Genomic DNA, 72,089 nt, shown 5'->3' with positions numbered 1-72,089 from the left:
AACACCCGCCCAGGCACCAGACGCGACAGCCCCTCTTCCCTCCCCCAACCCCTCAGGTGTTCTCTTTCAGGGCGTCCCTTGAAATTCATTTTAACTTGATTTCACTTGTTTAAAAATGCTCTAGCAATACAGTGTCATCTGCCTCTGCTGACGTATCTCCAGATAGAGTCCCCTGTCAATTGATATGGTAGGAAAATTCTTCCTCCACTAGTGTTATTTCTTCTCTCAGTAATGACTTCCCAGTTTGCTCTATTCTAATCCTACGCACCCATCAAAGTTTACTTTGTGAAGCCCTCCTCCCACGTTTTGACCCTGAATTGGAATCCTAAATCTTTGGAGTGTGAAGGGAACTTCCAGGCCACTTAGTGCTCTAGTTCATGGCTCATTCCACGAACTAACCCTCTGCAGATCTGGCTGGTAGTCTTCCAGCCTCCGTAACTGCTTTTAGTGACATGCACACACTAGCCCACAAGGCAGCCTACGCTCTTTCAGACGTAAAGTCCTTGGGAGGAAATTTCTTTTTACTGATCCAGAACCTGTTTCCTTCTATCACTGGTTCTGCCCTCTGGTTCTAATAGAGGAAAGTATGCCCTCTGCCCCCCATCCCCTGCATCCAGCATAGCTTACAGTTGGCCTTGTGGCTTTCCCCATTCTGGCTCCACCTCTAAAAATGCGGCTGATGCCCCAGCCATCTCACAAGCCATTTGTGGACTGCCTTCAACCTGTAATGGTTAGCTAACAGAGTGGCAGGCAGCTCTGGTCTGTGTGTATAGCCAGTGAAGTGTCTGTGTCCCATGCCACTGACTACACCCCCTTTCCTGATTCTCTCCTTTGACCTATCCTAGGACTTCTACCCTTAGCCCTGCATTCATCATTCAGTCAATGAGCATTTACTGAGCACTGTCAAGAACCAGGCTAGGGTCTTCCCTGGTGGCACAGTGGTTAAGAATCCGCCTGCCAATGCAGGGGACACGGGTGCAAGCCCTGATCCAGGAAGATCCCACATGCTGCAGAGCAACTAAGCCCGTGCACCACAACTACTGAGCCTGTGCTCTAGAGCCCACACACTACAACTACTGAAGCCCGTGCGCCTTAGAGCCTGTGAGCCATAACTACTGAGCCTGTGCTCCAGAGCCCGTGTGCTGCAACTACTGAGCCCGCGTGCTGCAACTACTGAAGCCCAGACACCTCGAGCCTGTGTTCCGCAACAAGAGAAGCCACCGCAATGAGAAGCCTGTGCACTGCACGAAGAGTAGCCCCCGCTTGCCACACTAGAGAAAGCCTGTATGCAGCAAGGAAGACCCAACACAGCCAAATATACATTAAAAAAAGAAAAAAAATTAAGAAAGAAAAAAAAATGAAAGAACCAGGCTAGGCACTGAAAAACTAAAAGTAAATAAAATGTACTCAGCTCATAGAAGAATAAGAGCAAGCTAGGTAAAATAATAAATAGCCGGGGAAGTTGGAAAAGGCCTCAGAGGAGGAGGTGATGCCTGAGCCAGGGAGGAACTGTATCAACACCCAAGTCTCACACAGCCTTGTGTCCCCTGCACCAAATGGTACAATGCTTTCCCTTATTTGAAGTTCAGCAAATATGTAAATTTGATAAAGTAGAGAAAGCCTGCTCAGCCCCCTGAGCCTCTCCTGGAGGCGAGGGAGGGTGGTCACTGAATCCACAGTCTGAAAGGGCAGTTGTAGAGGTTGACACTGTACCTGGCTACGTACAGTATTGCTCAGGTGGTTGTCCTCGGACATCTGTGCATTCTGGAAGTAGGACAAGGGTGCAGGTAACTCTGTCATTGGAGCAACTGTACAGAAATACTTTTTCACAGAAAACAGAGCCTCTTGGGGTTCTGAAAAGGGAAAAAGAAAACAGTCTTTTGTGCATTACAGTTATACTTTTATTTTGAAACACTTTCATAAGTTACTTTCACCAAAAACAAACCTTTCTTTCATGTGTTATCCTCCAGGCCAAGCTTTCTAAGGACCTCACAGGCTGCTGTCACTTGCAGGCTCCTGGATTAGGTCTGAAATAGGATTTTACTGGGTTACCCAGAGTTGGTCAAATCCTAGTAAACCCATTCACACCAATTAAATACTTATAAGACTAATTTGTAAACCAGTAATGTATTAATTTGCCAGGACCTTCAACTGACAAACTTTTGTCAGCTCAAGATACCTCTTGGTAATGAGTAGATCTACTTGAGAAACCAAATATTTTCAATCAGAATGATATCTAATGATTTCAGATCTAGAGCAAAGGGAGCTAAATGATCTTAAAGAATGTTCTCATCAACATCCCTCTTCCAATCCAACCTAATTTACATCACCATAAAATTATTTGTCTAGTGCTTTTAATTTTGCAAAATTTCTTTTTATCATCTCATTTTTTTTCTTTACCACAATGACCCAAGACAGGGTAAACAGGTAACATATCTATTTTACAAAAGCAAGTTGAGTGACTTGCTTAAAAGCACACAACTGGGCAGACCAGGACCAAAATCGCAGACTCCTAACTCCCAGCCTCTACTCTGCATCCTGGCACAGCCTTGCTTACACACATCATCATTCTGTCTCCCACACTTCAGCCTCCTGGGGGCCACATTCTCATTTGCCTGTCTACCTGAATTTCCATCAGCCGATTCCTTATGACTTCAACTATCCTTTTCATTGAAAGTCTTCAGAAATATAGAAGGAAAAAAATCTGTTCGCATACCTAAGCAGTATTCTAATTCACTTATAGTATCCAAAACATTACCATGTACATATTTACATGAAAGCATTTTGTTAATGTCTTGTTTCATTTTTACTTTTAACTTCAGGAACTTCTACACTCTAAATATTCTTTCTTATTCTAATGATTTTTTCATCAAAAACACATAAAGCAACTTTTTCCTCTAGTAAAGGTATTGACTTCCAATTAACCTTTAATGACCTATATTTGGATCATTCGAATCATGACAAATTCTTAATCAAGGTATGCTTTCCCTTTTATCCTACATACTTTTTTTTATTTTTGGCCACGCCATGCGGCATGCAGGATCTTAATTGCTCCACCAGGGATCAAACTCCCACTCCCTGTGGTGGAAGCGCAGAGTCTTAACCACCGGACTGCCAGAGAAGTCCCTATCCTACATGCTTTTAAATACCGTGCCTGGGACTTCCCTGGTAACACAGTGGTTAAGACTCCGCGCTCCACAGGGGGCCCATGTTTGATCCCTGGTCAGGGAACTAGATCCCACATGCATGCTGCAGCTAAGAGTTTGCATGTCACAACTAAAGAGCCGGGTGAGCCGCAACTAAGGAGCCCATCAGCCACAACTAAGGAGCCCGCCTGCTGCAACTAAGACCCAGCACAACCAAATAAATAAATATTTAAATAATAATAATAATAAAATAAATAAATACTGTGCCTACCTTTCTCCTCCCCTCCAACTTCAGCCCATAGTTAGCTGGTATGAGATCACAGGATTGCTAATTAATATTAACTAAACATGATGTACTTATGCAATTCTGTTTTAAATATATAATATTAATTTGTTTTAAAAATAAAATGAATTAAAATTAAGAATAGATTCAATAGTTACTTTTATGGGGGTTAATCACTGGAAGGGGGTACACAAGAAGCTTCTGGGGGCATTGGTAATGCTTTGTTTCTTGATCTGGGTGCTAGTTACACAGAGGTTTCAGTCTGTGAAAATTCACTGAGTTGTACACCTACGATCTGTGCACATTCCTATATACTTCAATTAAAAAAGTCAAATAGATTTTTGTGGGTGTAAACCTATATTTAGGGTTTGGCAATATGTATGTTAGCTTACCCAAAAGGGAGGTGGATTCCAATAGAACAGTTATATTTTCAAAGTATTGAAAGTAAATGTCCTGACCTATGCTTCTATATTTTTAAAAGTTGACTATCTAATTGAAAATTTAACATTAATGTAGCATTAATGATCAACAACACAGCACATATTATTCCCTTCTTTTTCACAAAAACATTTAGTACAGCACCTACTACCTCAGCTAATGCAGAAATGCCACAGGACGGCAAACAGAAAAAGGTGCAACTGGTTACCTCCACTGGCTGCTCTGAAGACTACACCACGTCATTTAAAGTACAGCTCTATTACAAAAAAACCCTTAGAAATCTGTCACTGATATTCTCATACAATCCCTCAGAAACAAAACCAAGTAAGCAAGACAGTGTTAGCCAAATGAAACAAGCAAAAGGCAAGAAAAGGCTCTGCAGGCAAAAATAAATAAAAAGTAAATAAAATGTAGTACATTTACAGGTACAATATGAGCAGAAGAAAAGTGATTGTTCATTCACTAAACAGGAGTTTACTGGCTGTCTACTTATATCAAAACTCAAAGACAGACATTGAGAGGATTTAATTAATTATGTTCACTTTACCCATTTTACAGATAAAAACAACGTGGCACACAGAAGTTCATGAACGTGCCCAAAGTCACATTCAGTAAGCAAAGGAGCAAAGCAAAGGTTCACGTATTACACTACTTTGCCTCTATATAAAATTTCATCCCTGCCATCTAGGAGTTTATAACAGTGAGCATTAAGACACACTGAGCTGATTTTTATTACTAGTAAAACTATTGCTTTGACATAAATGAGATCTTAAAAAAAAAAAAGTAGTAAATGAGATCTTAAACTTCAATAACTGGTCTAACTAGAAATTAAAAACTAGTGCCAGGGCTTTCCTGGTGGCGCAGTGGTTGGGAATCCACCTGCCAATTCAGGGGACACGGGTTCGAGCCCTGGTCTAGGATGATCCCACATGCCGCCGAGCAACTAAGCCCATGCGCCACAGCTACTGAGCCTGTGCTCTAGAGCCCGCGAGCCACAACTACTGAGCCTGGGCACCACAACTACTGAAGCCCGTGCTCTACAACAAGAGAAGCCATCGCAATGAGAAGCCTGCACATGGCAACGAAGAGTAGTCCCCGCTCGCCACAACCAGAGAAAAGCCCGTGTGCAGCAATGAAGACACAACACAGCCAAAAATAAAATAAATAAAATAAAATAAATTTATTAAAGAAAAAAAACTAGTTTCAAAAGCATTCCCAATATAACAGTCCTGGTACTTCTTTTTTTTTTTTTTTTAAAGATAAGCTATAATGAGAATCTGGTCATTTTAATTTAAGTGGTTCCCATTATTAATCTTATGCTTATAGGATCTGTCCAACTATTAAAAGAAATCACACAAACTGATTATCATACTGGAGCTTTCTCAGACGAATCTTGTAAGAATCATCTATAATACAGTAGTCACTTTAACATATTCCAATACTACAGTCGACCCAGACTGAACCAACTGCATATCAAAAATATTTGAAAAAAATTCCAAAATTAAGTAAAACCTAATTTGCTTGTGCCAGCAAATAATTACAATAGTATTTACATTGTATTTACAACTATATACATACCATTTCATTGTATTAGGTATTATAAGTAATCTAGAGATGATTTAAAGTATACAGGAGGATGTGTGTAGACTACATGCAAATACTATGCCATTTTATATAAGGGACTTGAGCATCTGAGGATTTTGGTGCTCATGGGGGTGGGGGGGGTGGGAGTCCTGAAACCACTTCTCCTCCACCCCTACCCCCTCAACCACAAGGGACGACTGTATTTAAAAGACACATCTGTATTTACATGTAAAACACTAAGGCTCAGGCAAGGTAAAAGAATCTGTCAGTGTACAACTATGAGGCAAGTAACACCAGTTCCAGAACCCAGGTCTTCTGATGCCCAGCCCAGGTGTTTGCCAGTTCAACAGGAGAAAGCTCATGCCTCCACTGATGTGTTGAAGATCACAATGCTGCAGGGTGACTCTCCCTGGAAGAGCTGCTCTTTACATGGAGCTCAGTAGGAAGCAAAGGTAGGCAACAGGGTTAGCTAGGTCTTCAGTCAGGTCTGGTGAACAGACAATCATTGTTGGTACAAAGAAAGGGGCAGGCAAAGCTGGATTTGACTCTGGTCCAGTAACAGCTGAAAACAATTGATGACTGCACGGAGAAAGCCAACGACCCACTGTTCCCGGACCCACTGTTCCCGCAGCGCGGCAAAAGACACCAGTGGGCTTTGTAACATTCTTAACAGTGCCCTGAGAGCAAGAAAAGACAGTTGTTGGGAAGTGAGGATCTTTCGTGTGACCTGGATTGCATAGGGAGTGGGAGTAGGAATGTAAGTAGATTTTGGTGTTTTCTCTCTCTGGCCAACTGCTAAAGATTTTCTGAGACTGATACAGCACAACACTCGAATTCACTGCCATCCATTCCTTTTTTCTCAAGACACTTGCTCAATCAGACAAAAGGAAAAAAAAATCCTTCTCTGATGGGCAACTACAATTTCTTTTTATTGTATACAAAGACTAAAAAAAAGCTCCAAGAGAATACAAATAATCTCGAAGTTCAGATGTGCTGAACAGAAAAGTCTGTCTAGCCAGAAAACCTATCCATCAGCACTTCGAAAAGTATCACAGGAGCAGTGTTTAAAATCCCAAAAAGGAGCTTATTAAAAATTCCATTTAAGGAAACACCAACAGAAAAGTACATTTCTGTCTCTCACTACATCCCAAGGTAGCAATTTTTTTTTCTTTTGGTCATGCCACGCGGCATGTGGGATCTTAGTTCGCTGATCAGGGATTGAACCCGTGCCCCCTGCACTGGAAGTGCGGAGTCTTAACCGTTGGACTGCCAGGGAAGCCCATCCAAGGTAACAAATTAAAATAAATAAAAATAACTTGAAATTAATTTAAAACTTCAGGAATACAGCCTAGAAAGACCCTCAGAATTTTAAGAGGCCAGGAGCAAATAATTTCCCCAGCCCTACAAGAGGCTTTGTGAAAGTGGTAGGCTCTGAAAAGAGCAAGGATAGTGATACATCCTATTTGGTGATTTTTTTTCCCTCCTTCCTTCCCACTCTACTTCTGTGAACCATCTGTGGTAGGTTAGATTATTATTCAGCAAATATTCACTCCCTCCCCCAGCATCCCCAAGGGAGGAATACTTCTCTCCAGTGATGTTGAGCTTGGCTCTGTGACTTGCTTTGGCCTCAAGGTAGGTGCAGTCTACTACCCACTCCAGGCCTTTGGGCACAATCTTATGACTTGCTTTGGTTGATGGGATTTTGGCAGATGTGGCACAGACAGTTAAACTGTGCTTGTGCAGGTAGCCTTGCCTTCTGTACTTCTGCTGTTCCCTCATGAAGAACTTACTTTGGGTGGCCACTGCCCCTTCAGTCTGGGCCCCAGAACAAGACAAGAAAAGCAGAATTGTCTTAGCTGTCCCCTTTAAGCAGAGCGAGAGCTAATGCTCTAAGGCAGCGGTCCACAACCTTTTTGGCACCAGGGACCGGTTTCGTGGAAGACAACTTTTCCAAGGACCGGGGGTGGGGGGATGGTTTCAAGATGGTTCAAGCGCATTACATTTATTGTGCACTTTATTTCTATATAATGAAATAATTATACAACTGACCATAATGCAGAATCAGTGAGAGCCCTGAGCCTGTTTTCCTGCAACTAGATGGTCCCATCTGAGGGTGATGGGAGACAGTGAAACCCAAAGAGTGTTGCTTATCCTTTCACTTTTTTCAGGAGCTTTTGGATTTGAGAATTGTGGATATGGGACCATGGCTCTGTATTATTATAGATTCTTTTCCCCCCCAAATTTAATTTCTACATGGAAGATATAATTACCCTGAGTCATTGTATCAAATTTGTTGTGGAAATGGGTAGAACACAACTAATCTTTAATGAAGAAAATGACTATTCACACCTAATTAATTCGTAAATCATTGACTATACTCAGCAATACTTGCATTCTCTCATTTGCTTTAGATCAACTTAAGGAACTGTACAAGGCATTGTGAAAACCAAATATTAATACCCTTTAATCAACAAACACTTACTGGGTTTCTTCTACATAACCATACACTGTGATAGGTACCAGGGGTGCCAGTGAATCAGACGATGCTTCTGTTCACCTAAGGAGCTTACTATCTAGAGGGGAAGACAGACAAGTATGCTTTTACATTAATTACATGTTGAAATAAAAATATTTTAAATGTATTGGGTTATATAAAATATATCATTCAAGTTAATTTTACCTATTTCTATCTGAAAAATTTTTGCTCATTAGAAAATGTAAAATTAACCTTTGTAGCTCACATTATGTTTCTAATGGACAGTACTGCTCTAAAGCTTCAGGTTTTCTCTCCTACAAACAGGCTTAATACTGAAAATCCCTGACAACCTTTTCCTTCCTGAAGCTTCCCTCCCTTCCTCAGTTTTTATGACACTGCACTATGGAGGTTCTCCTCCCACCACTCATTCCCCTCAGCTGGTTCCTCATCCTCTTTCACCCCCCCATTATAAGTGTTCCTAAGGCTCTGCCTGGGCTTCCTTGTCCCCCCTCTTTCCTTAGGCATCTCCTCCACTGCTCCAACATCAACTGCTAAGTCTATTTAAGTGACCCATGTTTACAGCTCCAGGCCTGTCCATGGGATATTTAACTGCTGGCACTTCAAAAGTGAGACTTCCAAACTGTTTCCTCATCATCTTCCTCTCTAGACTAGTTCTTTGCCTCTAACTTCCTTATTTCTGTAATCGTCTCCCCCATTCTCTAAACTTAAAGCGTCCTAGTCAACTTTACACTTTACTCCTTGCGCCTCAATTGGCTGTTATGTCCTCTTCATGATGATACTCTTCCTTTCTAAGCTTCTGCCACCATCAAAGGTCAACTTTTCATTATATCTCACCCGGATTATGCAAAAGTCACCTAAAATCTCTTATCCATTCTAGCCCCCACGTGCCTAAAGCAAAGTTCTTATCACAAAACTTATGAAAAGCAAAGCTCAAAACACCTTCCAAATCTGCCTGGCATCTATCACATGAAGGAGAGGCAGTATTAGCGGGCTCTGAAAGGTTTTTCAGAGTACATCCAAAAGAAGTCTCTCCCTGCAATCTGATGTAACAGTAGTGGGATAGCAGGAGCAGAGGCAACCTGGATCTGAGAGGGAAGAGGACCACATTAGCCTTGCTGACAAATGTTATATCTTTCCTGCTAGAATGATTCTCAGAGACCAACTCCAATCCTCCAGTTCTCCCCAAATGGAAATTCACGAGGCAGTCTAGGACTAGGGGCAGCCATTAACTTAAAATTCAGCACTAGATCATATCCATTCAGAGGAAAGTATGCCCAGAATTGTGGTAACTATCTACCCAAGGACTAGGAGTAGACGAATGGAAAAGCTGATGATCGATGCCGCTTCTATCATCTACTTTACTTTGGGGAAGGCGGGTAGAGGTGAGGGAATCCATCCACTCAATAAATAGGCTCCTTTTCATTATTAAGGGCTTGTTATTAAATGGAGGTGGGAGGGGGTTTAAGTTGGCTGAACCCTGCAATGAGTTAAGGAGAACTGAAATTGGCTTTTGCAGGTGACTGAAAGCCAAATGCAACAGGCTCCAATCTACTTTCCTGTTTTTATCCTCCTTCATAACAGTTATTAAATGTGCACACTGGGTCACTGGACCCTTAGCATCCAGAGGGCCCCTCTTCCTAGTACACCCTCTGATACAATGCTCTCAATTCAACTCCGAGGGTGTAAACCTTTCCATTGTAAAAGATAACGTAAATAACAAGATGCCCTTAACCAGATGTAATCTCTACCTGCCTCAAACTTCAGAGAATACTATGACTTTTACAATGTACTCTGCCATAATTTGCATACTATTCGTATCTCACATAGTAAACCTTGAACACTTTATTCATCTTGTCCAAAGCAGGCAAGCAATGCTTTTAAAATTATTAAGTTACTCTCCTACAAGAGAAGCAGATATTTATTTGAAAGGAATTTGGGCGGGATGAAAACGTCAAGTATCTAAAATACATGCAAAGCACTGGACATATATGCCTCGTGACAGTCCCGATCAGGCAGACCCTGTTGTATTCCGTCCCGAGCTGAGACAGAAGGAACTTAGCCCTGAGTGCCACTCGCTTCCCCTGGACAAGGACACATTCAGGGCATAAGGCGCAGAGTTTCAACAGTTGCTCAACCAGACCCAGCGCCAGGCGCTTCCTCTTTCTCCTGCTCCACTCCAGGCAAGACGGTCAATCCCCGCCCAAGGCACCTGCGCCCTGAGATGTCTTCGGGAAACCAGCACTTCCGGACCAAGGCTGCGAAGGGGAACCTCTCTTCAACCTGATCGCGCGCCGCGCCCGGAGCCCGAGAAACGGGCCGCCCCTACTCGTTCTCCACACGGGGTTCCCTGGTGCCCGCCCGACCGCACCCCGCTCCCCATTCTCGAGGACACCGGCTCCGCGGCCCGGACAACGACAAAGGGCCCGGCCCTGCCCGCAGCCACCCGTGTCGGCACCGGATGAGAGGTGTGTTTCTCTCTCCCCAGCTCCCCATCGGGCACCTACCCTTTCCTCGCCGCCACCACCGGCCTCTAGCAGCTGAGGTTCCTTCCCGAGCAGCCACTGTTTTGTTTCCGATGTGAAATCGCGGCCTTTGGAGCGGCCCGGCCCAGGCCCCGCCCAAAAGGCCTCACCGGTGTCGTCACTTCCGGCCCCGGAGCCGTTGGTGACCAGCCTCCGAGGGGCGGGGCCAAAGGCGGAGGGGCGTGGACCAGAGGAAGGGGGTGGATCTTCCGGTGGTGAGTGGGGACTGAGGAGGAGACCCTGCGTTCCCGTTGGCCTTCCGACCCGGAGGGACACCCTGCTCCCCTCTCGGCACCCTCCGACCCCTGATGGTGCCAGCACCGGTATGAGGTTGTCAGAGATCTACTGCTCTTGAGCTGAGGATCAAAATTTCTACGTAAACTGGACCCAGTGTGTGCTTCTCCTACAAGTGCTGGCATCTTAAATCTAACGTTTCTTTCATTTCTCTATAGTCCTATTTGTACAGTGTTTCTCAGTGCGAATCAGCCGCACCACAATCAAAAGGAAGCTAACTTAAATTGTAACTACCTGTGCCCTCCATCCCCTACCCAATGAATCAAAACTTTTGGTGGGTGAGAACCTGAGAAACTGCATTTTAAACAAACATCGTCTGGGATTCTTCCGCTCCAAGTGTAAGAACCAGTTTTCCTAGATGGTAAGCTTTCAGAGAGCATAAATTGTGTTATTTTTATTTTATTTTTTTTTGCGGTACGCGGGCCTCTCACCGCCGCGGCCTCTCCCTGACCGGGGCACGAACCCTTGTCCCCTGCATCGGCAGGCGGACTCTCAACCACTGCGACACCAGGGAAGCCCAATCGTGTTATTTTTGTAATCCCAAAACCTAACATAGTATCTGGTACACAGTGAGTTGCTCTATGGTTGTTTGATATTTGCATCTTCCAGCTTTCCATTCAAATGGCTGTAAAAACAGTACCAATAACTCCTTAAGTAGCATACCACACACATACATTCATCTGAAAGCTAACAATGAGTACTATCATGTAAAACCAAAGGTGAACAATGGAGAAATGTTCAAATTCACAGGTAATCAGAAAACTGAAATCAATAACATGGCATCTGGCCAAATGAGATTTTTTTATTTCTCTTAAATTCTCCCTCCAAGATAACCCTTCATATTCCTAGAGCCATCTCTCCTCCCTGCCCCCCTCGAATACATGACCGGTTTTAAATAGGTTTTACACACTTTATATTTAAGAACAGAAGTAGCAGTAGCAAGTTTTTCTATTAACAGAGAATGTTGGGGAAACAAAAAGGTTGACACCCCCCAAAAACAATTTTTTTTTTTTTTGCGGTACGCAGGCCTCTCACTGTTGTGGCCTCTCCCGTTGAGGAGCACAGGCTCCGGACGCGCAGGCTCAGCGGCCATGGCTCACGGGCCCAGCTGCTCCGCGGCATGTAGGGATCTTCCCGGACCCGGGCACGAACCCGTGTCCCCTGCATCGGCAGGCGGACTCTCAACCACTGCGCCACTAGAGAAGCCCAACAATTTTTTTTAAAGTTCTCTCTTCCGTCCTCAAACTTCACAAGGGTAGGAATTTTTGCCCGTTTGTTTACATATATTGCAAATGCTGAGAACAATGCCTAGCACATAAAACAGTTCAATACATTTGTCAAACAAGCATAGGCTAAAAACCATCCATTTGTGAACTAGTTCAGTCTCTTTCAATGCAATCTGGGATGTAAGTAGAAAGTGTTAAAATTCTGGTAATCTATTCTTAGAAACAATCTCAATACAAAAATTTGTGCAAAGATGTTCATGGAGTATTATTAATAGCAAAAATTGGAATGCTATATGTCCTACAATAAAGGACGGTTCACCCACTTCACCTAATATCATTAAAATTGTTTATGAAGGGCTCCCCTGGAGGCGCAGTGGTTGAGAGTCCGCCTGTCGATGCAGGGGACACGGGTTCATGCCCTGGTCCGGGAAGATCCCACATGCCGCGGAGCGGCTGGGCCCGTGAGCCATGGCCGCTGAGCCTGCGCGTCCGGAGCCTGTGCTCCTCAACGGGAGAGGGCACAACAGTGAGAGGCCCGCGTACCGCAAAAATAAATAAATGTTTATGAAGATTACGTGTAACAGAAACATTCTAATCCTGTTAATTAAAAAATAAGACATAACATTAATGCATACATCAAAACACATTCCTGCAAAAAGGAAATAAAATTGATTAAAAAAGCAACCAGTGGCTGAATTACTGGACTAAAGATAAATTTTCCTCTAGTTTTCTGTATTTCTTCACCTTTTTAGGAATATGGAAACCCAGAAAGCGCTGAGGAAGAACCAGTAAAAAGACACAGACTAGACCCCTTCCCGGAAATGCGTATGCTAGCTTTCTGTGTGCTTAGGTGCCGGAGCTACTGAGGGTCGAGGTCTGGACAGCCGAAAAGAATGTGATTAGCAAGATGAACAAAGACGCGCAGATGAGAGCAGCAATTAACCCAAAGTTGATAGAAAGAGAATGCGTCAAAGAGTTACTGAGAGCTAAATTAATTGAATGTGGCTGGAAGGATCAGTTGAAGTCACACTGCAAAGAAGTAATTAAAGAAAAAGGACTAGAACACGTTACTGTTGATGACTTGGTGGCTGAAATCACACCAAAATGCAGAGCCCTGGTACCTGATAGTGTAAAGGAGCTCCTACAAAGAATAAGAACATTCCTTGCTCAGCCTGCAGCCTTTAAGATTGAATTTAGATTGTTGTTTTGTGGTTTTATTTCTGAAAGTAAAACTTGCCATAAATTAGGAATTGATTTCCCAAAATAAAATCCTTTTTTGTATGATGGTATACAGTTTTCAGTAATGTATACAATTGTATAGATTTTTCCCCCTAAATGTGTTATTTTAATAAATATCTAATGAATGAGTTTGAAGTTTCCTTGGATTTTGGAATAAATGGGACTTTATTAATAATTCATCAGATTTGTTAAAAGTCAAGCAGCTAATATAGTTTAAGTGTTAAGTATGTAAACGTTAAGTAAGCAAATCTCTGTAATAACAATTGAGGAGAGGGAAGCAGCCTCTTCTGATTGTTTGGATGTAGTGTATGCCTCTTTTGAATTCCTATATTTTATAACATATGTCCCATCTTGTTAAAAAAAAAAAAAAAGATACAGACTAGAGGAACAAGGCTAAAGTGACATCCTAGACACCAAGAAAGAAGAGTCCCAAATAGAGAGCAAACATCCATAGTGCTAAGAGGTAAACTAGGGTGTAGCCTCTTAAAAAGCCAGTCTCATTTAGGCTATCACCAGTCACCAGTGGAATGAAGAGATACAGACTACTGACTGAGACTTAAGAAATTTGGAAGCAAGATCCTTTTTGACTCAGCTCCTAGAGAAATGGAAATAAAAACAAAAATAAACAAATGGGACCTAATGAAACTTAAAAGCTTTTGCACAGCAAAGGAAACCATAAACAAGACGAAAAGACAACCCTCAGAATGGGAGAAAATATTTGCAAATGAAGCGACTGACAAAGGATTAATCTCCAAAACATACAAGCAACTCATACAGCTCAATATCAAAAAAACAAACGACCCAATCCAAAAATGGGCAGAGGACCTAAATAGACATTTCTCCAAAGAAGATATACAGATTGCCAACACATGAAAGAATGCTCAACATCATTAATCATTAGAGAAATGCAAATCAAAACTACAATGAGATATCATCTCACACCAGTCAGAATGGCCATCATCAAAAAATCTACAAACAATAAGTGCTGGAGAAGGTGTGGAGAAAAGGGAACTCTCTTGCACTGTTGGTGGGAATGTAAATTGATACAGCCACTATGGAGAACAGTATGGAGGTTCCTTAAAAAACTAAAAATAGAACTACCATATGACCCAGCAATCCCACTACTGGGCATATACCCTGAGAAAACCATAATTCAAAGGGAGTCATGTAGGACTTTCCTGGTGGCGCAGTGGTTGAGAGTCCACCTACCGATGCAGGGGACACGGGTTCATGCCCTGGTCTGGGAAGATCCCACGTGCCGCGGAGCGGCTAGGCCCGTGAGCCAAGGCCGCTGAGCCTGCGCTCTGCAACGGGAGAGGCCACAACAGTGAGAGGCCCGCGTACCGCAACAAAACAAAACAAAAACAGTCATGTACCAAAATGTTCATTGCAGCTCTATTCACAATAGCCAAAACATGGAAGCAACCTAAGTGTCCATCAACAGATGAATGGATAAAGAAGATGTGGCACATATATACAATGGAATATTACTCAGCCATAAGAACGAACGAAACTGAGTTATCTGTAGTGATAGGTGGATGGACCTAGAGACTGTCATAGTGAAGTCAGAAAAACAAATACCGTATGCTAACGCATATAATATGGCATCTAAAAAAGAAAAAAAAATGGTCAGAAGAACCTAGGGGCAAGATGGTAAAGATGCAGACCTACTAAGAGAATGGACTTGAGGATACGGGGAGGGGGAAGGGTAAGCTGGGATAAAGTGAGAGTGGCATGGACATATATACACTACCAAATGTAAAACAGATAACTAGTGGGAAGCAGCCGCATAGCACATGGAGATCAGCTCCGTGCTTTGTGACCACCTAGAGGGGTGGGATAGGGAGGGTGAGAGGGAGGGAGATGCAAGAGGGAAGAGATGTGGGGACATATGCATAACTGATTCACTCCATTATAAAGCAGAAGCAATTATACTCCAACGAAGATGTTAAAAAAAAAATTTTGGAGAGTACATATAACTATAAGCTACTCTTTGTGGAATCTCTACTGTAGTGAAAAGGAGAGGACCTAAGGTTGTTTGTTTTGTTTAAAAACTTACTCCAGCCTGAAGGAAGAAAGAAGATAACGGAAACTCCAGAGCAAGGCTCAAGAAACTGCAAACTGTAGTTAGAAACCAGAAACATGAGTGGGGGAGGTCTTCTGGATAGGAGTACCCATCCTTAATTATAGAAAGCAAAGGTTCAAGATTTATGTCATAAACTGAAGAGAATATGCCTAAATGACTCTTTTAAAGTTAAGCTTTTGTTAACCTTGAGAGTTTTTGCTAAGTAAGAGGGAAAATCAAGTGACTTTTACTCATTCATACCTACCTAAGATAGCACTGGAAGTTTTTTTTTTGCCATGCCGCACAGCATGCAGGATCTTAGTCCCTTGACCACGGATTGAAACCATCTGTTTCCCTTGAAGTGGAAGCGCAGAGTCTTAACCATTGGACCACCATGGAAGTCCCAGCACTGGAAGTTTAAGAACTATAAAAGCTGCAGTGTTTGTGGTTAAGAAGTGAAGTTCAGTAAAAGAATGAGAAAAATAGTAGAGGGTCCAGACTATCTGCAGTGGTGTATTTATATTTTCCCCAGAAGTGTCTGGAACTTGGGAGCAGGAATGGAGAAATAAATGACCAAAAAAAAAAAAAAAGAAAAGAAAAAAATGGTGGCAAAAGTCAATAGTAAGCAGTGAAAGATGAAGCAGACAGGAAATCCAGTGCCGGATCTGTTAGAGCTACTTGGGGAGAGGGCTGTTCGAGCCTCTAGAGAGGCTAGAGCAGTCACTAGTCACAAGTAAATAAAGTCAAGATTCAAGGCCAGTTCTTTACACCATAGATTCAGCAAGGCAATCCAATTTATTAACACTTCCCACATAAAAGCAGTTTACTTTTATTTATACATCATTGCTCTGTTTGCTATGGGAGTAAAGTAGAATTGAAAAATGAAAAATAATACTGTCATCAAGAGTAGGTGCTTGACCATATTCTATCTTACTAGCTCTCACATCGTTTTCATTCTTTGCAAGGATCTGGCTCAGATTTGGAACAGCTCAAGATGAAGGGCTGGCTTTAGCTTACTCATCTTGCATTTTTAGTCTTAAGTTCTGTATGACTGTCAATATTTTATTAAATCTAATTTCCTTCTTAAAGAACCTGGGCCCCGTTTAAAAAAATATTTGTCTCAAGAATATACTCAAAATGAAACTTTAATATCTAGCTTTTCCACCTGCTGTAACAATTAGCCAAATCTCTTCACCTGGGTATATTTGCCATTATCTTTTAATTGACAGGGGAAGAAAATGAACCTTCATAGTTTCTAGATTCTACAATGTGAAGTGTTCTCTAGTTTTTCCTTTTGTTATGAGGAAAAAAACCAGGAAAAATTGTTTAGAACAATTTTTAAATTCACAATACTTTTTGCCTCAACAAAGATTTGCTAAAAATGCTTCCTATGAGGGAATTTTATTAACAAGCACTTTCCTCTGCTCTTAGGTGGCTATTAGCATCTAGACCATATCTATCCAATGTAACTTTCTTTAGTCAAAATAATGTTCTTCAATCTGCAATGTCTACCCAATATTGGAAACCATTAGCTAAATACGGCTATTGAGCACTTGAAATATGAATATTGCAAACAAAAAACTGGATTTTTAAATCCAATTTAGTCACACATCACTTCTGAACACTTGAAATATGGCTAGTGTAACTGAAGAACTGAGTTTTAAATTTAATTTTAATGAATTAAAAAACTTGACAGTGCAGATGTAGACCACGAATTAGATAGAATCCAATATGCAGGCCTCTAGATATCCTACCTAAGAACACTGTAGCAGTGTTGCAGTGAGTAGTTAAGACTATGTGATCTTGGGAATTCCCTCGCGGTCCAGTGGTTAGGACTCCGCGCTTTCACTGCTGAGGGTGCAAGCTAAGATCCAGCATGCCCTGCAGTGCAGCCAAAAAAGAAAGAGACTATATGATCTCTAAGGTCCCCTCTACATATTATTACCTCTGCTGAGAAGCTTCCTACTATCTATCCCTTTCCTCTCAACCTTGAAGTTAGCTCATCAAGTTTGACAGTTCATATAGTACATTGTATATCTATTAGTGATCCTCTCATTATTTTTTTCTCCACCACTAGACTCTCAGCTACTAAAGAGATCTTATTTATGTCTATCACTCCATCTAGCTTAAAACATGAATGGCACATATTAATTGTGCTTCAATGGCAAATGTAAGTCATACACAAAAAGACGAATGGGTTACCTGGCTTAATATTTCAGCTACCACTCTGTGCAAGAGAATCCAAAAGTCATCTATCCAACTAATACATGATGAGGCAGAGTAGGCAGACTTAGAGCGTCATTTAATTCAAACAACATGGCTTGAAAAAAATTTTTATTCATTTTTGTTTATAGAAATTATCTTTTCTTCCTGGGCATTTCAGATTGCCAATCCTAATTTAGCCTTCGTATGAGTCAAGTAATAAAATGAAAGGCAAAGAATCTTTTAAATAAAGATGAAAATTAAGCATTCAAATGCAAATAAACAATATTTCAATAATTTAACATAATCACATTTCGAAAAATCTACCAGTTTATCAAATATTATAAGCTCACCTTGGTCTATAGTATGAATATAATAGTAATAATTCCTGGGTTTAAAATGTACACGTGTGAATTTCCCTAGTTTTCTTCCCGACACTTAGACTGCCTATTTCTTTGCCTGTTTGGGATTCCTTCTAATACCTTTCTTTAGCTACTGGTATTCACAAATCAATTTCACCATCTTTGCTAAACAAAACAATTTCTCAATTTCATATTAATAGAAGGCTGAAATATGACTTGGAAAAATGTGTTAACCACTTTGACATAAAACCTTTCAGCAGTTTTTGGGTAGAAAGTGGAAACATTCATAGAACTTATTTGAAAGAGCTGGGTAAATAAGCCTCATATACACATTGTATACCTGCTTACATTTATTTGCATTGAATTTTTTTCTTCATATTAAAGGAGAAAAAAATGTTAATAATGTTTAGTACAATTTGACTCTGGAACTCACTGTTTTCTCAGTTTGTCCACCATATCTAGTATCCATGCCTGATTAGTACCTGAAACTGCACTCTCCACAAAATAAACATCAGCCTCTACTATTACATATCAGGAAGTGCTATGATAAGATTCAGAGTGAGTAACAACATAAATTTCTGTCAGGAGAAAATGTGCTGGGGCTGGCTGGGAATAAAGCCTAGAATATTGGAGTTGTTCTCAGGCAACCTTTTTGGAAGACTACTTTATGTTCATAAACATAAATAATACCTACCTCTTTATTTGCCTCAAAAAACGTTTTTCTCCTTAAAATGAACTTAAAAAGAAAATTAAGCTGCATTAGTGCAATCTATTAGGATAAAATACTAGTACTGAGTAGACACTTTAATCTTCTAATCAAAGCAGTTCTTGGATCACTTAGCACTGGCAACATGTGGTAGCTGGTGAGAAAGGCAAACTCTCAGGCCCACTCTAGCCCTAAGTTTGCATTTTAACAAGATCCCCCCAGGTGATTCAGCTGCATGTTAAAGTTTGAGAAAAACCATTTTCTTCCTGTACACAGATATACACATTTAAAATTATTTTATTTACAGGGTCAAATGAGGAAAAAGCACATTGGTTTCCTCCTAACTGCCACATCAAGAATGGTTGTCAAGACTTTCATCTAATTTTATAACAACCTGAATGGGCAATATGGATTAACTAAGGTTTCCAAGTTGAAATTAACCTATGGACAAATGGTAAAGACAATCCAGAAAGTTCAAGCAATTTAGTAAAAATTTTCTTATGTGTATTCTTCCTGACACTACAATATGCCAGCTTATACATGTCCAGTTCTTTATATACAAACCTGAAAAATAAGAACTCTGAAAACCTTGAAGTTTAACCTTTGTGGCAAAATCTGACTTGAACTGACATTAAACTATTAATGTAGTAAATGTAGTAGGTCTTTTAACCCACTGACTGTGATCATTCCTGTTTTGCTGCAAAAGTGTTAACGTATAAATTTGGGATCCTGACACAAATCTCACTGGAAGTGTTACGCAGTATATGGTATGTGCCCCCAAGGGTTTCACACAAGGGCCCTTTTAAGGTAAATGTAATTGAAAGAGCAGAAGAGACCCAAGCAAGGAAAATTAAATCTACCTGAATAAACTTCCATGCTAATGCTGGCTAAATAAAAACAACCTAATATGATGCCTTAGAAGCAATAATATGGTAAAAGATAGGCATAATAAACTGCTTGAACAGGGAGTCACGCTGGGGGTCAATCTGAGAAAAGGCTAGTAAAAGAATTTGTAGATGGTAAGGAGCATGTTTCTAAAATTTTCCCTTCAGAAACCACAATTTAAAATATTATAACACTAAAGGGGGGAATATCTCCACAGATGTCTAGATTAATCCAAAATAAGGCAAACGGCCTCTTTGACCTTTAGTTACTAATACTCAAAAACTGAGTCCGTCAAAAATTCAGCCCATATTTTCAAGTTAAGTTTCTAGTATGCACCGCATAATTACAACATGATGCCATTTATTTAACAAGACTCTGAAAGAATGAGTCCCCAAGATCAAATATATACATTTTTAATATTTGAAATATTTACATAATGGAACCATGTCATGGTCCAATGTTAAGAACAGTGTTTTCAAATGTCCTCTTAAGATTAAAAAAAATCTAGTAACTCAAGCTCAGTTTATGCTTTTTTTAACACCCCCTCCCCCGCCCAATCTTTTTAAAAAATAAATACTCAGACACAGGAATAGCTGCACCTAATTTCTGTTAAGAACTATTTAAAACTTGTTACATTTTCAGGTAATTTTGCTCCCTGGTGAATTTCTGATCTACCATAAAGAAAGCCCCATGTATGTCTCTAAGAACACCATCAGTACGTTTTTAAACTTTGATGAGCAGAGGTAAACAAGGTGTGTGCCTACATATACACACACAAGATAGAAACCCTTTACAAAACAAAAAACTAGTGGTAACTGCTTTAAATGATTTACTTTATCCTCAGAAATAAGATGTAAACTTTGTAAATTGCCATGATAAATTCATATTGTATTTTGTCAAACATTCCTAGTCTGTAAAATTGCCTAATTTTTTATTTTGCTTATTTTTAAAAAAGATTTTTTTCACTTAAGCTTTTTGAATGAAGCTTTTTTTTTTTTTAAACAAAGGGGTACAAAATTAAACTAAGGACCAATTAGTGCAAAAAATGCATTAAATAAAGCTCTCCAGAATCTAAGGATCTGCCTCATACCTGAACAATGAAATCAGGGGGGAAAACCACTATGACTCACACTCCCTTAAAAGAGGCTGACGCAGCCAGCTTTCAACAGAAAAACCCATTCCGTTCAACAAACTGTTGCTTGCCACAAGAGAATACCATACTCCGGGAGACTAATAACCTAATTATCCCAGACATTTGGGTTGGCACAATACCATGTTTCCTTTACAATTCTAGTCTTCAATTAGGAAATGTTTCAGGGAAACTTCCAAAGCAAATTAGGGAAAAGTAAGACTTTTATACATACATTCACACAAACACATTCATACAGAGATACAGTAGGAATGGATTGTCTGCTACTTTTCGCACTCTAATTTTAAATTCCATGCCATCATGAGGGCCTGCCATTTTTGATCAAGGGGGTAAGGGTAATAGGTATGACTGGTATTCTTTCAATTTAAAATTGTTCATGTTGGTGCCTATACAGTACAGTTCAATATTAAGTGCAATTCTGCAAAAGAATTGGCGAGTCATTTTAATATTTACAAGGAACAAATCAGCAGAACAAAATGATATCAGATAGGCTGTGTACAGTAGCTGCGGCTTATAAAACATACCAGTAATTTGTACCTGGTGAGTATAAAGAGAACCATGGTAGGATTCAGATGTCTTTACAACCAAGGGAGTACACATGGCATTAACAAATTAGAGGACAAAAAAAATTCACATTTTCTACATTAAAAAAAAAATTACAGATCTCACAAACGTCTTTGAAGACAAAAAAAAAAAAAAATTTAAAGTCCTGTGAAGGGTGGGAAAGAAGAAATCTGAAATGGAACTCTAAATGTAAAAAGAATTTTACTTCACAAGACCAATTTTCTTGGCTTCTGTTTCATATATCAATAATCTCCACATCTTGACTATAAAAACTTCTGCTTCTTCATCAAGTACCTAGAAAAGGAACAAGACAAAAAACAGTCACACACGTAAGAGAAGCAATCATAAGCATTCCCAACAAGGTAACTGGAATAAAAAAGGTTTTTATCTACCAACAAGCATTTATTTATACATGTCTTGAAAAACTACTTCCTGAGGAAAGCAAATGTTATAAAGAACACAGTAATTTAGACAGAACTGGTTATGTAACTACATACTACTTAATACAGAGTATCTCATTTACCTCTCCCCAAGAACCTCACAATCTTAACATTTATTGAGCACTTATTACATAAGTGACACTGAAATATTAAATAAGAATATATGTGTAGCATTTTAATGTAGTATCTGGGATAGAGTAAACAAAGTGAACACTATCATCACAAGGGACACAAGACTATTGAATAAATAAAAGGTCTTTTCTCCTTGGCAAATCAAGTTATTTTTTCTATCCACCTATGAGTTAGTTGCATCATGTCCTCACCACTGCACTACTCCTGCCCTCATCACCCACACACATGTGGCACTCTACACCAGGGCTGCTGTGTGGTAAACTGGAATAGCATGCTTCCTTCTACAGAAGGCAGCAATGACTGAGTTCCAGGGTACCACCAAGACTCTGGAGAAGCAGGCCAGGTTAGGAGTTAAGCAAACCAGATCTCTAGCCAGACTACTTGGATTCAAATAGCTCTTCTACCTCTTATTAGTTACGTATTCTTGGCTGGGTTACTACTTAATCACAATGAGCCTCAGTTCTCTCATCTGTAAGACAGGTTATAGTAGCTATGCCATACTGCTTCTACTGTGGGAATTAAAAGAGTTGATATGTACCAAGTGCTTTGAAGAGTGCTTATTATTACAATCAGTAAGTACCTAAAACAAGCCAGAAATGGATTTTCCTGAGAAATTTCCTTACATTTCTCAGTGATGACAAATAAAGAACTTAAATAAGACATCTATGAGCCAGACTTAACCCATAGTTTAAAAAAAACTGCTGTGGGAATTCCCTCGTGGTCCAGTGGCTAGGACTCCACGTTCTCAATGCCAAGGGTGCAGATTCAATCCCTGGTCAGGGAACTAAGATCCCACAGCCAAAAAAAAATGAACTACGCTGCAACACTAATTAATGAGGAATTGAACCCAGGTACAAAAATGCAACCAAAGTTCATTAACTTACATAAAATGAGGAAAGGTACAGTTTGAAAAAGATTTCTAATAAGAGCAAAATACTACTTGAGCTAAAATTTCCATCTCATTTATTCAAGAAATATTTAGAGGGTCCATGAGCTATTACCAGAACTGGCTGACAACACCAACTCAATTGGTTTCCTCCCACTCTGATCAACAATGAGCCAGAAAATAATCAAAAACAATATAAGCGAATAAGCAGTAGAGTTTAATTATACTCTAAATATCAAACTATTTCAACAGATCAAAACGGATTAATAGTGACACATGACATCTTCACCAACAGTGATTATACATCTGCCAAGGCCACAAACCAGAACACTGATTTTTTTTTTTTTTTTGGCCGCATGACTTGTGGGATCTCAGTTTCCCCACCAGGTATCGAATCTGGGCCCTTGGCAATGAAAGTGTAGAGTCCTAACCACTGGACTGCCAGGAATTCCCTGGTTTTTTTAAAAAAATTCCTTAACTCAGGCCTAACTACAAAACCCTCTCTTCACTCAAGGATAACTTTGTGAAGAGGCTGGAAGGTCAAGGAAGTTCAGATTGTATCCCTAAGGACTGGGATCTATTCACATTTCTCCTTTCATCTGAGGCTCAGAATTATGGCATCAAACTTTTCACAAACGTTTTTTCAGGAATTTTAGACAACAGATGCATTAGGCTAGCTAGGCAGCAGAAAACTAATGTTATCTGGCTTCAGACATCACATAGTGTTTGGACACATAACATCTTGACCTTAGAGTTCCTTTTAGTTAGGCACCCTCCTATGGCACTCCCTGACAACTTTAATTGCAGCTCAAAATGAAAGTTTCCCTGGTCACCTATCATCTCACATCATGCTTGATGTTCCTTCTTCCTCTCTGACTCTTCTTCCTGTTGCTACTTTCCCACTCTGCCCTTTAGACCCTATTCCACTTTATGCTATCCCAACTTCTTTAATTAGACTTTTCATTTCCTTACCTTAATTGAAAATGTGGTACGTCCCCTAAAGACCCTGACACCCCTGTGGCCTTCTGAGAAAGCTCCTCACTTTCAAAGCTTTAGTCTCCACAAGAGAGGGGAAGCTGCTGGATCTTCATTGTTTCTCTCCTAGTAAACAATATCTCCACTGATGTTCGCGAGATCTCATTACACCACCGGTTCACTCCAACAGCAGCTGTCTAGCAAATATCTAATCTTTCATCCACATTAAATGAGTGCTCTGGCAGCTGGTTCTTGTATTTCTCTCCAATCCCAGTCCCAACACACAGTAATTTCTATTTCTGTGTTTTATAACCCATCTTAAAGTTCATTGATATTCTAAACAATGACATCAACTCTGCCCCAGAAACTCCCATGGCCATACTTTGCACCTTGCCATCATCTGGATTAATTTACCAATTGTATTCTTAAACATTCTACTCTCTAACTAAACCTCTCTTTCCAGTTATTTCATTCCAACACATCTCCCACAGCTTCACTGGAACCACCAGTCTTTGATTCATTCAGACCACCAACTCTGTTCTGATATTATTTCCTTTTCTTCCTAGACTGGAGTTTACAGTCCATTCTATCACTCTCTCACCTTTACCATCAATTCTCTTCCTTTCTTTTCTCACAAAATCAATGCAACCACAACCACTAACTCTAATATCCAAATTAAGTGCAATTTGGGATTTGATGCTTAACTACTGCCAACCCAACAGACACCTGCCCAAGTGACAAAAGAGTAATACAATCTTCAAGTCTCAGTTTACATGGTAATTCCTGTGATGGTTTCCCTAACTGTCGTCAACACCTAACTACTCATCTCCTCTGCCCCCATGATCATTTTTATATATCCCCATTATACTAAGGATATTACAGTATCAATATTGGTACACTTGTTTCCCTGCTGGTTCTTTAAGGGCAGATATTCCACCTTTCTGTGCTTCTAGCACACTGCTCTACCCAGTAAACAATAAATGGTCTCTAAATTTATGAATAGATTCAGAATTTATATTTATACACACAAACACCAAAAACAGGGGAGGGGAGAGAATGATAAAAAAAAACCTAACTCGGGCTTCCCTGGTGGCGCAGTGGTTGAGAGTCCGCCTGCCGATGCAGGGGACACGGGTTCATGCCCTGGTCCGGGAAGATCCCACATGCCGCGGAGCGGCTGGGCCCGTGAGCCGTGGCCGCTGAGCCTGTGCTCCGCAACGGGAGAGGCCACAACAGTGAGAGGCCCGTGTACCGCAAAGGAAAAAGAAAAACAAAAAAACCCTAACTCTACTGTTGTCTAATAATATCTTACTATGAACGCCTTTAACCTCTTAATGCATGTTCAAATTTTAATTCAGGCCCATAAAGATTCTGGAACCAGCACAAGGAGAAATTCAATCAAATTCAGAGAAGTTAGTTTGTTCACACTGATATTAATTTAAATTTTTTTTCACATCTTTATTGGAGTATAAATGCTTTACAATGTTGTGTTAGTTTCTGCTGTACAACAAAGTGAATCAGCTATATGTATACATATATCCCCGTACCCCCTCCCTCTTGTACCTCCCTCCCACCCTCCGTATCCCATCCCTCTAGGTCGTCACAAAGCACTGAGCTGATCTCCCTGTGTAATTAAAATATTAACAACAGTAGATTTCTAACTTACCATGGCAACATCATCTAAAATGCTCTGAGGTGAACTATGAGCCATAACCTAAGAGAAAAAAAAAAACTGTCACTTTGAAAATAAATAAAACATTAGCAATACAGTAAAAAAAAAAATTTTAAGGTGCCCTCAAACTAGTATGAGAATTTCTTGTGACTTTAGAACCTTTCTATAAATTTCTTAATTCCCAGAATCTCCCTCTTTTCAATAAAAGTCTGACACTAAAACCCGGGATCTTAATCATCACATTATTTGTCTTCTAATTCAAATCCAGACTTATAAGTGTTTATGCTACAGTAATGACAATTGGAAAGGGTCACTTAAATTAGCTATGCCTAATGTTAAAAGAGCAGTACTGGCAGAAAAATACCATTTCCTTAAAACACAATTAGCTATTCCTTTATAGAAATACTTTGCCTTCAGGGGACAATGAAAGGATGTGGTATACCTTGGTGGTCAAGTGCATGAGTTCTACAGGCTACTTATCATGTAACCATGGTCAAGACACGATCTCTCCCTAAGCCTCAATTTCTTCATGTATTGAATGGGGATACTGTTAGTAACTTGCACTTCCTAAGGTTGTTGGGAGGTTTGAAGATGATGAAGTCTTGTAAAATGCTTAACACCGTACCTCCCGGGAAAGAAGCCTGGCACACAGTAATCAGTCAGTTAACACCACTATTAGGCTATGAAGGGCACTATACTTTCTTTTCCAAAGGATGGATGACTGACAAAGAATTGAGACAAGCTATTGGCTGTCTCCACAAAACCTCAACTGTACTTCAGCAACATTCTAACCATTAAGACAAGAAGGGGGTGGCAAAGCATTCTCAGGGGCAGGGAGAGAGCAAAATTGGCAGCAGCCAGCTATTCTGTCCTCTCTGACCCTCTGAAATGAAAGCATGCAGCGTGGGGTATGAAATAGTATAGAGGGGTTCACTTAAGTAGCCATGACTCTTGTAATTAAAACTAAATTATCACTGACTTGGCCCTGTAAAAATTTTCAATTTAGAAAGTCTCTAACATTTTGAAGTATATAACAAACATTGGCGAAAGAGTAAAAGACTAACCTTAGAACAAACAAAATCAACTAATGTAGCTTCTTCTTCACCTATGTATTCTATGATTTTTTTATTAATCCATGGTCTAATTCGTCGTTCCATCAATATCTATAAAATAAAGAATGGTTACTAAATTGAAGAGCTTTTTATTACATTTACTTAAAAAACTTATATAACTTCATAATTTTTCTTAAGGCTAAAATACAGTATGATCATTAACAAGTTGACTTAACACAGATATGTATCAAGACGAAATTATTTGCTTCTAATTTATGAAGACCTCAGGTACCAAAAGAATTTCCACAATAATCTATTATTATTGACCATGTCAAGATTCTAGCCACCTTATCACCCCTATTTGTCATAAACGGAATGAACTGAGTTTGTGTGCTATAGTAAAAACCAAAAACTTGCAATAAAATAATGAAATACAATTTACTACTCACAGAATCCACAATAGACCAATCCAGGGGATAAGCAAAGAGCTCAGGTTTGGCTGTAGGGATTTTTTCAATGAGACTCTTAATGTGTTTGCGCTTTTCTTCAGTGTTCACAGTGCCTTTGGCAGCATTTTTATCATCTTCACCATAATCCAAGGGAACCAGTTTCCTTTTTCGGGGTACATCATCACTGTCTTCATCCTCAAATTTGTTAAAGACACTATCTACAGGGAGTTTCTTTCTCTTCACAGAATTAGGCTGACCAGGACTATTGGAAGCACCTATAGTAAAAACACTGTATTAGCACAATGACTTAATTTTCAAATGTTACATTTTACAACCCACCATGCCTAAAAAGCACTGTAAATATACCTCCACAAACCTCAGAGAAAGATCCCAGCTATAAAAAATAACTCACTAATCACAAGCGCTAGAAAATTTAACTTTTCACTTCTCAAAACTCAGGGCAGCTGCAGATACAGGAGCACTAGCAGAACTATGAAAACAATCATGAGCTAGAAAGGCATTTTTTTTTAAAGTAGTTTTCTAACTACCTACCAAGCAGTACATATTTATTTTTCCCTTAAGGCAAAATTTATGTAGTTGTGGCGGGTAGAGGGGGAAAGGAGGAAAAAAGGAGGAACAAAATGCAAACATACCCAGTTTAAGACTCAGTCCTATTTTTGGCCTATGCTCCTCAGGTTGTTGTTGATCTGGTGAATTTTCATGAGGAATAATAATACCACAAGGAGACTCATCTCCAGGAGTGTTGGGAGTTGCATTGCCACTGGCAGAGGAAACAGATGGGGCAGAACTGATGGGCCTCAGAGTTGGTTTGAGACAGGGCTTTTGCTCTGGCTCTTCTTCCTCCTCCATGGGTTCCTCTCGTTTTTCTTCTTTTTCTTGCTTTTCTTCTTCCTCTTCCTCTGATTCTGGTTCTTGCTTTATTTGTGGTTGTCTGCGCCTCTCAGCCTCTTGTTCCATCTAAAACCAGAAAATAACCTGGTCAACTGAAACAGACCCCAACTATCTTCAATTCAACCAGCTCTATGTTTTATCTTTCACAAAATCTCTATTTTTCTTCTTCCTTAGGAATAACAAAACATTGCCTCCTTCTATAATCAGAACTAAATCTATAGAATATATTAGGTACTCTGCAAAATGATTTTTTAGTATTTCACATATATTACCAATCTTCAGTGGCCTGTATACACTCTACAGAGATAACAAAGGTAATTGCTAATAGTTGGCTAATTCAAAATGAAAAAGTATGTTTTTATATCTTTATTAAAGAAATTATAATCAGAAATTTTATTTTATTGGGTTGGCCAAAAGGTTCGTTCAGTTTTTTTTGGCTCTAGTAGCACTTAGTTGTCTTTAACTTCATTCGGAACAATTTTGTTAGACTGTGTGTGACAGCTGTCATATCAGCGTGCATTTAAAAAAAAGACATCAAAATTGGTGCATTTTTGTGTAGCCATTTTAATATTGAAGATGGAAGAAAAACCCAACATTTTTAGCATATTACTCTTTATTATTTCAAGAAAGGTAAAACGCAACCGAAATGCAAAAAAAGATTTGTGCCGTGTATGGAGAAGGTGCTGTGACTGACTGAACATGTCAAAAGTGGTCAGCAAAGTTTCATGCTGGAGATTTCTCGCTGGACGATGCTCCATGGTTGGGTAGACCAGTTCTAGCTGATAGCAATCAAATCGAGACATTGAGAACAATCAACGTTATACCATGCAGGAGATAGCCAACATACTCAAAATATCCCAGTCAAGCGCTAAAAATCATTTGCACCAGCTTGGTTATGTGAATCGCTTTGATGTTTGGGTTCCACGTAAGTTAAGCGAAAAAAACTTCTTAACCGTATTTCTGCATGCGATTCTCTCATTAAACGTAATGACAATGTTCCGTTTCTAAAACATATTGTGATGAGTGATGAAAAGTGGATACTGTACAATAATGTGGAATGGAAGAGATGGTGGGGCAAGCAAAATAAACGACCACCAACCACACCAAAGGCCAGTCTTCATCCAAAGAAGGTGATGTTGTATACATCGTGGGGTTGGGAGCCTTCTATTATATGAGTCCCTTCCAGAAAATCAAACGATTAATTCCAACTAGTACTGCTCCCAATTAGACAAACTGAAAGCAGCACTCGACGAAAAGAGTCCAGAATTAGTCAACAGAAAATGCATAATCTTCCATCAGGATAACGCAAGACTGCATGTTTCTTTGATGACCAGGCAAAAACCGTTACAGCTTGGCTGGGATGTTCTGATTCATTCCCCGTATTCACCAGATATTGCACCTTCGGATTTCCATTTATTTCGGTCTTTACAAAATTCTCTTAATGGAAAAAATTTCAATTCCCTGGAAGACTGTAAAAGGCACCTGGAACAGTTCTTTGCTCAAAAAGATAAAAAGTTTCAGGAAGATGGAATTATGAAGTTGCCTGAAAAATGGCAGAAGGTAGGTCGAACAAAAGGGTGAATATGTTGTTCAGTAAAGTTCTTGGTGAAAATGAAAAATGTGTCTTTTACTTTACTTAAAAACCAAAGGCACTTTTTGGCCAACCCAATAGAAACCAATAGTATACACAATACACAAGAGGCAACTCAAATCCTCAGCCTGGTCATAGATAATCATTTTATATTTCTTGGTAATGGCTGAAGGTGGTAGTCACTTCTGTATTCACAAACAGGAAAAGGAAGAAGTGGCAGGAGGGAGAATTCTGAAGTCAAACTCCTAAACCAAAATGAACACTCCCCCTGAAATTACAAAATATAATAAAAAATAAACATCATAAGAGCATTATAAACTGGGATGAATACATCAGCAAGTTTTCTGAGCATGAAACAAACACAGGAAAAACAAAAGTAAAAATACGTATCCTGAACTACACAAAAATTTAAAATCTGTGCATAACACCATTTATCAACTCACAAAGGAAGTACAATGACCATTAAACCATCTGCAAGGCATTCAAACCCACTGGTAATCAGCGAATTAAAACATAGTAATATTCCACAACCTAAATGTTATAATGGCAAGGATTTAAAACACTGACAATACTACCATGATGATGAAAAAAAGACACCTGGACTATAAACTGGAGAAATTCTTGGTGGAAGATTATACCTGAAGTAAAAGCACATTAGAAAACAAAACAAAACAGAAACAGACTCATAGATACAGAGAACAAGCTGGTGGTCACCAGAGGGGAGCAGGATGGGGGGTAGGGCAAAAACGTGAAGGGGATTAAGAGGTACAAACTTCCAGGCTTCCCTGGTTGCACAGTGGTTGATAATCTGCCTGCTAATGCAGGGGACACGGGTTCAAGCCCTCGTCTGGGAGGATCCCACATGCCGCGGAGCAACTAAGCCCGTGAGCCACAACTACTGAGTCTGCCCATCTGGAGCCTGTGCTCCGCAACAAGAGAGGCCGCGATAATGAGAGGTCCGCGCACCGCGATGAAGAGTGGCTCCCACTTGCCACAACTAGAGAAAACCCTCGCACAGAAACAAAGACCCAACACAGCAAAAATAAATAAATTACTAAAACTCCTACCCCCAACATCTTTAAAAAAAAAAAAAAAAAAGAGGTACCAACTTCCAGTTATAAAATAACTCATGGGGAATGTAACATACAGCATAGGGAATATAGTCAATATTGTTATAGTAACTTGGTATGGTGACAGATGGTTACTAGACTTATCGTGGTGATCAATTCATAATGTATACACATGTCAAATCACTGTTGTACACTTGAAACTAATATAATACTGTTTGTCAACTATACTTCAATAAAAATCTAAAAATGAAAAAAAGCACATTAGAAAAAAAGTGCACGTAACAATATTCCCACTTATAAAACTTATGTGTGAGGGGGGTTATAAGAAATCAGCCAGTTTTTAATTTCTTCATTACTGTGTTCTATGTTGTCTGAACTTCCTATTTACTTATGTAAGTACTTAACAGAAAAAAAATAACACTATTTTATTTTGAAAAATAAAAGGGACATGTAAGAAGACATGGTTCCTGTTAATAGCATATAACAGATTTTTAAAAGTTGATATGAAGAACTTATAGTATTAAGATCTGTGATACACTAAGAACTAAAAACTTCTAACATGACACTATTCTTAAAAGCAAGAATGGGTATGCCATGTCCTATGACAGTCTTTTTCTTTTTCATTTTTAAATGACAAGCTGTTCATGAAAACATCTTTATTTTGGAAATAAAATATTTAGGGCGGTAATGAGAGAATTCAAACTACAAAAATCATTAAGTGTCAGAGCACATATAGGAAGGACAGTTTCTAGCAAAGTTACATGAAAAGACATTCACTTAATAAGTAATACTTCACAGAAATAAAGGAGTAAGACATATAGAAGATGTTGAAAATAAAGCTGTAAATCAACTAATATTGATGACTTACATAATAAAATAAAGAAAAAAATACTAATATCCTCCCCCAGAATAGCAAGATGCATGGAGTGTAAACATTTCCCTTATAAACTAAACTATATCATAGTTGGCTGGCTTAAGATGACATAACAGCCTTAAAAGAATATTGTTATGGATATCATAGTATCTTACCCTCTGGAGCTCTGCATCTGGATCCGGGTGCCCTTCTGCCAAAAGGCGCTGCCTGATTTCCTCTAGCTCTTCCTTCTCTCTCTTCCTATCCCGTTCATCTGCTTCCATTTCCTTTTCCCTATCACGCAACCTTTTCTGAAGAGCGCTTCCTCTGCAAAAGTAAATAACAGGCCTTATTTAATACTCAGGTCTAAACTACTACACATAATGTCTCCAAAAGCAAGTTCTTTCCATACTAACAGCTGCATGCTAAGAGACTGAAGACTGTCTTAATGCTCTATATCTGTAGAACACCCAAGACAGTGTGCTCTCTGCATGTTAATGTTTACTAAGTCAGCACTGTCTTGTCACGTTATCACCATGCCTCATTCTTAAGTCATTCTAAAAGAGTATCTACAAGTAAAAAAGTAGCTTTCAGAGGGAAGAATGCTCTCATTTTATACCTATTCCACAGGGAAACTAACAGGTAATCTGTGTTGTCTTGGAGGCCAAGTTGTGAAAAATTAATACAAGGAGTATTAATATCCCAAATATTAGTTTTGTACCTTCAATTTAAATCAACTCCTTTCCTTGTGGGAAAAAAAAAAATTAACAGAAGAAGCAGGGCATAATCAAGAGAAAGCAGAGGTTCTATTTAGCACTTTATTATATCTCAGAATGTTGAAATAATGTACTGCTAATCTATGATTCAATAATTTTACTTTGCATTTTCTACAAAGTCAAATCCTTGGCATTCATTCAATTTAAAGTGTTAATCCAATGTTTTGATTATTTCAGCTACAGTGTATTAAATTATATATATTAAATGCCTTCACTACATGACTGTATCATGCCAGGCACATGAGAAAAAAATCAAAATATTCTTCATAACCTTAGGGAAATTATAGTTTGGAGTGGAGGGAGCAGAACAAAGCCAACAATTTTACCAAAGTGCCATAAATGTTAGAAGAATGAGAACAGTTTAGAAATGCCACGGGAACAGATATCAGGAAATGCAGGCTCCACAACTCTCACTTCATAATAGTATAGCAATTGGGTGAAGGAGGGCGGGAGGGTGTTCAGATTACTATGTAGCACTCTAGAAATCCTTGAAGACAAAAATTTCTAGGCCACCTTAGATAGTCATAAAGGCAAGTTATAATTTGCTATAAAAACTGAAGTTCTTTAAAACACATGAGGGACTTTCCTGGTGGTCCAGAGGGTAAGACTCCGCACTCCCAATGCAGGGGGCCAGGGTTCAATCCCTGGTTGGGGAACTAGATCCCACATGCATGCATCAACTAAGAGCCTGCATGCCGCAACTAAAGATTCTGCATGCCACAACTAGGACCCAGTGCAGTCAAAATAAATAAACAAACACACATTTTAATAAATAAATAAATAATAAAACACAGGAAGAAAAGTTAATTTGTCACAATACTATTATGAACCTTCCTCCAAAGAAGGTGCATAGAATTGTCAATTCTTTTATAACAGGCCCGGACCCCTGGAAAACAGCATTATCAACTATGGGAATAATTACAAGATGAATTCAAAGATTTCTTTCTTATTCCACTGAGTGAACTTGCACTCTCTTGTAGACAAGAGAAAATACAGCTAATAAAAAGCTGACAGTATGAGTTCATAAAGCAAGGCTTCTTTACCTGTAATATTTGGGATCATCTCTATCATCATCATAATCTTCTAAGAATTCTTTTAGTCGTTTAGCTTCTTTTGCCTTTGAGGAAATGAAGGACAAAGTGTGCAAAATTAACATAAAATTAATTTAGATTACCCCCTCGCCCTTTCTTGGGAATAGATTTTTCTTATCCATACCACTTGAACTTTTTCATTCTCATAAACTTATATATTAAATGTAAGTAACATTAGATTTTTAAAATCTTTTACTCTTAAAATCAAGTCAGATTTAGGGCTTATCCATGAAATGAAAGCCACATATACTGATGGTATGCTACAATAAATTATCTCTATGAAGATACACTTCAAAGTACAGTAATTTTTTTCTAATGAAACCTAAGCACACCAAGAAAGAAAACTGAAAGTTATCTTATTGAATCTGTTAACCGGACAAAAATATTTTACGTTTCGTTTATAGGTAGATTATGGTACAAGTAGTTTTTATGAACTGCAGGATTAAAAATTTAAATCACGTTTATGCATCAATCGAAAGGTAATGCCTGCCTAACTTTGAGTACACAAACCATGAAAGTACATGAATCTCTTACTCCTATTTTTGGAATTTTAAATACAACAACTATTATATTTCACAGAAATTATATCTAATTATATTATATCTAATATACAGACATAAATACTTTAAAATGAGTATTTATAATCTACATCTCTATCTACTATACCAACAATATTATATATAAAGCAGATGTAGGTTTCTGACTACAGTAAAATATTAACACATTTCATCCAGTTCAAATGTTACACCTTTCTAAAGACTTCCCCAATATAACCATCTATCCATGACCAACTCCTTCCCCCAGACAAAATTAATCACTTTCTCTGTACTCCACTCCCAAAATACTGTGAACACACCATTATCATACCTTAAACACTCACACACACAATACAGCAACCAGTTCATCTCTCTGACAATACTACTCAATTGTTTAAGAGTTTGAAGCATTAGTTATTCTTGTACACCCAGTACCTAGCACAAAATCTGTCAAATGCATTCAAGTAGATTGTCAGGTAGCGATGACAATATTTACAAATATCTAAATAAAACACAGGGGACTTCCCTGGTGGGGCAGTGGTTAAGAAGAACCTGCCTGCCAATACAGGGCACACAGGTTCGAACCCTGGTCTGGGAAGATCCCACATGCCACGGAGCAACTAAGCCCGTGCGCCACAATTACTGAGCCTGCGCTCTAGAGCCCATGAGCCGCAACTACCGAGTCCACGTGCCGCAACTACTGAAGCCCATGTGCCTAGAGCCCGTACTCTGCAACAAGAGAAGCCACCCCAATGAGAAGCCCGCGCACCACAGCGAAGAGTAGTCCCCGCTCGACAAACTAGAGAAAGCCCGCATGCAGCAACGAAAACCAATGCAGCCAAATAATACACACACACACACACACACACACACACACACACACACACACAGGAAGGCCCATAATGTACATACTAAAGTATTAACATAAGTCACCTTTCATGAGGTGACTTTTTACACTATACACTTCTGCTACTTGAACATTTTTTAATGAGCAAGTAACTGCTTTTCTAACTGGGTATTTTTTTAAGCTCCCAAGCAAAAGATAACTAATAGGAAATTTTTCTCTAGAAAAACAGGTTTCAGATTTGCTTGCAGGAAGCGGAATCACTTCTTCAAATAATTTTATGTCTCTTACTATATTATTCTCTATTTTCTAACCTACGGTTTAAGAAGAAATTCTAGAATGGGAGCTACAATCCAGGGAAATCAAATTATTTTAAATAACTGTAGGACCTTAGAAGACCTACCATCCGGAAAACTATACTATCTATCTAGTTGCTGCATGCACTCTTTTAGTTACTTACAAAAATTTCCTCTATGTCTCATGTTCAAAAGCTATTTGAAGAAGATTCCTAACTTCAGTAATGTTTTTGGAAGAATAATCTCCAAACTGGAGATAAAGAAACCTTCATGAACTTCTGGCAATGATAGAACATATGGAACATAATACTGAAGCAAGTACTATGATAAAATAAATTATCTTTTTGTCATTTTACTTCAGTAACAACCTTGGCCAATTGCTTTCACTGTTACAGTCTATCAAACAGTATAAATGAAAAAAAAAACATTCATTTTTATGATTATCATGTAGTTAAAAGGAAGGATAATGTAGTAACATAAGGAAAAACAATAATTTATAAGCGCTATATACTGAAGTCAATAATTTTGATTTCTAAAAACAGGTCTTCTCATGAGACTATTTCCTTCATCCAAATGTACTACACTAATACAGAGTATCAAAGCCTCTTGAAATTAAAAAATACTGCAGATTCTTAATCAAAGAAAGGTCTATAAATTCTCATTTTATACTATGACAGATTTACTTTGACAGTATGCCAAATGGTAATTTAGTTTATAGGGAGCAAAAATGTGAAAAATAGGAGGGAAAAACATTTTGGTGTACTGAAATTGTCCCAAAGCTACTTGAAATATATAAAAATTATCTATACTGGGAGCTCATACTTTTTAACTATAAAGTCACTTCTACTTAACAATAAAGATTTGATCTGATTTTTATCTGAAAAATCACTTATTTTTAACCAAGAAAATTACCATTTCTCTTCTTCTTTCTTCTTCTCTTTCAGCCTCTTTCTCATACTCCCGGGTTTTCTTTCGTTCTCTGATTTCCCAATTCTTAAGGCGCTAAAAAAAAAAAATTGTCAAAGCTTAAAAATGTATACAAAGGGTTCTAAAATTTTTGACTAACCTACTAAGTACCAAGATTTAAGAATAAAAGCTTTCCCTCAATTTACCTCTTGATAAGCAGCCTCTTTCTCTCGGAGCTTTCTTTCAAGTTTTCTTCGTTCATATGCATCTTCCTCATCCTCTTCTCGGTCCCGCTTCTTGTCTTTTTCTCTCTCGCGCTCCCGTTCCCTTTCTCGCTCTCTCTCTCGCTCTCGTTCTCTTTCTCGTTCCCGTTCTCTCTCTCTCTCTCTTTCCCTCTCCCGTTCCCTTTCACGATCTCTGCTCTTTTCTCTACATAAACAAAAGATTTAAAAAATCGGTCAGTCTTTGTGTTTTCGTTTAAACCCAAGAGAAAGTCGGACAACATATATTATGAAATAATATATAAACTCACTAGCCAGAATTTAGCATTTGGTTCCTGCAGAATTGTAAACTCCTCTTTACAAGTCAGAAAGACGTAGAATATAATCCTGGCCCCAAATTCTGAACTGCTTTCTAAACTCAATGTTAATGCTTATCAGCATCTCAGAAAACAAACAAAAAAACCTAGATATGAGAAATACTAAGGGCCAACGAACATGTTACAAGATAGTCTACTTCACTAGTGATCAAGGAATACAGATATTGGCAAAGGTGAGAAGCAAAGAGCATTCTGGCATGTTGCATGGGTAAACTAGAACTACAGCTGACTCTTGAACAACATGAGTTTGCATTGTGCAGGTCCACTTATACACAGAGTTTTCTCAATAGTAAATACTACAGTACTACACAATCCGAGGTAGGTCGAATCCACAATTGGTTGAATCCATGGACGAAGAACCGCAGATATGGAAAACCGTGTATACAGAGGGCCAACTATAAGTTATACTCGAATTTTTGCCTGCACAGAGGGTCGGCACCCCTAACCCCAGCATTGTTCAAGGGTCAACTGTACATCTATCAGCAATAAAAAGTTCTCAAGTATTTAATTCAGAGTGATAAAACCAAACTGCAGATATGTGATACCATGGATATAATTATACAAATTTATGTATATATATGATATGAAACAGTACACTGTAGTAAAAGTATAAAACCACTCATTTTAATACATGTCAAATTCTCAATAGTGGTTATTCAAGAGAATAATGGTTATTCCAGTGGAAGAAGGAAGGGAAGGATTTTAATGCCCACTAAAGATAATAAGAGTCCTGAATTCCAGTTCCAGCAACCGGTGGACCTCCCTTCAGCTATAATCAGGTAGAATAATATCTCAACCCAGTAATGTATATTTGAAAACTAGCTTGGGAAAAAAAAAAGGTGGGATTTCCTCTCTTCCCTCCGTCTACTGGCTTCCTTCTACTCACGCCCTTCTCCACTTCCTTTGTTCACTTTTGCTCTACCTCATTCCTAAAGAATTTGAGATATGTCATATGAATTCAGTATAATTATGAAAAAAATTTACATAAAACCAAACCAAACCAAAGTGAAATAAATTACTAGAAGCCATAAAGAAACAGTAAACTTAGAGCCTGGGAGGTTAAGTTGTGGCCATGCAGTAGGCTATAGGACCAAACAGACACCAGGAGCTAAAAGCAGCGGTACTAGAGCCGATTTCCCACTACAGGGGACCTCAATCAAACAGTGACTAGAGAAAATGCCCACTGACCAAGTGAGAGAACAAGGAATCATGTCTATCCAAAACACTGGGTGGACGACTGGTGTGTGCTGGATCTGTATAAAAACTGGCTTCAGACTGAAACTAACACTGAAGTTGAAAATTGTTAATTTAACCAATATATTTTTCTTTTTTTTTAGTTTATTTACTTTTGGCTGTGTTGGGTCTTCGTTGCTGTGTGCAGGCTTTCTCTAGTTGCGGTGAGTGGGGGCTACTCTTCATTGCGGTGTGCAGGCTTCTCATTGCGGTGGCTTCTCTTATTGCGGAGCACGGGCTCTAGGCACGCAGGCTTCAGTAGTTGTGGCTCACGGGCTCTAGAGTGCAGGCTCAGTAGTTGTGGTGCACGGGCTTAGTTGCTCCGCGGCATGTGGGATCTTCCCGGACCAGGGATTGAACCTGTGTCCCCTGCGCTGGGAGGCAGATTCTTATACACTGCACCACCAGGGAAGCCCTTAATCAATATTTTACATGTGTGTGAGACAGCAAGCCAGGTATGCTTCGTGTCTCAGGAAGTTCTATCACTACATCCATGCAAATGGCCCAAGAAGAGTACTAACCTGCAGTTCTATTAAAGCTATCAAGCACACAGTAACTTCCATAAAGCCTTACCTTGATCGACTGCGATCCTTATTCCGATCTGAACTCCTTTCTCGATCACGGTCCCGATCTCTCTCTCGATCCCGATCTCGATCTCTCTCTTTTGTCCGGTCACGATCCCTATCCCGTTCTCGTTCCCGCTCCCGTTCCTTCTCCTTTTCTCGTTCACGTTCTCTTTCCCTTTCTCGTTCCCGTTCTCGCCTTTCTCGTTCCCTTTCACGCTCCCTCTCTCTTTCTCTCCGTTCTTTCTCAATTTCCTGTCTTTCTTTTTCCTTTTTGCCTTTCTCTTCTTCCAGTTTCTAGAAACCAATAAAAGTACTTTTAGAGTTAACTCTATAGCTCCAGTATTCAGACTTTTCCCGGCGCAAAGCCCAATATTGGGAACGACAAAAAAAAAAAAAAAAAAAACAAACCCAAACCACTGGTACTTTAATATTAAATACTTGTGGTTTTACTTAACAAATAAAACTGAAGCAATCACAAGCCTAGATAGATTTCGTGCAAAACCATACACTCTAAACAGACCAGGAATCTCCAATCTTGGATGCTGGGAGATTGTGTCAAGTGTGGCTGACCACTCAATGATTATGTAGTAACTAAAATGACCATGAGGAGTGTGATGGTTCATAATAATTTCTAGAAATACAATCACTTGGCTACAATGTAATTCTTCCCATTATGAATTTCTTTAAATCAGTGGGACTACTGCTGCTACTATAACCCCAGACTTCCCATTACCTAACGATTATTAGTTGAGTGTTTTAAAGGGGAGGTGGGGGAAGAGAGTCAGGTCACTGGAATGCAACTAAATAATCTTCTGCCCTCTGGTTTGCCCACCCTCCAAAAGACAAGCTGAATTCAGCCAATATCTGCCCTATCACCTATGGAAACATTTACTCCCACCATTACAAGATGGACAGCCCACCAAATACAAAAAGTTTGAAAATCACTCGCTTCAAGCAAAAAATGTGCATAATCATAATATTTTTATTTAATTAATTTTTGGCTTAATGTTAAAAGCAACATATTTATGCCCATTATGCCTATAAGACAATGAAAATACATTAACAGTGATAAATCCATCCTTGGAAGGAACGATTGCGTATTAACTTACAGATGCTGTGCTAGGACATGGATCGCCAACACTGGATTAACCTTGCCTACAAGCTATGCTTCTGGGAGGAAGAGCAAGTACATGGTTCACAAATAAACCAAATAACATTCAGACCAAGTTTGTACCCTGACAAGATTACCAGTGCACCACACGGTTTCTACACAAACTCAGAAAAAAAAATACCCCGAACAGGAAAAACAAAACAAAAACAAAACATTTTTCCTTTGGTTCCATGTTTAGTGTCACCGAAATGAAATTTAAATGACAACAATAAAATGTGCATTTTTTTCTTTTCTCAGTCATGTAAAGCATTTAAAACAACTTTAAAAAGCAATCTTACCTGTTATACTCTCTTTCTCTTGCTCATGGATCAGAGAACTGATAGAAGATTACGAAAGAAAAGCTAATGCATGAGAAATCAATATATCCAGCTGTGGTGCCAGTCTTATATCAAAATGGAACGCAGGCCAAGCCAATACTGAATACATTGAAATTACAAAGGGAAGAGAAAAGAAATGGCAAAAAGAGGACAGAAACTGAAAACTATTTAAAGGGGTAAATTCTAATTTTTGAAACAGTACTATAATGGAATAAAAAAATGTGTATTGTAAAATGAGGCTAGACTACATAAAACTTACCTCAGTGTCATACACTTATAAAGAAATTTGTTTATTTCTGAGATAATAAATACTTACAGATTATTTTAGCTGTTCCAATAATAATTTCTTTTGTAGAGTCCCTCAATTGTTTTATGCTTGCCTATTCACTACACTACTTATTTCTTAAATGTATAGTTCCACTTATGTAAATGATTTGTTTCAGAACTCATTTCACAAGTTTTGTTCTAAGTAAATGAAAAAGTGAGTGAATCTTGTCCATATTAAATGCAATTCTAAAAGATTATATTAGATTATGTATGCAGTAAATAGATACACACACACACACACGTATATATTTTTTAAGACAAAGACTGGAGAAAGAGGGAATGAGGTGGTCTAAAAAGACATAAGAAAGTAGTGAAATAATGAAGAGGAAAGGACAGAAAAAAAAAATCATAAATCTTACCTTATTCTCTCTTCAGACTCGTCCGTGCTGTAAATGGACGCCCCCTGCCACGCTGATACCCTGACAGTCTGTGGTTATTTAATAAACTCATTCCAAAACATGCAAAGGTTCACTGAGCTCAATTTTTGTTACCGAAGTTTCAAATATCCCCTTTAACCATACCACCCGATAAAAAAAACTGTTTTTCTTTTTCACTTTGATTTTTATTTTTAAAACACATTTTGGAAATTCAAAACATTCTCCCCACAGTGAAATACGTGTAAGGCAGTCAAAGGCCTGACAGCTTCTCAAACTCTGAAGCAATTACCTTTTGAATTAATTTTTTAAAACATGATTTCCTTATACTTTACCAATGACATGACAGGATTTAACAAATAAAAGGGGGTAAACCACACACACACTGTATACCATTTTCAAGCTTGCTCAGAAAATTTTGAGTACTGAACCTAACCAAAAGCATTCCTCTAAAATGACTTCCCATGGACTAACTTTTTAACTCTCAAAATTAATCTGGGAGAACTACAGTTGTGCTTTTAGACATACTTAATTCCTGAAAAGGCCCTGTGTATGTGAGCTAGGGCTCGGCATCATGATAATAATGTGTTCAGCAGCATCGATTCGATGGCATTAATTGTCAACATGGGATTTCGAAAGCTATAAGAAAAAGTAAGATTAAATAAAAGAAAAAATGAACACTTAACATCTCACTGAGTTAAAGGTCACTCAATCTTAGGAAAGAACCAGTAACATCTTATTATCTCTAACATCAAAATACATTTCACGCAGTGTTTGCATTTCACCGTCCATAAGCATCACCTTCAACACCAGGGAACATTCACAGATGCACTGTCATTGAGAGAAGCTTTCAATAGGCAAAACTCGTGAGTGGGATTTACTATGAACAAATACCCATTTCCAAGCCAGTTACCCCTTTGCATATTTTTCTGAGGGGGCATCCATAAATATAATAAAAAACAGAAGCTCATACTTACATCCTATTCCTTGTTACTTTCCAAGCTGAGAGTTTCATCTTGCATTAGTCACCATATGATCTCTATCATAATGGTGGGGGTCAATGAATAGATTAGCTTTATGGGAATTTACAGTTCTTCCATGCATCTAAAATTTGGTAAGTCTGGTAACCACTGACCTACTTTTTAAAATCTCCCCCTCTCAAATCTATACAAATATAATCTTAAATTTTAATCTCAGCTCTAAAGAAAAGGTTTTCCTAAGATTAAGTTAAATAACTGCCCCCAGAAATACACTACAGTGTATGTTATTCTGCTGCCCCCTTGAATCTAGTTTAAATCTGACCTTGATGTTTATGTTGAAATCTAAAAATAAAACTAGCTTTTATTCATATTAAAGTGAGATGACTGCAGAGTAGTCAGTAACTGAAAAAGCTACGTACAATATGCCAAGGACAACACTAATATGGTAATGGTCTTCTGTTTCTTTGTTTCTATCTAAATATCAATTAAACCTATATAAAAAGCATTTAAAATTATATTCTACTGTAAGGTTGATTTTTCTTTTTTTGTCTGTTTGCTTTGGATTCTGTAAAAAGTCTAGATTGGTATCAAGTGAAAAAACAAGAATACTACCTTGTGTGTGTCTCTGAATTTGCTGATCTCTCGGGATATCAGGTCTCTTTTGTCTTCTTCCATTTCTATAGCATTTATATCCTCCTAAAAGACAAGGGAGACAGGTGGGAATGCATAATGATCAATCTACACTGATACAAACAGACAGAAATTAAAGGTTAGATGTTCTGTACAGGTTTTTTTTCTGTACAGGTTTTACAAAAGACAGGAGTAAATAAAAAACTTATGTAGTAACAAATCCAACAATCTAAGTTAAATAGTAAAGAGTTAGAGAGACAAGAATCACAAATCTGGCAATTAGCAGTAAACGTAAGTTATTGCCAAAGTCTATAATGTAAACTAACCTTAGTGATGAGTGGATAAGGGATCAGTGGGGCCACTGGAAATCTGCGAAAAATCTGCGGAAAAATCCACAAAGATTAAAACAAACAAATAAGCGTTCATATTACTCTGAAAAACAATTTTCTATGTTTATACTGTAAGCAAGATTTCTGTAACATTTTCTTGATTTCAAATTACTTGATAATAAAAAAGATTTCACTCACTCTATAACCCCTCCCATGACCCACCACTTCCTCTCCCTCCAACACCCCCAACCAGTGGAATAAGGAGGGTCTCGCACTAGCAGTGCTTCTTCCTTGATTCCTTCCAAGACAGAGGAAACAATCATAACAACAAAATTTACCCATAATTCCTGCCATAGAGCAGAATTTCTTGGATTCTCTCCTCCCAACCCGTATCAAACAAATATGTCAAATTATTTTCTCCTTTGTCATTAATGGGGGAAGAGGAAGAACAAACCCTACAGGTCTTAATTACCCTATACCTGACTGACTCTTACCAATTACCATTCCCAGTGATTGGCAGTTCACTAGACAGGTTCTTATGGCCCCATGAGGAAGAACAAGCCAAGTAATAAAATTTATCTGGGGCTTCCCTGGTGGCGCAGTGGTTGGGAATCCGCCTGCCAATGCAGGGGACACGGGTTCGAGCCCTGGTCCGGGAAAATCCCACATGCCATGGAGCAACTAAGCCCGTGCACCACAACTACTGAGCCTGCGCTCTAGAGCCCACGAGCCACAAGTACTGAAGCCCGTGCACCTAGAGCCCGAGCTGCACAACGAAGAGTAGCCCCCACTTGACGCAACTAGAGAAAGCCACACGCAACAACAAAGACCCAATGCAGCCAAAAATAAGTAATAAATAAATTTATATATAAAAAAAAATGTATCTGATGTATCTGGCCACGAAGAAAACTGAAGATGGACTAATAAGGCAATAAAATGCAAAATAGTATGAACTATAACTACCCCTTGATATTAAATCACAATATATGTTTCATAGTACTACTTTTCCAGGGCATATACAATCCATTCATATAATACACTTCCAATATTTTTAAAGAATACTCCCTATAATTTCTCTAAGTATATTCAAATTAAATGAATATAAGAAAACCAAACATTTTCTCTCAACCTGGACTCCCTATTGTTCAATTAGCTTAGGATGACAAAAGTAGGTGATGATATAATACACTGGGGAGGAGTGTTTCATCTCATGATGTTCTTTCATAGTACTCCAGTTATAAGGCCAATAGCACTACAGTCCATGGAAGGAAATGAGATGTGGCTTATAAGGAAAGGTGGCTAAAAATTTGAAAATGGGTCAAAATCCTCACTGAATGAGACCTGGTATCCCGCTTGGAGCAGAGACAGAAGAAAAATAATAAGGGAGTAAGGCAAAACAAGGCCAACCCCTTTGTGACAAAAGGGGAAAAAAAATCTTACTTTGTCCCTTAATATCAGTTCCTATTCATCACTCAAGTCTGGGGGTTTTTTTCCCCCCTTACTTAATGAATCCACAAATATGCACAAGCTTCCATGTCACTGCATTTCAAACATGCGAAACAGGAACATTGTGGTAAAAAAAAATTAGGAAGTTAGTTGGTAAAACATGGTCAAATTAGCCTTAACCGTATATTGTTATAAACGCTAGTCATTCTACTTTCCCCTCAGAAGTTGGAAATAATGAAAGCACAAGAGTGACAGTACAAAATGTAAACTGTAGGAATGACTCTGTTGTCAGAAATCAGTAACACATACGTCCTCCTTCTTTTCCTTCTTCTTCTTCCTGGGGTGAGAGTCAGATTCTTGCGAGGGGGCATTGAGCTCACTGGAGTATTCCCGTATTAAAACTTCAATGGCCCCTTTGATCATCTGATCTCTTCTCTTTGTTTCTTCATCTAAGGCTTCTTCATCATCATTAGTGACAGTTTCTGGCCTGGCATTCTTAAAAAAAACAAGGCAGATTCAGGAGAGGGAAGGGGGAAATCAAACAAGAAAATCAAAATCATTCTAAAACGAGTTAGTACACAAAACAAACATGTTTTCTCCCAAACATCTCTGCAGTCCTATTAAATGCAGATTTGGATTTATTCCTAACTTCACAAAACTACACTTCATTTGTTTTATTGTTTTTTCCTTCGATACACTGTACTTTACGATTTTCTTTTCCTTTCTACCCTTGATAGTTAACATTCTGACCCCTAACCAGCTACAGAAAGACTGAAATCACGGGGCTAGCGTACTACACATCTGCAAAGCTTTCACAATTTTTCAGACTGTCTTGCTCAATACCTGCACAGACTAATGATGTTTACTGAATAACTCATTCAAAGTTGAAAACTTTATTACATGAAAAAAGCAAAATACAATTTTATGTACACTATGGTAGCCACCATTTAAAATAAACAAAAACAGCGACTTCCCTGGCGGTCCAGTGGTTAAGACTCTGCACTTCCACTGTAGGGAGCGCGGGTTTGATCCCTGACCGGGGAACTAAGATCCCATATGCCATGCGTATGGGATCTTAGTTTATTTATTTAAGAAATTTATTTCTTAAATTTGCTCAACAAACTCTTAAGAGCCTACCCTATGCAAGATACTATGTTAGATGGTACAAAATTCAAAATTAAAAAAATAACTTGCCCTTAAGCATTTAACAATACAGGGTAAGAGAAGGTTATGATAGAGACAACTTTCACGTTAAGGCATTAAATGTGATATTATAAAACTAACCACTCTTTACTTTCTCAAACCTGCCTCTTCATCTAATATTCTTGTAACCAACTTTCTACTTGGCATCTGGGATAAAGAAGAGATGCTTTAACCAAGGACTGTAATTAAATTGTTTACATTATTTACCAAGAATATTGTAAACTAAAATTGTGGTGATGTTGTTCCTTTCTTATTCTAAATCAATAACATATCACGATAAGGTCTATGCAGCTTTCACTAAAATCCCTTCAGTGATACTCTGCTTCTCCAAAGGTTTTAAATGAAAGAATTAAACCACCAGTAACTTGTCACTGAAACCGTAGGTTCTGAGATACATATGGCTATTTCAACCCAAATACTCAGCTGTTGAGACCTAAATTCTTTATTATGAAAATATACCTCATGAGGGAACATCCAGTGTGTCTTTAGCATTTTTCCTACATTCTAAATTTCTTTCCATGAACCCTCTACATCTCCATGCTGTTTTTAAGCATAAGGATTGAGGTGGGGTTATAAATCCAAAGGCTTACTCAACTAAAAATACTCATAGCCCCTAAATTCCCTACCACCATCATCCTAAACCAAAACTTAAATATTAGTATAGCTGGTCTTACCTAAATTAGAAGTAAAGCATTTGGAATGAACTAGTTCACACCACCTTACAAATGACTACTGCCCCTTGATCTATAGAGAAAATGTACATTTTTAGAAGGAAAGCTTATGAGCCCAAATCTCTTAACCAATTGTTAATGTAAGAAAAACAAAAGTAGCAATATATACCATGGAAGGAAAAGTTATTTTTAGTTTCAACTTAAACTCTACCTCTGGGTCCTGAACCACAGACAGTTTCCCGATTTCCAGTTTTTTCTTCCACTTCAGAAACAGGAAGCACATTCAGTAATACTGAGCAGCAAAAAGTGAAGGGTTTGGAAGTACAAGAGGATCAAAGAAATCAACTGAATATCTGAGATGTTTACATGGCCCACCTATTTGGCTCTTTTCAGAGGAATTAAAAGCTTCCATAGTAAAGCTGTTAGCTGGAGAGTTAGAAAGCAGCTCTACTAGACTCACTCTTTGGCACTGACCTCTAGAGTTCAAAACAAGAACTTCTTTGGGAACTAAGCAAATGCAGTTCTTTCTTTTGAGAAAATGTAGATTCAACCAGACTAATTTCCAGGCAAAGATGTGAAGATGTTCCTAACTGCAGCATCTGATCTGTCCTCAATTAAAATGTAAAGCAAGCAGCTCTTTCCAAAGATTATTTGTACTTCCACCACTTGGCAGAGTTCATTCTTGAATGTGTGATTAACAAGCACTATCTGTGACGATCAAGCAAATATCTCTACTCCTATACCGCTACTGCTGAACAACCAGAAAGCAACAGGACAAGGACTAGATCAGCGTGGCTACCCCAAATGAAACACTTTTACTAAAGGTCATAAAAGTTGCTTCTACAAATTCTGCAAAATCCAAATAAAAGCTTTTAATCAAGCTACTACTCAAGGCATATAATTCCTCTTAAAATTCTGGGTCAGGAAAAATCTCTCTTTCTAGCCAAACTCGTGGTTCTTTTTCAACTGGAGAACTATACAACTAATAGTATTTTTTCTTCTGTCTGGGAATCAGGAAAATGTCTGGATAGGTAGCATACAAGTTTCTCAATGTCTCATTCTCATGTCACCTACTTTAAGTCACTATTTTCTAAATTTCTCCAATAAATTGACAATAAAAGAGAAAGAACAAGTATACTTTTACATCTTACCCTGAAAAATCATGACAAACCTGCAATCTACTCCACAATATACTTATATTTGCTTAAGCTGTTTGAAAAAAAATTTTAACTGACAGAATTGCTCAACATTTTCATTTTACCAGTATTGTTGAGTAAGATCAACACTCCAAGAAAATATACCATGTTTGTCTAATGACTTTAAGTACCTCTGGGCCATGCCAAACATACCCAGAAGTCATGTCTGTTAATTTTTTTAATTTAATTTTATCTGAAATAACCGATCTGTTTTTACTGGAGGTGGCTTCAATTCCATTCTTGAAGAAAAATATAAACAGATTTCAATTGTGATTCCTCTTATTAATGGTGATTACAAAATAAATCAAAGTCACATGATTATACATGTCCTTATTTATTACATAACTATACAGATTCACTTCATGCTCAGAGAACACCACCTGCGAATGCCACCACTTAAACCGCCTCACAAGCTAAATTTCAAGCTCAGTAAAACAATGAATCCAGGGAATTATATAAAAAACTTTGAAGACACTGAATGCATGCTTTATTTTAAAAAAGAATTCAGTTATCACAGCAAGGAAAATCTAAGAAGTCTTGCTGCAGACAGTTGGCTTTTTTAAGGTTTTACTGGTATGACAGGCAACAGTGCTCATATGAGATAAAATACAATTTCTCTGGAGTGTAAATTGTGTTACTTCCTTTTGAAGCTAGGGAAAGACAGTAAGATTACCAGGTGAGCAACGTAAATGCAACTGTTATAATAAATGCTCTCCCCATTCTTGTTATGAGCAAGACCTTAACCCAGGTTCTGTGGAGGTACAAGATGAAAAAACATAGTCTGTGAATTTATTGTCCTGTCTATCTTATAATCAGAGAATGCGGGATACGGGAATGAAACAGGGTACAAGGAGCTGTGAGAGAGCGATACAAACAATACATACTACAAAGCAGACTGATGTAACAGCAGTAAAATCCTGTTTTATATGAGAAGAGAGGATTTACTTCTGCCTGAGAGGAATCTAGGACTGATGTCAGCTATATGAATCAAGCAACATTTTAACTACATGGATAGAATTTCAACAGGGAGCTTGGATGAGCAACAAGGACATCAAAGCACAAAGGAGTTTGTAGGGATGCATGACTGACATATGAAGGGAATTGACGGAGAAAGCTAGAAAGGTAGACTGGAGCAAGCCTTGGATGAGAATATGGGCTTTACACTGTGAGAAATTCAAAACCATTAGGATGCATGAGCAGGGGGCTGACATAATTATACTTATGTTTTAGAAATATAGGGCAGTACTGTAACAGGCAGATGAGAAGAAAACAATGTAGATAAATCAGTTAAAATACTATTAAAAATCCAGAGAAAGACAAGATTAAGTGAAAAAAAAGCTGTTTACAAAATAATGCTTCAGAATTCAATCCTTCATTTATAAAAGAAAAATAAACTCACATATTCCAATTAAAACTATACTCACCTATACAGAGAAAAATGCCTGGAAGAATATGCAACAAAAATGTCTACAGTGCTTACTAATGATGATAGAATTATGGGTGATACTTAACGTCTTCTTTATAGGTGGCTCTATTTTTATGAATTTTTTTTACAATGTTTTTGTAAAGGAGGGAGCGGTGGAACCAAGAAACCTATTTCTACTTTGAATGATAGTGAAAAGCCTGAAGAGAGCAAAAAGGCTGTTTTGTTTTTGTAGAGACAGAAAGGTAATAATCAATCTATTTTAGATCTGTTCAGCTTGACGTGTCAAAAGGAACTAGGAAGGGAAAACAAGGAAATATACACTCAGGTTTTAGCTATTTTTTGCTTTCGTTGAGAGGGAATAATAATGTATACATTACAACACAACATACAAAAATTTCCTTTACTTTAGCTTCACTTGATAGAGCCACCACCAGATTACAGCAATAAGACTTATTTTCATTCATTTTAGAACCTGTGTACTTCTAAACGAGAGGGCAACTAATAAAAATTTTGTAGGTTGAAATATATTTTGTACTTACTTAAAAGCTGCCTTAATGAATTAGCTCTGTTTGGAATAGTCTGTACCAGTGTTTTCTCTGGCAAGTTAACCTTGTCCAGCCTCCCTTACTACCTTCATCCCAACCTGGAACAAGCAAACCAACAGTCATCCACCCACTATGGGTAGATAAAAGACTTAAAGTAACTATAAACTATAAAAACACCCTCTTGATGATCTTGTGAAGCCCCGTATTAGATTTTTTATAATGAGAAGTATTTACACTGAAAGAGCAAAGCTGGCCTAGAGAAGACAATGCTATAAAAAACATACCCCATTAGAAGCTTTCTTCTTTGCTTTCCATTCATCCAGTTGTGCCTTTGTCTTTGCATCAACTTTAACAAGTAGCTTCTTCTCTCCAATCTGCAGGTCATGCAATAACCTGAGAGCACGGAGGGTTGATTCAGGCTCCTTATACTCACAGAATCCAAAGGCTAGCAATGGATGTAAAAAATTAGTGAAATATCAATACAATTATGAAAGATGAAAAATATTTATGAAAAACTGAAATCATTACAGGCCAAACATTATAATACAGGGATTATTTATTTTGTCACTCCTCCCTTTCCTGCAATTACCTCTGATACGGATTTCATTTTTAGTACCCTCAAACAACCAAAAGAAAAAAGAGAAAACAAAAACAGGGGAAATGGGGCTTCCCTGGTGGCGCAGTGGTTGAGAGTCCGCCTGCCGATGCAGGGGACACGGGTTCGTGCCCCGGAGCGGCTGGGCCCGTGAGCCATGGCTGCTGAGCCTGCGCGTCCGGAGCCTGTGCTCCGCAACAGGAGAGGCCACAACAGTGAGAGGCCTGCGTACCACAAAAAAAAAACCCCAAAAAACAGGTGTCTCTACCAACTAGTATGAAAAGAACAGTTTGCTTTCAAGACTAAGAGGTTATCTCATCATCTCTTCTCCTACTTTCTTCCTAAGTCCTAATTGTTCCATCTTGATCATACACTCCTGCTCTGAAACAAAAAGGACTTCTTAAAGTAATCTTATAAGAAACCAGTTAGTCTGAATAATTTTTTTCCCTCTCCTACCTCCTTCACGTTATCCTTTTCTACTTTCTCATCTCAACTCTCAGCCAACATCTTCCCAAATGCCTTTAATCCTATTAAAGAGTGAAGACAGAGTGCTAGTAAAACACTCCTAGGGTTAAGGACAATGAGAGTAAATGCAAATGTACTTATGCACACAGGTTAAGATGATCTCAATAAATAAGGAAAAATTTACCTACCTTGAAGTTTTCCAGACGCGCCTTGTACTCTCTTCCAGCTCAAAACCAAGCCACATTTCTGTAAAAGAAAACAAAGATCTTTACCACCTAAGCTAATTTATCATGCAAATAAGAGCACAACTATATTCCCGCTAGAAAAAAATAGAAGTTAAAAAAAAAAAAATCTTGTCAGCAACTAAATTTTGCAATTCCCAGAAACCTACTATATGAAAGAAACATACAATAAATCATTTTAAAGGAAAATATAAATTCTTACTGATTCTTATTTGTAGAAAAGTGCCTACCTTTCAATAAATTAGACACTTTACAGTTATATTTATCCTACAAACATATATATAAAACCAAAATGCCCAAATATTATAATAGTTAAACTATAATAAATTTCAGTAAATATTGAGCTCATAAAGACTGTTTTAAAACACATGTATATATTATAAAGATTTTTAATGACACAGGGAAATGCTTGACATGGGATGCAAAAATACCTTGAACCATGAAATTGCAGATATACAGTAAAATTTTTAACTATGTAAAGAAAAAAAATTTCCATAAAGTGATCAGAAATACTCCAAAATGCTAATGGGGCAGGTTGTTTGAAGGGTGGAATATTGTTACACTTTGTTTACTTCTAAAGTTCTTAAATATTAGTTCTAATTATTAAAGTAAAAACGAAGGTTTAAAAAAAGTTTTGTGGAAAATAATAACTGAAGATTGCCTCTCAAAGCTGAGAAATAAGTGGAGTTTTCTCTGAAGGGAAATATCTTTCCCTTCAGAGAAATTACTAAAATGATAGTCAAAGAACTGGGACTTCCCTGGCAGTCCAATGGTTAAGACTCCACGCTTCCACTGCAGGGTGAGAGGGTTTGATCCCTGGTTGAAGAACTAAGATCCCACATACTGTGCAGCGTGGTCAAAAAATAAATAAATAAAATAAAATAATTTACATATATATATATATATATATATACAAATAAAAGAAAATTTCCCAGGACTTCCCTAGCAGCACAGTGGTTAAGAATCTGCCTGCCAATGCAGGGGACACGGGTTTGAGCCCTGGTCCTGGAAGATCGGCAGAGCAACTAAGCCCATGTGCCACTACTGAACCTGCACTCTAGAGCCCGCGAGCCACAACTACTGAAGCCTGCCCGCCTAGAACCCATGCTCCGCAACAAGAGAAACCACTGCAATGAGAAGTCAGCGCAATGTAGAGTAGCCCCTGCTCGCTGCAACTAGAGAAAGCCCACGTGCAGCTATGAAGACCCAACGCAGCCAAAAATAAAAATAAATTAAAAAAAAAAAAAGAATCCACCTGCCAATGCAGGGGACATGGGTTTGATTCCTGGTCCGGGAAGATCCCACATGCTGCAGAGCAACTAAGCTCAGACGCCACAACTACTGAGCCTGTGCTCTAGAGCCCGCGAGCCACAACTACTGAAGCCCGTGAGCTCTAGGGACCGTGTGTCGCAACTACTGAGCTCATGTGCTGCAACTATTGAAGGCTGAGAGCATAGAGCCCGTGCTCCGCAACAAGAGAAGCTACTGCAGTAAGCCCCCACTCTCCACAACTAGAGAAAGCCAGCGCGTAGCAACGAAGACCCAATGCAGTGCCCCCCCCCCAAAAAAACAAAGAAAAAGAAAATTGTCCTTAAGGTCAAACATAGCATGAGGGAACAGCAGCAGAATTCAATAAAATTTTGCAAAGACAAAAGATAAATGGATGGATAATAACTCATTCAGTAGAGCAAAGAAAGCTATGACACCAAGTGTCTCCAGAAGCAGATACCGATAAGAATTAAGCTAACTGATTCTACAAAACCCAGTGGATCCAGACTGGGGGGGAAGGTACAGGGGAGAATGGGCTTAAGTGTGAAGCTGAATAAAAATAGGTTCTTGCCTGACAATACAAATATGGAATAATCAAAGCCTCAGAGGTTTCAAGCAACTACCCTATCCCCACCCCCACAGAAGACAGCCTGAAGAGTTACAGTCTGAAGAAAGTGAACAGAACAAGCTTGGGATGTGGAGCACCAGATCTGAAAGATCTGTACGAGATACAGAGTGAGTAAGAAGGGAAGAAAGTAAAGGTATAAGAAGTGCTTGAACTCAGTCCTGCATCTGCAACCTCACACAGGCAGCCAATCATAAACTCACTAGGCATAAAACTGGAAATTTTCTAGAGAAACCAACCAGCCTCAAAGAAAAGACCCCACGGATTAACATTTAAAACCTCTGGCTGCCATTTAGATTACCCTACAAAGATGCCCAACATTTTACAAGTTCAGCTTACGCACACAAAAAGCCTTTTAATCCCTAACTCTTAAATATGGACAATCAAGGATCACCAGACATCTAAGTAAAGCCTTAAAAGTGAAAGAGAAATAGAAGAGAGAAATTCAGGAATCCAAAGATAGCTTAAAAAACACTCTGCTGCATATATAAATCAACAACAGTTTTTAAAAGGGATGTTTCAAACTGAAAACATACACAGATGTCCACACAAAAACTTGTACACAAATATTCACAGCATTATTATTCATAATAATGAAGTGGAAACAATCCAATTGTCCATCAACTGATGGACGGATAAACAAAAGGTGGTACATCCATTAAATGGAATATTCTGGCCATAAAAAGGAACAAAGTACTGCTAACAAGCTACACTACAGATGAACCTTGAAAACATTATGCTAAGTGAAAGAAGACAACACACAAAAAGCCACATATTCTAAAATTCCATTTACATAAAATGCCCAGAATAGGCAAATCCATAGACAGAAGGTGCAATAGTGGCTGCCAGAGGCTCAGGGGAGGAGAAAATGGGAAGCATTGTTAATGGGTACAGGGTTTCTATTTGGGGTGGTAAAAATGTTCAGGAATTAGACAGTGGTGATGTTTGCACAACTTTCTGAAAATACTAAAAGCCACTGAACTGTATATTATAAAAGGGTGAACTTTACGGTATGTAAATTATATCTCAATAAAGATGTCTTAAAAAATGTCCTCCCAATGTTCTACTTTGGGGAAAAAATGGCATCATCTTGAAAAACTGTAGATAAGCATGCCCCATGATTCAGAAATTCCACTTCTAAGAGAATACATGACAGAATTTCTTTCATGTTCACCTAGGAAGACGCACTATTACCACTAATTATATAGCAAAACATAATATCAAAAAAAAGGAAAACAATCCATATGACCATCAGTAAAAAATTTGACCATTTATGGCATATTTCTATAATGCAATGGTATATAACAGTGAAAAATAAATAAACTACATATAGGCTGGGTGAAAAAAGCAAATTGTGGAGGAATACAGAACTAAAACTTACAAATTATAAATGTTTATTTATATAAATATATAATTAAAGTAAAAAATATGGACAGGAATGATAAACACCAAACTTAGGATAGTGGATTACCTCTGGTTATTACCTCTGTGGAAGAAAGAAATGGGAATTAGAACCTTCACGTTTTGTTTCTTTGGGATAAAAATCTGAAGCTAGTATCACAAAATATTAAGATCTGACTAAGCTAGGTTTTGTGTTTATTTTCTAAACGCCTTTTTTAAAACACTTTTTAAAGCAAGGATCACATGATTTATAAAACAGAACTGGCAATATGTACGTTACTGATAAAATGAAGAAGGAAAAGATTTTAAAATAACTTCTCAACACAGTGGAGATTATGGAGGGAGGGAGTATGGACAGTGTTATTTTTCATTAAAAAAATCATTCAGGGACTTACTTCCCTGGTGGCGCAGTGGTTAAGAATCTGTCTGCTAATGCAAGGGACATGGGTTCAAGCCCTGGTCCGGGAAGATCCCATGTGCTGCGGAGCAACTAAGTCCACGAGCCACAACTACTGAGTCCACACACCACAACTACTGAAGCCCGCATGCCTAGAGCTCGTGCTCCTCAACAAGAGAGGCCACCGAAATGAGAAGCCCGTGTACTGCGGCAAAAGAGTAGCCCCCGCTCGCCGCAACTAGAGAAAGCCCGCGCGCAGCAATGAAGACCCAATGCAGCCGAATATTAATTTATTTTAAAAAATCATTCAGTATTTTTTCACTTACAGCGTGCACGTAGGGACTTCGCTGGTGGCGCAGTGGTTAAGAATCCACCTGCCAATGCAGGTGACACGGCTTCCATCCCTGTTCCGGGAAGATCCCACATGCTGCAAAGTAACTAAGCCTGTGAACCACAACTACTGAGCCTGCGTGCCTAGAGCCCATGCTCCACAACAAGAGAAGCCCGTGCACCGCGATGGAGAGTAGGCCCTACTCGCAGCAACTGGAGAAAGCCCGCGAGCAGCAACAAAGACCCAACGCAGCCAAAAAAAAGTGCTTTAAAAAAAATGTGCATGTAGCACCAGGATAAATTTTTAAAACTAAGAGAAAAAGGAAAATCAATGACCAAGTCAAAAAAACTTATCTATGCTCAGAATAAAAACTGCAAAAGGAGTCAATCAATCACAATTAGATGCTAAAATTATTGTTTAAAGGCGGCTAAAGAAAAGGACTCACATAGTCCTCAAATACTAACCCAGAGGTTACTTACTAGAGAAAAAGGGACTAAAGGTACCATTACAATGGAGAGAGCTGACCACCTTAACCAAGTAACTAAACTTAATACCACCAAAAATGGGACCAAGAGACGTGGTATGTCTCTTGCTATGCTGCACCTGAAAACAATGCACCACCCATGAACCACTCTTACAAAGAATGCTTACTCTGAATCTAACTATGAGCAATCAATCAAATTCAAATTGGGAGAGACATTCTGCAAAAGACCCAGGCGCTTCAAAAACATCAATGTCATGAAAGACAAAAACAAGCAAACAAAAAGAGGCAGGGAACTGTTCTACAATAAAGGAAATGTCTAAAGAAACATGACAATTAACTGCAATGTATAGGGACTTCCCTGGTTGTCTGGTAGTTAAGACTGAGCACTCCCAATGCAGGAGGGCCCGGTTTGATCCCTGGTCAGGGAACTAGATCCTGCATGCCACAACTAAGAGCCCACATGCCACAACGAAAAAGATCCCGCATGCCACAACTAAGACCCAGTGCAGCCAAATAAATATTTTTTAAAAATAATAATAATAAAGGGCCTCCCTGGTGGCGCAGTGGTTGGGGGTCCGCCTGCCGATGCAGGGGACGCGGGTTCGTGCCCCGGTCCAGGAGGACCCCACATGCCGCGGAGTGGCTGGGCCCGTGGGCCATGGCCGCTGAGCCTGCGCGTCCGGAGCCTGTGCTCCGCAACGGGAGAGGCCACAGCAGTGAGAGGCCCGCGTACCGCCAAAAAAATAATAATAATAATAATAGTAATAGTAATAATAATAAAAATAAGTGCAATATATATATATATATATCCCTGACTGGAAATTACTGGAAAAATTAAATATGAACTATATGCATTTTAATTAACAATACTATATCAGCCTTAAATTTCCTAAGTGTGATAATGGTTTTGTGAAAATGTAGGAGAATATCCTTGATCTTAGGAAATATAAGTATTCAAAGGTGAAATGTAATGTCACAACTTACTCTGAAATTACTCAGAAGAAAAAAAAATCGAGGGGTGTGTGTGTGTGTGCGTGCACGCACGCAAAGAGAGTGTGTGTAAATATGACAAAATGTGTTACAAGGGTGTTCACTATTTAATTCATTTAACTTTTCTGCAGGACTGAAACTTTTCAAAATATAAACGAGGAAATTATTCAGAGCCCTCTTGCTAATTTTTCTTTAGTCTGAAATTTATAACAAAAAAATTTTTAAATGAAAAATAAACAGTTTAACTTACAGCAAGGAGCTGTCTTATAAGCATGTCTGAGGCTTTTTCAGAAATGTTGCCAACAAAAACTGTAGTAGTGGGACCACAGTTTTCATCATTTTCTTTAGCCTTCAAGCCTGGATGATCCTTCCGTGCTCCCAAATGTTTTCCAACCATGGACACAGTCGGTACTAAGACCTAAGTGATGAAAGACAATAAAATTGGAACTTGCAATTAAATTTGCTATCATGCTTAATGTAATAACATTAGGCTAAAAACATCAATTTTAAAGTATTAAATATATAGCACATCACCATTACAGGTTCTACATACTTAATCTAAAACTCCCAAAGCACATTTTTCATTAACATGAACTTATTCATGACAAGTAAAGTTCCACTATTGGATTACCTTTCTTTTCAAGACAACTTGGAGGGCTTCCCTGGTGGCTCAGTGGTTAAGAATCTGCCTGCCAATGCGTGGGACACGGGTTCGAACCCTGATCTGGGAAGATCCCACGTGCCACAGAGCAACTAAGCCTGTGCACAACTACTGAGCCTGCGCTTTAGAGCCCGTGAGCCACAACTACTGAGCTCACATGCCACAACTACCGAAGTCCACGGGCCTAGAGCCCATGCTCCGCAATAAGAGAAGCCACCGCAATGAGAAGCCTGCGCACCGCAACGAAGAGTAACCCCTGCTCACTAAAATTAGAGAAAGCGCGCGCGCAGTGATGAAAACCCAACGCAGGCAGAAATAAATGAATAAATAAATTTATAAAAAACAAAAAAAAGAAAACTTGGAAAGAAATTTTCTTATGTTTAAGACAATTCTTAAATGTTTAAGACATCGTAAATCTCTGCATTCATATAAAAGGAAATTGCAATTATTCCTGCTAATTTTCTTGTAGAATATTCAAATACTCCCATAGCACTCTCCCCACACTTAAAGTTTACCTTTTCTCAGTTACTTGTGTTTCTATCTTATTTTCCCTTCATAACATTCAACTTCCCAGAGGAAAGAAATAGTCTTATTCATCTTTGTATTTGAAATTGAATTGAGCAAAACATCCACAGTAGGCACTGAAGTGGTGAACTGGGAGAGCTGCCTTTTCCTAGGCTAAAATGCAAGAGGGTAAGAGTACCTGTCATGTGGAGGTTTCCCAATAAATGTTTCCCAATGAATGTCCAATGCAAGAAAAGCTGGATTCCCCCTTGGTCTGCCTCACAGCAGATTCCTATTTGTTCATGTAGTTCCCATCTCATCACCCTTTTTTTTTTTTTTTGCGGTACGTGGGCCTCTCACTGTTGTGGCCTCTCCCATTGCGGAGCCCAGGCTCCAGACGCGCAGGCCCAGCGGCCATGGCTCACGGTCGCAGCCGCTCTGCGGCATGTGGGATCCTCCCGGACCGGGGCACGAACCCGTGTCCCCTGCATCGGCAGGCGGACTCTCAACCACTGCACCACCAGGGAAGCCCTCATCACCCTTTTAATATAAATACTCCCCGCCTTTTTCAAAACCCACAGGTAGAAAAACAGTTGAAAGTAATGAGACCTACTCTCCCTCACAATGAATTATAAATTAAGACCGGTATTTTACCAATTAACTCAAAGAAAATTTTTAGTTAAATAAATGTTTTAAGAGGGTTATTATTTATTCACATGTTACAGTATACTAGCATTCTTACCTAAGATGCCTAGAGTGTACAGAGCTTTTATGAATGTAGAGAATTAAAGTTCAAGACATAAGACTGAATAATGAAACACTTCAGCAGAGGAAAGGCTTCAATAAAACTTTACAAAGCTTGAAGATACCATACTAGAGGACAGAGAAAAAATAACTTGGAAGAAGCTAAAAATTAGGTAGGTGGGAGGAAAGAGTAGAAATATATTCAACTTTCATTTCAAAATTTAGATTTCTGCTAGATCATTCCTCCTTTTTTTTTCTTTTAAGAAATCAGACATGTCAGATCACTTCTCCTATTTCCCAGGATCAAGACACGAGGGCATGATGAAAGAGTCAATGTCTAAATCTGAAATAACAGTATATGAAGAGTCTAGAGAATAAGAGGGCGATCACTAAACTATTTAGGGAGCATATTTTAGGGGCAAGTGCTTATATGCATAGAGTGAAAACAATACTTATTTAAATAAGTAGTATGATATACATGGATGCTCTTATTCCCTTCCTATTATTCTTTTAAATATTTAAAATAATTTATCTGGGCTTATAAAGTTGTTCAAATTTAAAAGCAGTGGCACTCCTAATTCCTCCTTAAAGTTATACTTACAGTTGGAGCAGGAGCCATAATGCTCATTGGTACAGGAATCATTGGAGTCCCTAAGAAAAAAGCATAATGAATCTTAAGAATATAATTATATATACAATTATATATTGTATATCAACTACATGCCATACAAATAAGTACTTCCAACTCACAGTTCTTTTAAGGGGAAATGTAGGATTAATGAAAATGAGAAATTAATGGATATTTTTCAAAAGCAACATAGTTATCAGGTTGGTCTAAATAAACTTACAAGCAAAAAGACTCTCTAAAAGCAAAAAGACTACCACAGCCTGCTTTTGCCTTAAGGAGTAAAACTGTGGATAGTTATCAATTCATGTTCATCTAGTTCAGTACATCCTCAAAACCAGTAACTTTCATACAGATTTGCTTACAGGTGAACAATGGTATTAATGACTCCTTTAAAGGTAAAAATAAATTCTTTGAAAGTTAAAAAACAAAAGCATCAAATAAGAAATTAATCTGGAAACCTAGGAAGAATCTTGTTATTCCTGGTTATTTAATATAAGCAAAAATCATGGAAAAAAAAATAAGATTAGTAATCTCAGTCACTGTCAAAGAGAAAATCTCTAAGACAAGCATCTACTGCCCTAAGGGTTTTAGACAGCTATCAATGGGCTATCACTAGTGACATCTTACTGGAATCTGCAATTTTGTTTTCAACTAAATTGTTTACTAATCAATAGCTGCTACACTGACAGTCCTTGTGTACATAACTAATGACGAAATCTTACCATTTGAGAACTAAGAAAAAGGTTGCAATGAGGGTAAAATCAGTAAAAGATCTGTCTACTAAAACACAAATTTTAAAATGCTTCTAGAAGTATCTCAAGAAGTTCTGAAATCACTTTTCAGTTCAAATTTAGCATCAACTTAAGATAACTGTCCATCTAAGACTGGTAATAAACTCTTAACAACTATCCATTTATTTTCCAATATAACCTATTTAAAATAACCTCAGTTTTAAACAAAATTTTTAGAAGATGAAAATCTAGATACTTATCAATAAGCCTACAGAAGACTGTACAAAATAGAAAAAAAAAAAAGACTGCAGAATCTAATTTGGGTTTTTTTTTTTTTTTTTTTTTCCTTTTGCGGTACACGGGCCTCTCACCGCTGTGACCTCTCCCATGGCGGAGCACAGGCTCCGGACACACAGGCTCAGCAGCCATGGCTCAGGGCCCAGCCACTCCACGGCATGTGGGATCTTCCCGGACTGGGGCACGAACCCGTGTCCCCTGCATCGGCAGGCAGACTCTCAACCACTGCGCCACCAGGGTAAGCCCTGGGTTCAATTCTTGGTTCTATCACTTTTAGCTATGCAAACTTGGGAAAGCTCTTTAACCTCAGCTTCAGTTTCCTCAATTCAAATGAGGTAATTATTTCCTCAGAGTGCCTACTGAGATCATTTATGTGGAGCACTTAAATAGGTGGATACTCAAAACTACCATCAACTCTAAATTTTTCACTTTCAACTTTGCAAAACAAAAGCAAATACTCCATTTACCAACTGTAATCTGTGCAGCACCTCTTCCACAGGTAAACTTTCTATTTAAGAAAACCTTAAGAAAAGGACATTTTGAAAAAAAATTTTTTTTTCCTTTTTAATAGTTACTAAAAGGTTTAATGGTATGGTTCCCACCTCAACTTACTAATTTCATGAAATGCAGAATTTACAAAAATGTATTGCTGCTCATTACAGATCTATGAATGCTACGGTAAAAAAAAAAAAAAAAAGGCAAAATGCACAAAGTGTAAACAGTGTATATACCAGCTGAGGTCTGAAAAAAAAAGTAGGGTAGAATAAACATAAGCAAACACAGTGGGATATACTTTACATCTCTGGAGAGCTACACACCAGAAACTGATAAGAAAGACTTCCCCCCCTTTGGGGAAGGGAATGCTCAGGAACTATGGGGGGGAAACTTCCTTTAATCTATAGCATGCAATACTTTTAAAGGAAAAATTATGGTTTTTTTCTTATTTATTTTCTAATTTAATATATAATGTGATCGCCACATACGTTATCTCAGAGTTCAATTAATTGCACTAATAGGCAACACAAGAAAATTATACATGAATATGGGTATTGTGGTCTTGAATTATTATACTAGTTTAGCATACTTCTTTATTTTTTCAAGTATTGATGCTGCACACAGGATGCAGGTATGAATGAGTTAGCTGTAACTAAAGTCTGATTTATCATTCAAGTATGCTTCCCTAAACAGAAATGATACTGTATGCTATCACAAATGGAATCAGAATTGTTTAATAGCGTTAATACTCTGTGAACAAATGCCCACATTAGTATGGCACTGACCAAACAGACAAGAAGAAATACTGAAAATCTGGTTTTAAGGTCTGCTGACCCATCTTAAAAGATATACTAGGATTAGCCTTAAGAGAAACATAGCCCATTTATCTTCCACTTCCATTTATAATTTGGTATAGTGTTCATCAGAAAACAAGTTACATTTAGTATGTGTTTTTAAAAAATTCAAAGGAATTTAAAATCTTTCCTATAAAACCAATATACTGGTAAGGAACTGATTTTTTTCATTGTCACCGTTCCTGATTCTGAACAAGTTTTATCTCCAATGCCTTAAAATTTCTTCAGAAATAGAAAGTAAACTACTCTTCCCTATAACTCTAATAACACAAACTTTGCTAAAAGTATCATGGTTATTAATAAAGACTATCAAAAAATAGATCATATTATGAGACTATAAATTAATGAAAAATAATATGGGGACGCCCTCAAATATTGATGCGCAAATGAAAATGGCTCAGGGCACTATCCTTCTCAAGTAATCAATTGGTTTGATGGTTGACAAGTAACTTTTTTCGGTTTTCTATTAACATTATTTTCTTAATCGCCCTTTTCAGGAGAAATTCCTTTACAGTCCATTACAGAGCTGTTAAGTTACTGACTAAAATTCAGTAATTGTTACATGGAATAATAAACTGATAGTACTCAAACGTTCACACTAGGTCCCTGGCAGCAAGGGGTAACAAATACACATCCATGATTATCTAAAAGACCAACTTAAAAGAGCCAGCTACAAGCATAAATGTCTTAAAAACTTGTACAAGTACTGCATTCTACTCCACAGTATATATGCATAAGTAGTTCTTCTGATTTTTTTTTTTTTAAATTTTGGCTGCGTTTCGTTGCTGCGCACGGGCTTTCTCTAGTTGCGGCACGCAGGCTTCTCATTGTGGTGGCTTCTCTTGTTGGGAGCGTGGGCTCTAGGCGCACGGGCTTCAGTAGTTGTGGCACACGGGCTCAGTAGTTGTGGCTCGTGGGCTCTAGAGCACAGGCTCAGTAGTTGTGGCGCACGGGCTTAGCTGCTCTGTGGCATGTGGGATCTTCCCAGACCAGGGCTTGAACCCGTGTCTCCTGCATTGGCAGGTGGACTCTTAACCACTGTGCCACCAGGGAGGCCCTGTTCTGATTTTTTTAAATTATGATTTACCCTCAAATTCCTGAAGTTTTAAATGATACCCCAGAAAAATTGCCATTTTTATCTTGTGACTTTTCACTTACTTCAACACTGCTGTGTACTTGACCTAGGGGTAGGAGGCCCCCAAAGCTGAGCCTCTATAATGTACATGTTATGAATTAACAACCCATCATATGAGCCAACTGCAACGTACTTTTGATTCTGCAACAGTCAAGCTCTTTAGTAAACACTGTTAACTTCAAACACATAATCCAATAGTTAAAGCCAGGTCACTGAAGTAGACCTTTCCTCAAAAAGAAATACTTCTGGATGGTTTACAAGATCATTTGTTCATTTCAGCCTGAATTACATAGATTCTATGTTAAAAGAAAATACTTCTAACATGCAGATTAAGGAGGACTCTTAGATACTACCTTTCAGAAGGGAAACTGGGAAACTGATTCTGCATGAAATGCTTTCAACCCCATCAAAATATAAAAATATGTGAACTACCACTCATAAACCAGAGGAAAACTCTTTCTCCTAAACCAATGTTAATTACAAACCTCAAGATAATGGTTCTCAAATGTGGGTTCTCTTAACTGTGCTTAAATGGATACCTATGAATCACCTGTGAACTTGGTGAAAAGAGACTCCTGAGCCCCAATTTCTGAGGATTTGATTCAGTGGCTTGTGGTGGCGCCTTAAAAAATTTTTTATTTTTTTTAAACCTCATAAAACATTGGAGAGAAGAAGCTTTTAAACAGTTATTTGGAGAGCTCTCCAAGATTTATTGTCAAGGATTTCCCTGGCGGCGCAGTGGTTAAGAATCCGCCTGCCAATGCAGGGGACATGGGTTCGAGCCCTGGTCCGGGAAGATCCCAAATGCTGGGGAGCAACCAAGCCCATGCGCCACAACTACTAAGCCTGCACTCTAGAGCCCGCGAGCCACAACTATTGAAGCCTGCGTGCCTAGGGCCCATGAGCCACAACTACTGAAGCCTGCGCGCCTAAAGCCCGTGCTCTGCAATAAGAGAAGCCACCGCAATGAGAGAAGCCCGCGCACCACAACAAATAGCCCCCGCTCGCCGCAACTAGAGAATGCCCGTGCTCAGCAGCGAAGACCCAATGCAGCCAAAGATAAATAAATTTAAAAAAAGATTTATTGTCAAGTATAAAAAAAAAACAAGGCAGAATAGAATACATAGGATGTTACTGTATATCGGTGTTAAAAGAATAAAACAAAACAAATGGATAGAAAAATAAAAATATCTGAAAGGATAAAGAAGAAACTAATAACCCTGCTTTGTTCCCCCTTTCAGTAAGGGGACGGTAACAAGTTATATGGGAATGTGAGAAAAATTTTCCACTGTATACCCTTTTGATTGATTTTTGAACGTATAGTTTTTAAAACGTATAGTGTTTAAAAATACTGTACTATTTAAAATGTATAGTATTTAAAAGTAAATGTATTATCTATATTTTTAAATAAAGACTTTTTAATTTCCCAGATGAGTCTGATACTCAGCCAGAAATGAAAACTATCACCATAGGAAAATGAGACATCACATTTCCAGAATGCTAACAGCTCTTCTACCAACAGTCACATATGTATCATCTTCCTAAAGTTAATATTGCAATGACACAAGGATGGGTTAAAAAAACCCCACAGAATCATTGGTGGGAATGTAAAATGGTGCAGCCACTACAGCAACGGTATGGAGGTTCCTAAATAACTAAAAATAGAGCTGCCATATGATCCTACAATCCCACTCTTGGGCATATATCTGGAGAAAACTCTAATTCAAAACATACGTGCACCCCAGTGTTCACAGCAGCACTATTTACAATAGCCAAGACATGGAAGCAATCTAAATGTCCATCGACAGATGAATGGATAAATAAGGTGTGGTATATATTTACAATGGAATATTACTCAGCCATAAAAAAGAATGAAATAATGCCATCTGTAGCAACATGGATGGACCTAGAGATTATCATACTAAATGAAGTCAGACAGAGAAAGACAAATATCATGTGACATCACTTACATGTAGAATCTAAAAATATGATACAAATGAACGTATTTACAAAACAGACACACAGACACAGAAAACAAACATGGTTACCAAAGGAGGACGGGGAGAGAGAGAAATTAGGAGTTTAGGACTAGCAAATATGAACTACTACATATTAAATAGATAAAAAACAAGGATTTACTGTATATCACAGGGAACTATATTCAATATCTTGCAATAAAGTATAATGGAAAAGAATCTAAAACAGTGTGTGTGTTTATATATATAAATAACTGAATCACTTTGCTGTGCACCAGAAACTAACACAACACTGTAAATCAACTACACTTCAAAAACAACAACCGTATCCACAAACTTACCTGGAGGTACAGGTGGTGGAAAGCCAGGAAACTGTGGGGGTGGGATCCCTGGTGGGAGTGCTGGGATTCCCATGGGAGGGCGATTCAAATGAGGAGGGAATGACATTCTTACCACAGCGGTCTAAAGAAAGAAATCATGACAAATCATGTTATTTGAAAACTTTACAATTTGATATGCTTGGTTTGTTGGCCTTCATTTTTAGAGTATCTGCAAAATTCTCAAGTTTTCTTACCCAAAGGAGCTGGCAAAGACCCTCTTTTCTCTGTCTGTCCATTGAGAATTTTTTAAACTTAGATCTTTTCTAAAATAAGTTCCCAAAATGTACACGATCTAAGTTCAGGATAGACTCCTACAGTCATATGGGAATACATATAAAGGAAGAAAAAAATTTTGAGGTTCAGTTAATATCCAAAAATTAAATACCAAACATCAATGAATCTTTTTAAATCAAACTCAGAATCCAGGAAGATATCTAACAGTTTTTAAGTGTTCTGATGCATTAATTTTTTATACACATCAGCACCCTGAAAACTAAATTTACAAAGTTACACAGTATTTGTTGATTCAGTGTTGGCCAGTTCTTCCAGGACAAATGAATGTCTCAGTGACTTTCTACAAACCTGAGGGGGGAGGGGGGACGACCTCCATATATCAGGTCACATAGTAACCATTCAAATATAATGGTTCAAATATAAACCATTCACATACAACTTGTGACAATGAGAAAAAAGTGGTAATTTTTCTTAAGCTTAAAAGCAAACCTCTTAACCATTCTTGAATGATATTCAATGAATGAATGACTGAAACTCAAGAATCAGACGCTGGTATTTGATTTTTAAAAATACAAGAACACAATGAACTGTCTGATTTGGTTTGTGATATCATTCCTTAATAAGAAACTTTTGTCTTTTAGATAAATGAATAGAAGTACTGGGCTTCCCTGGTGGCACAGTATTTAAGAATCCGCCTGCCAATGCAGGGGACACGTGTTCGAGCCCTGGTCCGGGAAGATCCCACATGCCGCGGAGCAGCTAAGCCTGTGCGCCACAACTACTTAGCTGCGCGCCACAACTACTGAAGCCCGTGTGCCTGGAGCCCATGCTCTGCAGCAAGAGAAGCCACTGCAATGAGAAGCCCACGCACCGGAATGAAGAGTAGCCCCCGCTCGCCGTAACTAGAGAAAGCCCACGAGCAGCAATGAAGACCCAACAGAGTAAAAAATAAATAAAATAGAAGTACTTAAGACTTTTCCTCCCCCCAAATTTTATATTTTTGTCAACATACTCAAGTGTCCAGAACTACTGGAAAAAAGTAGAAAAATGATGTTAGAATGTCCTAATAGGATTCCATGCACCAATTTTAACAAGCAGCCAAAATAAGTGGGTTGATCTCCTATCAGTGATGCAGCTAAAAGTGGTGATTTGATTAATAGATTTTCTGTTGGACACTAGGAAAAACTCCCCCACCTACACTCTGTAACTGAAGGAGTCTAGAGTTTCAGAAGCTTTTAAAAAATGTTTTTCTCTATTATTTTCTTTTCTATTTTTTTTTTTTTTTTAGATGTACGTGGGCCTCTCACTGTCGTGGCCTCTCCCGTTGCGGAGCACAGGCTCCGGACGCGCAGGCTCAGTGGCCACGGCTCACGGGCCCAGCCGCTCCGCGGCATGTGGGATCCTCCCGGACCAGGGCATGAACCCGTGTCCCCTGCATCGGCAGGCGGACTCTCAACCACTGCACCACCAGGGAAGCCCTTTTCTATGTTTTATATATTGTTTTACTCACCCTTTAGAAGAGAGAGGATAAAATGTGCATGTCTTCTACTTCCTCGCCCCTGATTCCAACAGTTTGGTATAATTCGTTGTATTCTTCTAAAATATCTTTCTAGACACAAGCTAATATATAATCACTTATGTTTTTCTGCAAACAATATAATCATACTATATTGTTATGTGCATTTCTCCCTCATCATTATTAACATCTCTTCATGTCAGTTCATAAAGTTCTATTCCATTCTTTATAATGCAGTAAACTATTACTATATAGCTGTAACTAACGAACATTGATGATTCTCCACATTTTACCTCTTACAAATCATATTAAACATTCTTGGACTTTTGGACATATAACTCTAAGCACCTGTGCAAGTAACTCTATAATACAGATCAGTACTGTATGTATCTACTCTTTACCTCCAAATCTAGTGTACAAATTAATTTTCCCACCAACAGTACATGGGTACGCCCTTTCCTCATATCCTCACCATCACTGTAGTAAATCTCCAGTGTGACAGGTAAAAAACACTGTTTCAACTTGCATTAGACATTATTAGACATTTCTTTAAAAAGCATGTCCTTCATCCTCACAGCTTTTCTTCCTCAGTATTCTTTTCACTTAATAAGTTAGGATATACAATATTCTGTAAAATCTAAACTTCAATTTCGAAAGCACAGTACACTTAAAATATTTAGGAAGCTTTACAAGTAAAATAAATTCCTAGAATGTCGTCATATACCAACAAATAAGGTACTGGAAATGCCTTAAATATTAAGTAGGTATCAACTTAAGTTAAAAAGAAAAATGTAACTAATTTAAGATAGTAAACGTGTTGAATTTTTTAATAATCTTTTTTAAAATACTTTTTTGCCCAAAACAAAAACAAATATTCCACATGGAAGGGGACAGGAGTGTATATCCTTTTAAAACATCGAGGGCTACAGTCCTACTTTCAGAAGCTTTTATATTATCATTTTAATACTCTATCTCAGCACTTCCTTAGGAGGGCAGTTGGTATTAATACCTGTTAAATAAATAATCAGTGAATGAATCAGTAAACAAATAAACTCTGAGAACCTCTTTAAATAAATTTATTAAGAAGCTACCATGTGCCAGGTACTATTCTAGCAATGACTCAGTACCTAGCCTCACAATGGTTACAAAGATTGGGCCATGAATTCATCTTTAGAATCACTTTTTCCCAAGTACTAAATACGAATACTACTTTTAAAAAGAAACCCTCTAAGTTCTTGGTGTTTAAACTATTTTTCATGGTTTTCAAACGTATCATTCATTAAGAGTTAACCAGATTACGTTTCAGTTTATGCTAATATACTCATTTCATTCACTCCAATTTTTCTACGAAGTATTTCCCTTTTATTTGGAACTGTTCAAAACTTGCTTATTTGTAGGCTAAACTTCGAAGGTGAAGGTAATCTTAATAAGATAACAGCCCCTCCTATGGAAATTCAGAAAACAAACATTTCTGATGATCTCTGATAAATATTAATATTCACTTTAAACATCCTAGGGACTTCCCTGCTGGCACAGTGGTTAAGAATCTGCCTGCCAATGCATGGGTTTGAGCCCTGGTCTGGGAAGATCCCACATGCCACAGAGCAACTAAGCCCGTGCACCACAACTACTGAAGCCCACGTGCCTAGAGCCTGTGCTCTGCAACGAAGAGTAGGCCCCGCTCGCTGCAACTAGAGAAAGCCCACGCGCAGCAACGAAGACCCAACACAGCCAAAAAAAATCCTAAAATGGGTATCAACCACTTACTTCAACATAAAGTTTGGTATACTTTGATGTATGTGAAAATGAATGATAATAAACGAAGCTTATCATTTTTGCCTATAGTTGATAAATTGTAATACTGACAATAAATTATACAGATAGTCAAAGTTGGTAGGTACTTTGTAGAATGAACCAGGGAAGAGAGCTAAGGGAGTGCTTCATTTTAAACATGGTGGTCAGGTCTCACCAAGAAGGTAACATCTGAAGAAAGACTTGCAAGAGACTGAGGCAGGAAACTCTATTCTGGGGGGCAACAGCCTTCCCAGCAAAGGAAACAGCAAATACAAAGAGCCTGAGGTGGGAATGCAGTGTTTGCAGGAGAAGTAACAAGGCCAACGGTTGGAGCACAGTACTGGCGGCAAGCTGGAGATGGGAAAGGGGTTCAAAGAGTTTAACGCTTTGTAAGCCGCTGTAAAAGTACTGGGTTTTACTCAGAATGAGATGGAAAGCATTTGAAAGGGTTTTGACTTGACTTATATTTTAACACTGTCACTGGCCACTATGTGAAGATAAGACTGGAGGAGAACAAGGGTAGAGAAGCAAGAGACTATTGCAATAATCCAGACAGAAGAGATGGCCTAGAACAGGTGGTAGCAGTGAACTGGTAACAAGTTATTTATTGGTTTCTGTATATACTTTGAATGTGGTCAATTGCTGAGGGATTGTGTGTGGGGTTTGAGAGAGATGCAGAGGTTATTTTATTAGCACTGAAGTGACTTAAATAGCATTTAAAGAATACTTGAACAGTAGTGTTTCACTTTTAGAAGGTTCAAAGCATTTTCACCTGCTAAGTATGAAACTTTATGGCCCAAAGTAACAAAAACAAGCCCCTATGTTGGAAGTGTTCCCTATCTCGACTGTGACAGTGGTCATACAGGTTTATGTATTCGTCAAAATTCACTGACATTAAAACGGGTGCCTTTTACTGTATGTAAATTTTATCTCAATAAATACGGTCCTTCCAAAAAAGAAAACAAACTTCTAAAGAAGCTTTACCTCTACCCCTCAACATATGCATGCATTCTGCTTTTCTTTTTCACTTTTTTCTCTTTAATCTCTTAAACCACTCTTTTTCTGCACTCATGAGAATACTATTACTGCTTATATGCATTCCTCCATTACAGATTTATCCCGATAGACACAAAGTATTTCACCAGGGTCAGATTTACAGGCTAACCCCATCAGGACACTGTGTGCCAAGAAGCAACTGAACCAACAGATTCTCCTCAGCAAACACACATATACAACTTAATCATTTATTCAATAAAACATCCAGCTCCAATTATTTGCCAGGTTCTTTTCTAAGCATTATTTTTACTAGTTCTGAAAGAGCAAATTTTAAGTTATTATGTGTAGTTATACAGCCAGTCCAGTAACTCTACATTAAATATGAATGATTAGTGTAGCAGGCACTGTTTCCTGCTCTGCTTATAGCCTTCAAGGTACAATGGACTGACATAACTGCCCCAGCCTAAGCAAAGCAAGCCTAACTATAGAGAGAGATTAGTGGTAGTCTAGAGGTGGGAATAGGGAGTGACTTGCAAACAAAAAAGAGGGATCCTTTGAGGGTAACTGTTGCACAACTCTGCACATTTACTGAAAAACACTAAATTGTACATTTACAATGAGTGCATTTTATATGTTAATTATACCTTAATAAAAGGTAGCAATACGACTTCAGGCAAAACCCAGTTAAGACTGGTAGATTATACTGTACCAATATTAATTTACTGATTTTTGATCACTGTACTATTGTTAATTAAGAGAATGTAACTGTCTGTAAAAAATACACACTTAAGTATTCAGGGGTTAAGAGGGACACCACATCTGCAACTTACTAGCAAAAGATTTCAGAAGAAAACTATGGAGATAAAAAGGAGAGGAGGATAAAGCAAATTGGTGAAATGTTAACATCTGGGGAATCTGGATGAAAGATATTTGAGAATTCTTTGAAGTCTGAAATTATGTCAAAATTAAAAAAGCAGTATCAATTCTGGTTAGTGGAAATATGTTTTTATTTTCTGGAGTTTCAAAATTCAAAAAAGTTAGGAAGAAAGCTATTCAAAAACTTTGAGGAATCAATCAAAATTCCCATGAACAGCAGTGGTAGAATGAGAAAAAAATTATCAAGAGATTAAAAAAATAAACAGAATGTTTTTATAAGATGTTAAAAGATTCAATGATTACTTTTGCTTCTATAGTATAAAAGTCAGTATGATTTTTCTCTAAATCATGTGTAAATGAAAAAGGTATATAGCTAACTTGCCTGTGGCCAAAACAGAAAAAGGAAATTGGTAACCCCAAGAAGATGAATTATTTAATAAAAATAACAGGTAAGATATTAATTTACTTTTGTTTACAAAAGCTTTCAACGTTATCTCATTTAACCTACCAAATTACCTAGTGTAAATATATTATTCTTCTTTTACAGATGAAGAAGCTAACTTGTCCAAAGGAACACAATAAATGGGTAAGGACTCCACAGTCCCCACTATCCTGAAATTACCAATCCAAAGGCTGTTTTCCGCTTATCACAATGCCTCTTTCTAGTAATGACATACCAATGATTAACTCTGACTTTATTTACAGAAGTCTATTCAGAGTACACTGGAAGAAATGTTAGAGTCAGGGTTAGGGTCTTGTATTGATACTTCACTGAAAATTCTTAAACAACAAACACTATCAGTTAATGTGGACTAAACACTATGTTACTTGGGTATTGCATTAAGGATTTTACTTTTTTTTTTCAATTAATTCCCAATTCCAATAACCTATGAGGTGAATACAATTAATAATCCTCATTTTACAAGTGAAGAAAACCAAGGCTTTAAGAAAAATTAAATGAGAATAGCATAGCATCTACTTGAATCGTGAGGAACTGATGACCACTGAATGCCTTTCTAGGCCTCTGAACACTTTTGGAAATAACCTTTTAAAAATTAAAGCTCCTAAAACTATATAAGAACTGTTTATACACTACTGCCAACTACCCAATTCACAGTACTTCACACTATAGCAGTTTGGGGCAAGAGAAGTCCAATCTCCTCCCTCTTTTTGGTCGGCTCCACTCTGCCCAGTATCAAAATGGCTTTTCCATGGCAATATACAACCATATTACATAACTTCAAAATAATCTTCATACTCCTAGAGCTATTTCAAAAAACGTGTTTTAAAAGTAGTATTGAAGACCAAAGAAGCATGAGAACGAAGCAACATATTTTAACGTGGGGCTGGGTCCTACCCTAGAATCAATGAAGATACAGTTTACTTTAACCTCCAGGGGAGGAAGGGGGCAAGGCCACACCACCCACCACAATCTTAGACAAGCAAACCAACCAGAAGGGTGGTAGAAAAGGTGGGCAGTAGCTAAATTCAAGTCGGGGGCGGGGGGAGGGAGGGCAGTTCACTCGGTGGCGGGCTTTAGACGACCGAAGAAGGGACAGAAAACAGCTGGTGGCCAGCCCCCCGCTAAAAAAAAGGGTGGGTGCTAGCCGGCTTCTAGGCAGAGCCTGGGGCAATTGTATCCTAGGCCCGGAATATTTACCGCAGGGCTTCCGCAGGCTCAGGTTAGAAAGGGGCCTCAGGGAAGGGCTCCCCAGGGGCCGACCGAGCGTTCTGTGGCAAACGTGGAGCCCAGAATGGGCCGAGGCCTCACTGTGGCGAGCCGTGGAAAGGAAAGGGAAAGTGGACGACAATGCAAGGAGGAAGGCTCTGGCAGTAGGTCCGGCCTCCACGGGCTCCTACTGGGCCCACTCGTTTTCGAGGCCTAAAAGAAGTAGAGAAACCCAAGCCTCGTGCCCGTGCCCATCCCCTCCCCCACCCCACCCCCACCCCACCCTTATCCCCATCCCACCCCAGCCCTTCGGCAGGATCCCCGGCTTTCCCTCCTCCCCCAGCCGAAGTATCCTGTCTCCCGGTTTCCACACGCGTTCAGAGGAGCGAACTCACCCGCCGCTGAAGAAATTGTATTGCCTTCGCGGCCTTCCGGGCTCCAAGTGATGAGGGGTCTCCACCAGCTCGAGATTTCTGCGCGCCGCTAACCGAGAGACTAGTGCCGAAGCGCCTACTCTCACAGGCCGCAAACACATCCGCGCTGCGCGGGGAGCTTCTGGAGGTCTTCCTATTGCCCGGCGTGCACTGCGGCTGGGGGCGTGGAGAGGAGGACCATAGAGAAGAGCGTAGGTAGGTAATCGTCACTCTTGGCTCTGAATCACCACGCCACGGCAAATAACCATAGAGAGGAGCGCCTAATGAGGGCTAGAAGGGCTCGGGCTGTATGTTACGACCCACCCTGCCATTTTTGATTGGAGCTGATTGAATCTTATGATTACGCGACGCCATCTTGAGGTCAAGGTGCTGGCCGGACACTGGGCGAGGGCTGTAAGAGGGTTTCCCATTTTTTGTAGTTTGTGTTTCGGGGGTTAGAATCTCGCTCTGAGGCTCTTTGAGGTTCGATGGGCTGATAACTGGGCCTCACCCAGCGCCTCAGAAGAAACCCCAAGTGCTAATCCTAGAAAACTTCTGTTAATACCAAGAGATAAGTGGCAAAGGCTGCGGTTTTTAAAAAGTGCGCACACATGCACAAACTCAAAGCTTATGCGCGCAGGTAGGGCCGAAGAGGCGGCTAAAACATGTTTGAAATTCCTAAAACGGCCTGTAAAAACATTTAACACAGCTCTCATTCTGTAATGTAAACG

General features: G+C 38.6%; 3 protein-coding genes across 5 annotated transcripts in view; 1 reads left to right on the top strand and 2 right to left on the bottom strand.

The window, feature by feature from the left end:
- The window catches only part of PSEN1 (presenilin 1), a 74,621-nt gene extending 64,043 nt beyond the window's left edge, over positions 1-10,578 (bottom strand). Inside the window, exons 1-3 of one of the 3 annotated variants that reach the window (XM_029237916.1) lie at positions 10,453-10,578; positions 1,946-2,027; positions 1,726-1,853 (exon numbers count right to left, since the gene is read on the bottom strand). In XM_029237916.1, coding sequence (XP_029093749.1) covers positions 1,726-1,800 — 75 coding nt within the window. In that variant the 5' untranslated portion in view covers positions 1,801-1,853; positions 1,946-2,027; positions 10,453-10,578. Of the gene's footprint in view, positions 1-1,713; positions 1,854-1,945; positions 2,028-10,452 lie in introns of all 3 variants that reach the window. The other 2 variants (XM_029237913.1, XM_029237914.1) reach the window with 2 other exon arrangements.
- Positions 10,579-12,677: 2,099 nt separating this feature from the next.
- Positions 12,678-13,261, top strand: LOC114905168 (transcription and mRNA export factor ENY2-like). Its single transcript, XM_029239720.1, has one exon. It carries the CDS (start codon positions 12,898-12,900, stop codon positions 13,255-13,257), a length of 360 nt encoding a protein of 119 aa, XP_029095553.1. The 5' UTR covers positions 12,678-12,897; the 3' UTR covers positions 13,258-13,261.
- A 4,350-nt stretch (positions 13,262-17,611) lies between these two features.
- Positions 17,612-71,525, bottom strand: RBM25 (RNA binding motif protein 25). Its single transcript, XM_029237242.1, has 19 exons — positions 71,341-71,525; positions 63,822-63,942; positions 57,966-58,015; positions 55,706-55,873; positions 49,905-49,962; positions 48,941-49,101; positions 43,925-44,110; positions 42,167-42,220; positions 41,823-41,906; positions 38,049-38,335; positions 35,851-36,073; positions 35,651-35,740; positions 33,015-33,088; positions 31,372-31,522; positions 27,423-27,747; positions 26,770-27,044; positions 26,333-26,431; positions 25,263-25,310; positions 17,612-21,457 (listed from the first exon to the last, which is right to left on the bottom strand). The coding sequence occupies exons 2-19, from the start codon at positions 63,925-63,927 to the stop codon at positions 21,365-21,367; spliced, it is 2,532 nt and encodes an 843-aa protein (XP_029093075.1). The 5' UTR covers positions 63,928-63,942; positions 71,341-71,525; the 3' UTR covers positions 17,612-21,364.
- Between the last annotated feature and the right edge of the window lie 564 nt (positions 71,526-72,089).

This window comes from Monodon monoceros, unplaced genomic scaffold (assembly GCF_005190385.1).
Source record: "Monodon monoceros isolate NGI ecotype Baffin Bay Population unplaced genomic scaffold, NGI_Narwhal_1 Super_Scaffold_21, whole genome shotgun sequence".
NCBI lineage: Eukaryota > Metazoa > Chordata > Mammalia > Artiodactyla > Monodontidae > Monodon > Monodon monoceros.
Note: the sequence above shows the minus strand (reverse complement) of the source record. Positions and strands in the feature narration are given on the sequence as shown.

What these genes read in the sequence shown, in the direction of transcription:
- LOC114905168 (XM_029239720.1), top strand. Translation starts at nt 12,898, where the DNA reads ATGAACAAAGACGCGCAGATGAGAGCAGCAATTAACCCAAAGTTGATA.
- RBM25 (XM_029237242.1), bottom strand. Translation starts at nt 63,927, where the DNA reads ATGTCATTCCCTCCTCATTTGAATCGCCCTCCCATGGGAATCCCAGCA. An exon ending in AGAAGAAAGCTTCTAATGGG is followed by an intron (nt 44,111 to 48,940) that starts GTATGTTTTTTA and finishes GTTTTTTTTAAG; the next exon opens with AATGCCAGGCCAGAAACTGT. An exon ending in CTTATCCACTCATCACTAAG is followed by an intron (nt 41,907 to 42,166) that starts GTTAGTTTACAT and finishes CTTGTCTTTTAG; the next exon opens with GAGGATATAAATGCTATAGA.